The 71,900-nt window shown below is 51.0% G+C and overlaps 1 protein-coding gene across 1 annotated transcript; it reads left to right on the top strand.

The window, feature by feature from the left end:
• The first annotated feature begins 28,103 nt into the window (after positions 1-28,103).
• LOC140453723 (NF-kappa-B inhibitor epsilon-like) lies at positions 28,104-57,978 on the top strand. The gene is made up of 7 exons (XM_072548687.1): positions 28,104-28,387; positions 28,754-29,049; positions 30,181-30,283; positions 39,021-39,225; positions 50,099-50,187; positions 50,416-50,664; positions 55,416-57,978. The coding sequence occupies exons 1-7, from the start codon at positions 28,199-28,201 to the stop codon at positions 55,482-55,484; spliced, it is 1,200 nt and encodes a 399-aa protein (XP_072404788.1). The 5' UTR covers positions 28,104-28,198; the 3' UTR covers positions 55,485-57,978.
• The last annotated feature ends 13,922 nt before the right edge of the window (positions 57,979-71,900 follow it).

Genomic DNA, 71,900 nt, shown 5'->3' with positions numbered 1-71,900 from the left:
TGGAACTCTCCTGTCTGTTCATTGTACAATACTGACACAGTCACATTGTGGAACTCTCCTGTCTGTTCTTTGTACAATACTGGCACAGTCACATTGTGGAACTCTCCTGTCTGTTCATTGTACAATACTGACACAGTCACAGTGTGGAACTCTCCTGTCTGTACATTGTACAATACTGACACAGTCACATTGTGGAACTCTCCTGTATGTTAATTGCACAATACTGACACAGTCACATTGTGGAACTCTCCTGTCTGTTCATTGTACAATACTGGCAAAGTCACATTGTGGAACTATCCTGTCTGTTCATTGTACAATACTGACACAGTCACATTGTGGAACTCTCCTGTCTGTTCATTGTACAATACTGACACTGTCACATTGTGGAACTCTCCTCTCTGTTCATTGTACAATACTGACACAGCCACATTGTGGAACTCTCCTCCCTGTTCATTGTACAATACTGGCACAGTCACATTGTGGAACTCTCCTGTCTGTTCATTGTACAGTACTGGCACAGTCACATTGTGGAACTCTCCTGTATGTTCATTGTACAATACTGGCACAGTCACATTGTGGAACTCTCCTGTCTGTTTATTGTACAATACTGACACAGTCACAGTGTGGAACTCTCCTGTCTGTACATTGTACAATACTGACACAGTCACATTGTGGAACTCTCCTGTATGTTAATTGCACAATACTGACACAGTCACATTGTGGAACTCTCCTGTCTGTTCATTGTACAATACTGGCACAGTCACATTGTGGAACTATCCTGTCTGTTCATTGTACAATACTGACACAGTCACATTGTGGAACTCTCCTGTCTGTTCATTGTACAATACTCACACTGTCACATTGTGGAACTCTCCTCTCTGTTCATTGTACAATACTGACACAGCCACATTGTGGAACTCTCCTCCCTGTTCATTGTACAATACTGGCACAGTCACATTGTGGAACTCTCCTCCCTGTTCATTGTACAAGACTGACACAGCCACACTGTGGAACTCTCCTGTCTGTTCATTGTACAATACTGACACAGTCACATTGTGGAACTCTCCTGTCAGTTCATTGTACAATACTGGCACAGTCACAGTGTGGAACTCTCCTGTCTGTTCATTGTACAATACTGGCACTGTCACAGTGTGGAACTCTCCTGTATGTTCATTGTACAATACTGACACAGTCGCAGTATGGAACTCTCCTGTCTGTACATTGTACAATCCTGACACGGTCACATTGTGGAACTCTCCTGTCTGTTCATTGTACAATACTGGCACAGTCACATTGTGGAACTCTCCTCCCTGTTCATTGTACAGTACTGGCACAGTCACATTGTGGAACTCTCCTGTATGTTAATTGTACAATACTGGCACAGTCACATTGTGGAACTCTCCTGTATGTTAATTGTACAATACTGGCACAGTCACATTGTGGAACTCTCCTGTATGTTAATTGTACAATACTGGCACAGTCACATTGTGGAACTCTCCTGTCTGTTCATTGTACAATACTGACACTGTCACATTGTGGAACTCTCCTCTCTGTTCATTGTACAATACTGACACAGCCACATTGTGGAACTCTCCTGTCTGTTCATTGTACAATACTGACACAGTCACATTGTGGAACTCTCCTGTCTGTTCATTGTACAATACTGACACAGTCACATTGTGGAACTCTCCTGTCTGTTCATTGTACAATACTGGCACAGTCACAATGTGGAACTCTCCTCGCTGTAAATTGTACAATACTGACACAGTCACATTGTGGAACTCTCCTGTCTGTTCTTTGTACAATACTGACACAGTCACATTGTGGAACTCTCCTGTCTGTTCATTGTACAGTACTTGATCAGTCACATTATGGAACTCTCCTGCCTGTTCATTGTACAATACTGGCACAGTCACATTGTGGAACTCTCCTGTCTGTTCTTTGTACAGTACTTGATCAGTCACATTATGGAACTCTCCTGCCTGTTCATTGTACAATACTGACACAGTCACATTGTGGAACTCCACTGTCTGTTCATTGTACAATACTGACACAGTCACATTGTGGAACTCTTCTCCCTGTTCATTGTACAATACTGGCACAGTCACATTGTGGAACTCTCCTCCCTGTTCATTGTACAATACTGACACAGTCACATAGTGGAACTCTCGTTTCTGTACATTGTACAATACTGGCACAGTCACATTGTGGAACTCTCCTCCCTGTTCATTGTACAATACTGGCACAGTCACATTGTGGAACTCTCCTCCCTGTTCATTGTACAATACTGGCACAGTCACAGTGTGGAACTCTCCTGTCTGTTCATTGTACAATACTGACACAGTCGCAGTGTGGAACTCTCCTGTCTGTTCATTGTACAATACTGACACAGTCACATTGTGGAACTCTCCTGTCTGTACATTGTACAATACTGGCACAGTCACATTGTGGAACTCTCCTCCCTGTTCATTGTACAATACTGGCACAGTCACATTGTGGAACTCTCCTCCCTGTTCATTGTACAATACTGGCACAGTCACAGTGTGGAACTCTCCTGTCTGTTCATTGTACAATACTGACACAGTCGCAGTGTGGAACTCTCCTGTCTGTTCATTGTACACTACTGGCACAGCCACATTGTGGAACTCTCCTCCCTGTTCATTGTACAATACTGACACAGTCACATTGTGGAACTCTCCTGTCTGTTCATTGTACAATACTGGCACAGTCACAGTGTGGAACTCTGCTGCCTGTTCATTGGACAATACTGGCACAGTCACAGTGTGGAACTCTCCTGCCTGTTCATTGTACAATACTGACACAGTCACAGTGTGGAACTCTCCTGTCTGTTCATTGTACAATACTGACACAGTCACATTGTGGAACTCTCCTGTCTGTTCATTGTACAGTACTGGCACAGTCACATTTTGGAACTCTCCTCTCTGTTCATTGTACAATACTGACACAGTCGCAGTATGGAACTCTCCTGTCTGTACATTGTACAATCCTGACACGGTCACATTGTGGAACTCTCCTGTCTGTTCATTGTACAGTACTGGCACAGTCACATTATGGAACTCTCCTGTCTGTTCATTGTACAATACTGGCACAGTCACATTGTGGAACTCTCCTGTCTGTTCATTGTACAGTACTGGCACAGTCACATTATGGAACTCTCCTGTCTGTTCATTGTACAATACTGGCACAGTCACATTATGGAACTCTCCTGTCTGTTCATTGTACAATACTGACACAGACACATTGTGGAATTCTCCTGTCTGTTCATTGTACAATACTGGCACAGTCACAGTGTGGAACTCTCCTGTCTGTTCATTGTACAGTCCTGGCACAGTCACATTGTGGAACTCTCCTGTATGTTAATTGTACAATACTGACACAGTCACAGTGTGGAACTCTCCTGTCTGTACATTGTACAATACTGACACAGTCACAGTGTGGAACTCTCCTGTCTGTACATTGTACAATACTGACACAGTCACATTGTGGAACTCTCCTCTCTGTTCATTGTACAATACTGACACAGCCACATTGTGGAACTCTCCTCTCTGTTCATTGTACAATACTGACACAGTCACAGTGTGGAACTCTCCTGTCTGTACATTGTACAATACTGACACAGTCACATTGTGGAACTCTCCTCTCTGTTCATTGTACAATACTGACACAGTCACAGTGTGGAACTCTCCTGTCTGTACATTGTACAATACTGACACAGTCACAGTGTGGAACTCTCCTGTCTGTACATTGTACAATACTGACACAGTCACATTGTGGAACTCTCCTCTCTGTTCATTGTACAATACTGACACAGCCACATTGTGGAACTCTCCTGTCTGTTCATTGTACAATACTGACACAGCCACATTGTGGAACTCTCCTGTCTGTTCATTGTACAATACTGACACAGTCACATTGTGGAACTCTCCTGTCTGTTCTTTGTACAATACTGACACAGTCACATTGTGGAACTCTCCTGTATGTTCATTGTACAATACTGGCACAGTCACAGTGTGGAACTCTCCTGTCTGTTCATTGTACAATACTGACACAGCCACATTGTGGAACTCTCCTGTCTGTTCATTGTACAATACTGACACATTCACATTGTGGAACTCTCCTGTCTGTTCTTTGTACAATACTGACACAGTCACATTGTGGAACTCTCCTGTATGTTCATTGTACAATACTGGCACAGTCACAGTGTGGAACTCTCCTGTCTGTTCATTGTACAATACTGACACAGCCACATTGTGGAACTCTCCTGTCTGTTCATTGTACAATACTGACACAGTCACATTGTGGAACTCTCCTGTCTGTTCTTTGTACAATACTGACACAGTCACATTGTGGAACTCTCCTGTATGTTCATTGTACAATACTGGCACAGTCACAGTGTGGAACTCTCCTGTCTGTTCATTGTACAATACTGACACAGTCACATTGTGGAACTCTCCTGTCTGTTCATTGTACTATACTGGCACAGTCACAATGTGGAACTCTTCTCGCTGTAAATTGTACAATACTGACACAGTCACATTGTGGAACTCTCCTGTCTGTTGTTTGTACAATACTGGCACAGTCACATTGTTGAACTCTCCTGTCTGTTCATTCTACAATACTGACACAGTCAGATTGTGGAACTCTCCTGTCTGTTCATTGTACTATACTGGCACAGTCACAATGTGGAACTCTCCTCGCTGTAAATTGTACAATACTGACACAGTCACATTGTGGAACTGTCCTGCCTGTTCTTTGTACAATACTGACACAGTCACATTGTTGAACTCTCCTGTCTGTTCATTGTACAATACTGACACAGTCACAGTGTGGAACTCTCCTGTCTGTTCATTGTACAATACTGACACAGTCACAGTGTGGAACTCTCCTGTCTGTTCATTGTACAATACTGACACAGTCACATTGTGGAACTCTCCTGTCTGTTCATTGTACAATACTGGCACAGTCACATTGTTGAACTCTCCTGTCTGTTCTTTGTACAGTACTTGATCAGTCACATTATGGAACTCTCCTGTCTGTTCATTGTACAATACTGGCACAGTCACATTGTGGAACACTTCTGTCTGTTCATTGTACAATACTGACACAGACACATTGTGGAACTCTCCTGTCTGTTCATTGTACAATACTGACACAGTCACATTGTGGAACTCTCCTGTCTGTTCATTGTACAATACTGGCACAGTCACATTGTGGAACACTTCTGTCTGTTCATTGTACAATACTGACACAGACAAATTGTGGAACTCTCCTGCCTGTTCATTGTACAATACTGACACAGTGACATTGTGGAACTCCCCTGTCTGTTCATTGTACAATACTGACACAGTCACATTGTGGAACTCCCCTGTCTGTTCATTGTACAATACTGACACAGTCACATTGTGGAACTCTCCTCCCTGTTCATTGTACAATACTGGCACAGTCACATTGTGGAACTCTCCTGTCTGTTCATTGTACAATACTGACACAGTCACATTGTGGAACTCTCCTGTCTGTACATTGTACAATACTGACACAGTCACATTGTGGAACTCTCCTCCCTGTTCATTGTACAATACTGGCACAGTCACATTGTGGAACTCTCCTGTCTGTTCATTGTACAATACTGGCACAGTCACATTGTGGAACACTTCTGTCTGTTCATTGTACAATACTGACACAGACACATTGTGGAACTCTCCTGCCTGTTCATTGTACAATACTGACACAGTCACATTGTGGAACTCTCCTGTATGTTCATTGTACAATACTGACACAGTCACATTGTGGAACTCCCCTGTCTGTTCATTGTACAATACTGACACAGTCACATTGTGGAACTCCCCTGTCTGTTCATTGTACAATACTGACACAGTCACATTGTGGAACTCTCCTCCCTGTTCATTGTACAATACTGACACAGTCACATTGTGGAACTCTCCTCCCTGTTCATTGTACAATACTGGCACAGTCACATTGTGGAACTCTCCTGTCTGTTCATTGTACAATACTGACACAGTCACATTGTGGAACTCTCCTGTCTGTACATTGTACAATACTGGCACAGTCACATTGTGGAACTCTCCTGTCTGTTCATTGTACAATACTGACACAGTCACATTGTGGAACTCTCCTGTCTGTTCATTGTACAATACTGACACAGTCACATTGTGGAACTCTCCTGTCTGTACATTGTACAATACTGGCACAGTCACATTATGGAACTCTCCTGTCTGTTCTTTGTACAATACTGGCACAGTCACATTGTGGAACTCTCCTCCCTGTTCATTGTACAATACTGGCACAGACACATTGTGGAACTCTCCTCCCTGTTCATTGTACAATACTGGCACAGCCACATTGTGGAACTCTCCTGTCTGTTCATTGTACAATACTGACACAGTCACATTGTGGAACTCTCCTGTCTGTTCATTGTACAATACTGACACAGTCACATTGTGGAACTCTCCTGACTGTTCATTGTACAATACTGGCACAGTCACATTGTGGAACTCTCCTGTCTGTTCTTTGTACAATACTGGCACAGTCACATTGTGGAACTCTCCTCCCTGTTCATTGTACAATACTGGCACAGACACATTGTGGAACTCTCCTCCCTGTTCATTGTACAATACTGGCACAGCCACATTGTGGAACTCTCCTGTCTGTTCATTGTACAATACTGACACAGTCACATTGTGGAACTCTCCTGTCTGTTCATTGTACAATACTGGCACCGCCACATTGTGGAACTCTCCTCCCTGTTCATTGTACAATACTGGCATAGCCACATTGTGGAACTCTCCTCCCTGTTCATTGTACAATACTGACACAGTCACATTGTGGAACTGTCCTGTCTGTTCATTGTACAATACTGGCACAGTCACAGTGTGGAACTCTCCTGTCTGTTCATTGCACAATACTGGCACAGTCACAGTGTGGAACTCTCCTGTCTGTTCATTGTACAATACTGGCACAGCCACATTGTGGAACTCTCCTCCCTGTTCATTGTACAATACTGACACAGTCACATTGTGGAACTCTCCTGTCTGTTCATTGTACAATACTGGCACAGTCACAGTGTGGAACTCTCCTGCCTGTTCATTGGACAATACTGGCACAGTCACAGTGTGGAACTCTCCTGCCTGTTCATTGTACAATACTGACACAGTCACATTGTGGAACTCTCCTGTCTGTTCATTGTACAATACTAACACAGTCACATTGTGGAACTCTCCTGTCTGTTCATTGTTCAATACTGGCACAGTCACATTGTGGAACTCTACTGTCTGTTCATTGTACAGTACTGGGACAGCCACATTGTGGAACTCTCCTGTCTGTTCTTTGTACAATACTGACACAGTTACATTGTGGAACACTCCTGCCTGTTCATTGTACAATACTGGCACAGTCACATTGTGGAACTCTCCTGTCTGTTCATTGTACAATACTGGCACAGTCACATTGTGGAACTCTCCTGTCTGTTCATTGTACAATACTGACACAGTCACATTGTGGAACTCTACTGTCTGTTCATTGTACAGTACTGGGACAGTCACATTGTGGAACTCTCCTGTCTGTTCTTTGTACAATACTGACACAGTTACATTGTGGAACACTCCTGCCTGTTCATTGTACAATACTGGCACAGTCACATTGTGGAACTCTCCTGTCTGTTCATTGTACAATACTGGCACAGTCACATTGTGGAACTCTCCTGTCTGTTCATTGTACAATACTGGCACAGTCACATTGTGGAACTCTCCTGTCTGTTCATTGTACAATACTGGCACAGTCACATTGTGGAACTCTCCTCTCTGTTCATTGTACAATACTGACACAGTCACAGTGTGGAACTCTCCTGTCTGTACATTGTACAATACTGGCACAGTCACATTGTGGAACTCTCCTGTCTGTTCATTGTACAGTACTGGCACAGTCACATTGTGGAACTCTCCTCCCTGTTCATTGTACAATACTGACACAGTCACATTGTGGAACTCTCCTGTCTGTTCATTGTACAATACTGACACAGTCACAGTGTGGAACTCTCCTGTCTGTACATTGTACAATACTGGCACAGTCACATTGTGGAACTCTCCTGTCTGTTCATTGCACAATACTGACACAGTCACATTGTGGAACTCTCCTGTCTGTTCATTGTACAATACTGACACAGTCACAGTGTGGAACTCTCCTGTCTGTACATTGTACAATACTGGCACAGTCACATTGTGGAACTCTCCTGTCTGTTCATTGCACAATACTGACACAGTCACATTGTGGAACTCTCCTGTCTGTTCATTGTACAATACTGGCACAGTCACATTGTGGAACTCTCCTGTCTGTTCATTGCACAATACTGACACAGTCACATTGTGGAACTCTCCTCCCTGTTCATTGCACAATACTGACACAGTCACATTGTGGAACTCTCCTGTCTGTTCATTGTACAGTACTGGCACAGTCACATTGTGGAACTCTCCTGTATGTTCATTGCACAATACTGACACAGTCACATTGTGGAACTCTCCTGTCTGTTCATTGTACAGTACTGGCACAGTCACATTGTGGAACTCTCCTGTATGTTCATTGTACAATACTGGCACAGTCACATTGTGGAACTCTCCTGTCTGTTCATTGTACAGTACTGACACAGTCACATTGTGGAACTCTCCTGTATGTTCATTGTACAATACTGACACAGTCACAGTGTGGAACTCTCCTGTCTGTTCATTGTACAATACTGACACAGTCACATTGTGGAACTCTCCTGTCTGTTCATTGTACAATACTGACACAGTCACATTGTGGAACTCTCCTGTCTGTTCATTGTACAATACTGGCACGGTCACATTGTGGAACTCTCCTGTCTGTTCATTGTACAATACTGACACAGTCACAGTGTGGAACTCTCCTGTCTGTTCATTGTACAATACTGGCACGGTCACATTGTGGAACTCTCCTGTCTGTTCATTGTACAATACTGACACAGTGACATTGTGGAACTCTCCTGTATGTTCATTGTACAATACTGACACAGTCACAGTGTGGAACTCTCCTGTCTGTTCATTGTACAATACTGACACAGTCACATTGTGGATCTCTCCTCCCTGTTCATTGTACAATACTGACACAGTCACATTGTGGAACTCTCCTGTCTGTACATTGTACAATACTGACACAGTCACATTGTGGAACTCTCCTGTCTGTTCATTGTACAATACTGACACAGTCACATTGTGGAACTCTCCTGTCTGTTCATTGTACAATACTGGCACAGTCACATTGTGGAACTCTCCTGTCTGTTCATTGTACAATACTGACACAGTCACATTGTGGAACTCTCCTGTCTGTTCATTGTACAATACTGACACAGTCACATTGTGGAACTCTCCTGTCTGTTCTTTGTACAATACTGGCACAGTCACATTGTGGAACTCTCCTGTCTGTTCATTGTACAATACTGGCACAGTCACATTGTGGAACTCTCCTGTCTGTACATTGTACAATACTGGCACAGTCACATTGTGGAACTCTCCTGTATGTTCATTGTACAATACTGACACAGTCACAGTGTGGAACTCTCCTGTCTGTACATTGTACAATACTGACACGGTCACATTGTGGAACTCTCCTGCCTGTTCATTGTACAATACTGACACAGTCACATTGTGGAACTCTCCTGTCTGTTCATTGTACAGTACTGGCACAGTCACATTGTGGAACTCTCCTGTATGTTAATTGTACAATACTGGCACAGTCACATTGTGGAACTCTCCTGTCTGTTCATTGTACAATACTGACACAGTCACATTGTGGAACTCTGCTGTCTGTTCATTGTACAATACTGGCACGGTCACATTGTGGAACTCTCCTGTCTGTTTATTGTACAATACTGACACAGTCACAGTGTGGAACTCTCCTGTCTGTACATTGTACAATACTGACACAGTCACATTGTGGAACTCTCCTCTCTGTTCATTGTACAATACTGACACAGCCACATTGTGGAACTCTCCTCCCTGTTCATTGTACAATACTGGCACAGTCACATTGTGGAACTCTCCTCCCTGTTCACTGTACAATACTGACACAGCCACACTGTGGAACTCTCCTGTCTGTTCATTGTACAATACTGACACAGTCACATTGTGGAACTCTCCTGTCTGTTCATTGTACAATACTGGCACAGTCACAGTGTGGAACTCTCCTGTATGTTCATTGTACAATACTGACACAGTCACATTGTGGAACTCTCCTGTCTGTTCATTGTACAATACTGACACAGTCACATTGGGGAACTCTCCTGTATGTTCATTGTACAATACTGGCACAGTCACAGTGTGGAACTCTCCTGTATGTTCATTGTACAATACTGACACAGTCACAGTGTGGAACTCTCCTGCCTGTTCATTGTATAATACTGACACAGTCACATTGTGGAACTCTCCTGTCTGTTCATTGTACAATACTGGCACAGTCACAGTGTGGAACTCTCCTGTATGTTCATTGTACAATACTGACACAGTCGCAGTATGGAACTCTCCTGTCTGTACATTGTACAATCCTGACACGGTCACATTGTGGAACTCTCCTGTCTGTTCATTGTACAGTACTGGCACAGTCACATTGTGGAACTCTCCTGTATGTTAATTGTACAATACTGGCACAGTCACATTGTGGAACTCTCCTGTCTGTTCATTGTACAATACTGGCACAGTCACAGTGTGGAACTCTCCTGTCTGTTCATTGTACAGTACTGGCACAGTCACATTGTGGAACTCTCCTGTCTGTTCATTGTACAATACTGGCACAGTCACATTGTGGAACTCTCCTGTCTGTTCATTGTACAATACTGACACAGTCACAGTGTGGAACTCTCCTGTCTGTTCATTGTACAATACTGACACAGTCACAGTGTGGAACTCTCCTGTCTGTTCATTGTACAATACTGGCACAGTCACAATGTGGAACTCTCCTCGCTGTAAATTGTACAATACTGTCACAGTCACATTGTGGAACTCTCCTCCCTGTTCATTGTACAATACTGACACAGTCACATTGTGGAACTCTCCTCTCTGTTCATTGTACAATACTGACACAGCCACATTGTGGAACTCTCCTGTCTGTTCATTGTACAATACTGGCACAGTCACATTGTGGAACTCTCCTGTCTGTTCATTGTACAATACTGACACAGTCACATTGCGGAACTCTCCTGTCTGTTCATTGTACAATACTGACACAGTCACATTGCGGAACTCTCCTGTCTGTACATTGTACAATACTGACACAGTCACATTGTGGAACTCTCCTCCCTGTTCATTGTACAATACTGACACAGCCACACTGTGGAACTCTCCTGTCTGTTCATTGTACAATACTGGCACAGTCACAATGTGGAACTCTCCTCGCTGTAAATTGTACAATACTGACACAGTCACATTGTGGAACTCTCCTGTCTGTTCTTTGTACAGTACTTGATCAGTCACATTATGGAACTCTCCTGCCTGTTCATTGTACAATACTGACACAGTCACATTGTGGAACTCTCCTGTCTGTTCTTTGTACAGTACTTGATCAGTCACATTATGGAACTCTCCTGCCTGTTCATTGTACAATACTGACACAGTCACATTGTGGAACTCTCCTGTCTGTTCTTTGTACAGTACTTGATCAGTCACATTATGGAACTCTCCTGCCTGTTCATTGTACAATACTGACACAGTCACATTGTGGAACTCTCCTGTCTGTTCTTTGTACAGTACTTGATCAGTCACATTATGGAACTCTCCTGCCTGTTCATTGTACAATACTGACACAGCCACATTGTGGAACTCTCCTGTCTGTTCATTGTACAATAGGGACACAGTCACATTGTGGAACTCTCCTGTCTGTTCATTGTACAATACTGACACAGTCACATTGTGGAACTCTCCTGCCTGTTCATTGTACAATACTGGCACAGTCACATTGTGGAACTCTCCTCCCTGTTCATTGTACAATACTGGCACAGTCACACTGTGGAACTCTCCTCCCTGTTCATTGTACAATACTGGCACAGCCACACTGTGGAACTCTCCTGTCTGTTCATTGTACAATACTGACACAGTCACATTGTGGAACTCTCCTGTCTGTTCATTGTACAATACTGACACAGACACAGTGTGGAACTCTCCTGTCTGTTCATTGTACAATACTGACACAGTCACATTGTGGAACTATCCTGTCTGTTCATTGTACAATACTGACACAGTCACATTGTGGAACTCTCCTGTCTGTTCATTGTACAATACTGACACAGACACATTGTGGAACTCTCCTGTCTGTTCATTGTACAATACTGACACAGTCACATTGTGGAACTCTCCTGTCTGTTCATTGTACAATACTGACACAGACACAGTGTGGAACTCTCCTGTCTGTTCATTGTACAGTACTGGCACAGTCACATTGTGGAACTCTCCTGTATGTTCATTGTACAATACTGACACAGTCACAGTGTGGAACTCTCCTGTCTGTTCATTGTACAATACTGACACAGTCACATTGTGGATCTCTCCTCCCTGTTCATTGTACAATACTGACACAGTCACATTGTGGAACTCTCCTGTCTGTACATTGTACAATACTGACACAGTCACATTGTGGAACTCTCCTGTCTGTTCATTGTACAATACTGACACAGTCACATTGTGGAACTCTCCTGTCTGTTCATTGTACAATACTGGCACAGTCACATTGTGGAACTCTCCTGTCTGTTCATTGTACAATACTGACACAGTCACATTGTGGAACTCTCCTGTCTGTTCATTGTACAATACTGACACAGTCACATTGTGGAACTCTCCTGTCTGTTCTTTGTACAATACTGGCACAGTCACATTGTGGAACTCTCCTGTCTGTTCATTGTACAATACTGGCACAGTCACATTGTGGAACTCTCCTGTCTGTACATTGTACAATACTGGCACAGTCACATTGTGGAACTCTCCTGTATGTTCATTGTACAATACTGACACAGTCACAGTGTGGAACTCTCCTGTCTGTACATTGTACAATACTGACACGGTCACATTGTGGAACTCTCCTGCCTGTTCATTGTACAATACTGACACAGTCACATTGTGGAACTCTCCTGTCTGTTCATTGTACAGTACTGGCACAGTCACATTGTGGAACTCTCCTGTATGTTAATTGTACAATACTGGCACAGTCACATTGTGGAACTCTCCTGTCTGTTCATTGTACAATACTGACACAGTCACATTGTGGAACTCTGCTGTCTGTTCATTGTACAATACTGGCACGGTCACATTGTGGAACTCTCCTGTCTGTTTATTGTACAATACTGACACAGTCACAGTGTGGAACTCTCCTGTCTGTACATTGTACAATACTGACACAGTCACATTGTGGAACTCTCCTCTCTGTTCATTGTACAATACTGACACAGCCACATTGTGGAACTCTCCTCCCTGTTCATTGTACAATACTGGCACAGTCACATTGTGGAACTCTCCTCCCTGTTCACTGTACAATACTGACACAGCCACACTGTGGAACTCTCCTGTCTGTTCATTGTACAATACTGACACAGTCACATTGTGGAACTCTCCTGTCTGTTCATTGTACAATACTGGCACAGTCACAGTGTGGAACTCTCCTGTATGTTCATTGTACAATACTGACACAGTCACATTGTGGAACTCTCCTGTCTGTTCATTGTACAATACTGACACAGTCACATTGTGGAACTCTCCTGTATGTTCATTGTACAATACTGGCACAGTCACAGTGTGGAACTCTCCTGTATGTTCATTGTACAATACTGACACAGTCACAGTGTGGAACTCTCCTGCCTGTTCATTGTATAATACTGACACAGTCACATTGTGGAACTCTCCTGTCTGTTCATTGTACAATACTGGCACAGTCACAGTGTGGAACTCTCCTGTATGTTCATTGTACAATACTGACACAGTCGCAGTATGGAACTCTCCTGTCTGTACATTGTACAATCCTGACACGGTCACATTGTGGAACTCTCCTGTCTGTTCATTGTACAGTACTGGCACAGTCACATTGTGGAACTCTCCTGTATGTTAATTGTACAATACTGGCACAGTCACATTGTGGAACTCTCCTGTCTGTTCATTGTACAATACTGGCACAGTCACAGTGTGGAACTCTCCTGTCTGTTCATTGTACAGTACTGGCACAGTCACATTGTGGAACTCTCCTGTCTGTTCATTGTACAATACTGGCACAGTCACATTGTGGAACTCTCCTGTCTGTTCATTGTACAATACTGACACAGTCACAGTGTGGAACTCTCCTGTCTGTTCATTGTACAATACTGACACAGTCACAGTGTGGAACTCTCCTGTCTGTTCATTGTACAATACTGGCACAGTCACAATGTGGAACTCTCCTCGCTGTAAATTGTACAATACTGTCACAGTCACATTGTGGAACTCTCCTCCCTGTTCATTGTACAATACTGACACAGTCACATTGTGGAACTCTCCTCTCTGTTCATTGTACAATACTGACACAGTCACATTGTGGAACTCTCCTGTCTGTTCATTGTACAATACTGGCACAGTCACATTGTGGAACTCTCCTGTCTGTTCATTGTACAATACTGACACAGTCACATTGCGGAACTCTCCTGTCTGTTCATTGTACAATACTGACACAGTCACATTGCGGAACTCTCCTGTCTGTACATTGTACAATACTGACACAGTCACATTGTGGAACTCTCCTCCCTGTTCATTGTACAATACTGACACAGCCACACTGTGGAACTCTCCTGTCTGTTCATTGTACAATACTGGCACAGTCACAATGTGGAACTCTCCTCGCTGTAAATTGTACAATACTGACACAGTCACATTGTGGAACTCTCCTGTCTGTTCTTTGTACAGTACTTGATCAGTCACATTATGGAACTCTCCTGCCTGTTCATTGTACAATACTGACACAGTCACATTGTGGAACTCTCCTGTCTGTTCTTTGTACAGTACTTGATCAGTCACATTATGGAACTCTCCTGCCTGTTCATTGTACAATACTGACACAGTCACATTGTGGAACTCTCCTGTCTGTTCTTTGTACAGTACTTGATCAGTCACATTATGGAACTCTCCTGCCTGTTCATTGTACAATACTGACACAGTCACATTGTGGAACTCTCCTGTCTGTTCTTTGTACAGTACTTGATCAGTCACATTATGGAACTCTCCTGCCTGTTCATTGTACAATACTGACACAGCCACATTGTGGAACTCTCCTGTCTGTTCATTGTACAATAGGGACACAGTCACATTGTGGAACTCTCCTGTCTGTTCATTGTACAATACTGACACAGTCACATTGTGGAACTCTCCTGCCTGTTCATTGTACAATACTGGCACAGTCACATTGTGGAACTCTCCTGTCTGTTCATTGTACAATACTGGCACAGTCACACTGTGGAACTCTCCTCCCTGTTCATTGTACAATACTGGCACAGCCACACTGTGGAACTCTCCTGTCTGTTCATTGTACAATACTGACACAGTCACATTGTGGAACTCTCCTGTCTGTTCATTGTACAATACTGACACAGACACAGTGTGGAACTCTCCTGTCTGTTCATTGTACAATACTGACACAGTCACATTGTGGAACTATCCTGTCTGTTCATTGTACAATACTGACACAGTCACATTGTGGAACTCTCCTGTCTGTTCATTGTACAATACTGACACAGACACATTGTGGAACTCTCCTGTCTGTTCATTGTACAATACTGACACAGTCACATTGTGGAACTCTCCTGTCTGTTCATTGTACAATACTGACACAGACACAGTGTGGAACTCTCCTGTCTGTTCATTGTACAATACTGACACAGTCACATTGTGGAACTCTCCTGTCTGTTCATTGTACAATACTGACACAGTCACAGTGTGCAACTCCCCTGTCTGTTCATTGTACAATACTGACACAGACACAGTGTGGAACTCTCCTGTCTGTTCATTGTACAATACTGACACAGTCACATTGTGGAACTCTCCTGTCTGTTCATTGTACAATACTGGCACAGTCACAGTGTGGAACTCTCCTGTATGTTCATTGTACAATACTGACACAGTCACATTGTGGAACTCTCCTGTCTGTTCATTGTACAATACTGACACAGACACATTGTGGAACTCTCCTGTCTGTACATTGTACAATACTGACACAGTCACATTGTGGAACTCTCCTGTCTGTTCATTGTACAATACTGACACAGTCACATTGTGGAACTCTCCTGTCTGTTCATTGTACAATACTGGCACAGTCACCGTGTGGAACTCTCCTGCCTGTTCATTGTACAATACTGGCACAGTCACATTGTGGAACTCTCCTGTATGTTCATTGTACAATACTGACACAGTCGCAGTATGGAACTATCCTGTCTGTACATTGTACAATCCTGACACGGTCACATTGTGGAACTCTCCTGTCTGTTCATTTTACAGTACTGGCACAGTCACATTGTGGAACTCTCCTGTCTGTTCATTGTACAGTACTGGCACAGTCACATTGTGGAACTCTCCTGTATGTTCATTGTACAATACTGGCACAGTCACATTGTGGAACTCTCCTGTCTGTTCATTGTACAATACTGACACAGTCACAGTGTGGAATTCTCCTGTCTGTTCATTGTACAATACTGGCACAGTCACAATGTGGAACTCTCCTCGCTGTAAATTGTACAATACTGTCACAGTCACATTGTGGAACTCTCCTGTCTGTTCATTGTACAATACTGGCACAGTCACATTGTGGAACTCTCCTGCCTGTTCATTGTACAATACTGACACAGTCACATTGTGGAACTATCCTGTCTGTACATTGTACAATACTGACACAGTCACATTGTGGAACTCTCCTGTCTGTTCATTGTACAATACTGGCACAGTCACATTGTGGAACTCTCCTCCCTGTTCATTGTACAATACTGACACAGTCACATTGTGGAACTATCCTGTCTGTACATTGTACAATACTGACACAGTCACATTGTGGAACTCTCCTGTCTGTACATTGTACAATACTGACACAGTCACATTGTGGAACTCTCCTGTCTGTTCATTGTACAATACTGGCACAGTCACATTGTGGAACTCTCCTCCCTGTTCATTGTACAATACTGACACAGTCACATTGTGGAACTCTCCTCCCTGTTCATTGTACAATACTGACACAGTCACATTGTGGAACTATCCTGTCTGTACTTTGTACAATACTGACACAGTCACATTGTGGAACTCTCCTGCCTGTTCATTGTACAATACTGACACAGTCACATTGTGGAACTCTCCTGTCTGTTCATTGTACAATACTGGCACAGTCACATTGTGGAACTCTCCTGTCTGTTCATTGTACAATACTGACACAGTCACATTGTGGAACTCTCCTCCCTGTTCATTGTACAATACTGGCACAGTCACATTGTGGAACTCTCCTCCCTGTTCATTGTACAATACTGGCACAGTCACATTGTGGGACTCTCCTGCCTGTTCATTGTACAATACTGACACAGTCACATTGTGGAACTATCCTGTCTGTACATTGTACAATACTGACACAGTCACATTGTGGAACTCTCCTGTCTGTACATTGTACAATACTGACACAGTCACATTGTGAAACTCTCCTGTCTGTTCATTTTACAATACTGACACAGTCACATTGTGGAACTCTCCTCCCTGTTCATTGTACAAGACTGACACAGTCACATTGTGGAACTCTCCTCCCTGTTCATTGTACAATACTGACACAGTCACATTGTGGAACTCTCCTCCCTGTTCATTGTACAATACTGACACAGTCACATTGTGGAACTATCCTGTCTGTTCATTGTACAATACTGACACAGTCACATTGTGGAACTCTCCTGTCTGTTCATTGTACAATACTGGCACAGTCACATTGTGGAACTCTCCTGTCTGTTCATTGTACAATACTGACACAGTCACATTGTGGAACTCTCCTCCCTGTTCATTGTACAATACTGACACAGTCACATTGTGGAACTCTCCTCCCTGTTCATTGTACAATACTGACACAGTCACATTGTGGAACTCTCCTCCCTGTTCATTGTACAATACTGACACCGTCACATTGTGGAACTCTCCTGTCTGTTCATTGTACAATACTGACACAGTCACAGTGTGGAACTCTCCTGTCTGTACTTTGTACAATACTGACACAGTCACATTGTGGAACTCTCCTGCCTGTTCATTGTACAATACTGGCACAGTCACAGTGTGGAACTCTCCTGTCTGTACATTGTACAATACTGACACAGTCACATTGTGGAACTCTCCTGCCTGTTCATTGTACAATACTGGCACAGTCACAGTGTGGAACTCTCCTGTCTGTACATTGTACAATACTGACACAGTCACATTGTGGAACTCTCCTGCCTGTTCATTGTACAATACTGACACAGTCACATTGTGGAACTCTCCTGTATGTTCATTGTACAATACTGGCACAGTCACAATGTGGAACTCTCCTCCCTGTTCATTGTACAATACTGACACAGTCACATTGTGGAACTCTCCTGTCTGTTCATTGTACAATACTGACACAGTCACATTGTGGAACTCTCCTGTCTGTACATTGTACAATACTGACACAGTCACATTGTGGAACTCTCCTGTCTGTTCATTGTACAATACTGACACAGTCACATTGTGGAACTCTCCTGTCTGTTCATTCTACAATACTGGCACAGTCACATTGTGGAACTCTCCTCCCTGTTCATTGTACAATACTGACACAGTCACATTGTGGAACTATCCTGTCTGTACATTGTACAATACTGACACAGTCACATTGTGGAACTCTCCTGTCTGTTCATTGTACAATACTGACACAGTCACATTGTGGAACTCTCCTGTCTGTTCATTGTACAATACTGGCACAGTCACATTGTGGAACTCTCCTGTCTGTTATTGTACAATACTGGCACAGTCACATTGTGGAACTCTCCTGTCTGTTCATTGTACAATACTGACACAGTCACATTGTGGAACTCTCCTGTCTGTTCATTGTACAATACTGGCACAGTCACATTGTGGAACTCTCCTGTCTGTTCATTGTACAATACTGACACAGTCACATTGTGGAACTATCCTGTCTGTACATTGTACAATACTGACACAGTCACATTGTGGAACTCTCCTGTCTGTTCATTGTACAATACTGGCACAGTCACATTGTGGAACTCTCCTGCCTGTTCATTGTACAATACTGACACAGTCACATTGTGGAACTATCCTGTCTGTACATTGTACAATACTGACACAGTCACATTGTGGAACTCTCCTGTCTGTTCATTGTACAATACTGGCACAGTCACATTGTGGAACTCTCCTGCCTGTTCATTGTACAATACTGACACAGTCACATTGTGGAACTATCCTGTCTGTACATTGTACAATACTGACACAGTCACATTGTGGAACTCTCCTGTCTGTTCATTGTACAATACTGGCACAGTCACATTGTGGAACTCTCCTCCCTGTTCATTGTACAATACTGACACAGTCACATTGTGGAACTATCCTGTCTGTACATTGTACAATACTGACACAGTCACATTGTGGAACTCTCCTGTCTGTACATTGTACAATACTGACACAGTCACATTGTGGAACTCTCCTGTCTGTTCATTGTACAATACTGACACAGTCACATTGTGGAACTCTCCTCCCTGTTCATTGTACAATACTGACACAGTCACATTGTGGAACTCTCCTCCCTGTTCATTGTACAATACTGACACAGTCACATTGTGGAACTATCCTGTCTGTACTTTGTACAATACTGACACAGTCACATTGTGGAACTCTCCTGCCTGTTCATTGCACAATACTGACACAGTCACATTGTGGAACTCTCCTGTCTGTTCATTGTACAATACTGGCACAGTCACATTGTGGAACTCTCCTGTCTGTTCATTGTACAATACTGACACAGTCACATTGTGGAACTCTCCTCCCTGTTCATTGTACAATACTGGCACAGTCACATTGTGGAACTCTCCTCCCTGTTCATTGTACAATACTGGCACAGTCACATTGTGGAACTCTCCTGCCTGTTCATTGTACAATACTGACACAGTCACATTGTGGAACTATCCTGTCTGTACATTGTACAATACTGACACAGTCACATTGTGGAACTCTCCTGTCTGTACATTGTACAATACTGACACAGTCACATTGTGAAACTCTCCTGTCTGTTCATTGTACAATACTGACACAGTCACATTGTGGAACTCTCCTCCCTGTTCATTGTACAATACTGACACAGTCACATTGTGGAACTCTCCTCCCTGTTCATTGTACAATACTGACACAGTCACATTGTGGAACTCTCCTCCCTGTTCATTGTACAATACTGACACAGTCACATTGTGGAACTATCCTGTCTGTTCATTGTACAATACTGGCACAGTCACATTGTGGAACTCTCCTCCCTGTTCATTGTACAATACTGACACAGTCACATTGTGGAACTATCCTGTCTGTACATTGTACAATACTGACACAGTCACATTGTGGAACTCTCCTGTCTGTACATTGTACAATACTGACACAGTCACATTGTGGAACTCTCCTGTCTGTTCATTGTACAATAATGGCACACTCACATTGTGGAACTCTCCTGTATGTTCATTGTACAATACTGACACAGTCACATTGTGGAACTCTCCTGTATGTTCATTGTACAATACTGGCACAGTCACATTGTGGAACTCTCCTGTCTGTTCATTGTACAATACTGACACAGTCACATTGTGGAACTCTCCTCCCTGTTCATTGTACAATACTGACACAGTCACATTGTGGAACTCTCCTCCCTGTTCATTGTACAATACTGACACCGTCACATTGTGGAACTCTCCTGTCTGTTCATTGTACAATACTGACACAGTCACAGTGTGGAACTCTCCTGTCTGTACTTTGTACAATACTGACACAGTCACATTGTGGAACTCTCCTGCCTGTTCATTGTACAATACTGGCACAGTCACAGTGTGGAACTCTCCTGTCTGTACATTGTACAATACTGACACAGTCACATTGTGGAACTCTCCTGCCTGTTCATTGTACAATACTGACACAGTCACATTGTGGAACTCTCCTGTATGTTCATTGTACAATACTGGCACAGTCACAATGTGGAACTCTCCTGTCTGTTCATTGTACAATACTGACACAGTCACATTGTGGAACTCTCCTGTCTGTTCATTGTACAATACTGGCACAGTCACATTGTGGAACTCTCCTGTCTGTTCATTGTACAATACTGACACAGTCACATTGTGGAACTCTCCTGTATGTTCATTGTACAATACTGACACAGTCACAGTGTGGAACTCTCCTGTCTGTTCATTGTACAATACTGACACAGTCACATTGTGGAACTCTCCTGTCTGTACATTGTACAATACTGACACAGTCACATTGTGGAACTCTCCTGTCTGTACATTGTACAATACTGACACAGTCACATTGTGGAACTCTCCTCCCTGTTCATTGTACAATACTGACACTGTCACATTGTGGAACTCTCCTCCCTGTTCATTGTACAATACTGACACAGTCACATTGTGGAACTCTCCTGTCTGTACATTGTACAATACTGGCACAGTCACATTGTGGAACTCTCCTCCCTGTTCATTGTACAATACTGACACAGTCACATTGTGGAACTCTCCTCCCTGTTCATTGTACAATACTGACACAGTCACATTGTGGAACTCTCCTCCCTGTTCATTGTACAATACTGACACAGTCACATTGTGGAACTATCCTGTCTGTTCATTGTACATTACTGACACCGTCACATTGTGGAACTCTCCTGTCTGTTCATTGTACAATACTGACACAGTCACAGTGTGGAACTCTCCTGTCTGTACTTTGTACAATACTGACACAGTCACATTGTGGAACTCTCCTGCCTGTTCATTGTACAATACTGGCACAGTCACAGTGTGGAACTCTCCTGCCTGTTCATTGTACAATACTGACACAGTCACATTGTGGAACTCTCCTGTATGTTCATTGTACAATACTGGCACAGTCACAATGTGGAACTCTCCTGTCTGTTCATTGTACAATACTGACACAGTCACAGTGTGGAACTCTCCTGTCTGTACATTGTACAATACTGACACAGTCACATTGTGGAACTCTCCTCCCTGTTCATTGTACAATACTGGCACAGTCACATTGTGGAACTCTCCTGTCTGTACATTGTACAATACTGACACAGTCACATTGTGGAACTCTCCTCCCTGTTCATTGTACAATACTGACACTGTCACATTGTGGAACTCTCCTCCCTGTTCATTGTACAATACTGACACAGTCACATTGTGGAACTCTCCTGTCTGTACATTGTACAATACTGACACAGTCACATTGTGGAACTCTCCTGTCTGTTCATTGAACAATACTGGCACAGTCACATTGTGGAACTCTCCTGTCTGTTCATTGTACAATACTGGCACAGTCACAGTGTGGAACTCTCCTGTCTGTACATTGTACAATACTGACACAGTCACATTGTGGAACTCTCCTCCCTGTTCATTGTACAGTACTGGCACAGTCACATTGTGGAACTCTCCTGTCTGTACATTGTACAATACTGACACAGTCACATTGTGGAACTCTCCTCCCTGTTCATTGTACAATACTGACACAGTCACATTGTGGAACTCTCCTCCCTGTTCATTGTACAATACTGACACAGTTACTGTATGGGTCCCCGTGATGGTTCTGTAAATGTTTGGATCAACGTGAGGGGGCGGGGTCAGAAAAAGGGCGAAGACAGTGAGGGCGGGGTCAGATGGAGGGGGTAGAGTCTGAGTGAGGGATCGGGTCAGTGTAAGTGGGTGGAGTCATTGCACGGGGGGCGGGTCAATGTGAGGAGGTGGAGTCATTGCACGGGGGCGGGTCAGTGTAAGTGGGTGGAGTCATTGCACGGGGGGCGGGTCAATGTGAGGAGGTGGAGTCATTGCACGGGGGGGCGGGTCAGTGTAATGGGGTGGAGTCATTGCACGGGGGGCGGGTCAGTGTGAGGGGGTGGAGTCATTGCACGGGGGCGGGTCAGTGTGATGGGGTGGAGTCATTGCACGGGGGGCGGGTCAGTGTGAGGGGGTGGAGTCATTGCACGCGGGGGCGTCTCAGTGTGGAGTCATTGGACGGGGCGGGTCAGTTTGAGGGGGTGGAGTCATTGCACGCGGGGGCGTCTCAGTGTGATGGGGTGGAGTCATTGCACGGGGGCGGGTCAGTTTGAGGGCGGGGTCACATGGAGGGGCGGGTCAGAGTGAGGGGGCAGAGTCTGAGTGAGGTAATGGGTCAGTGTGAGGGGGTGGAGTCAGTGCACAGGGGCGGGTCAGAGTGAAGGAGTGGGTCAGTGTAAGGGGGCGGGTCAGAGTGAGGGGGTGGGTCAGAGAAAGGGGGCGGGGTCAGTGTGAGGATTTGGGTCAGTCTGAGTGGGAGGGGTCAGTGTGAGGGGGCGGGTCAGAGTGAGGGGTTGGTCTGAGAAATTGAGCGGTGTCAGTGTGAGGGGGTGGAGTCAGTGCATGGGTGCGGGTCAGAGTGAGGGGCTGGGGGCAGCGTGGGTGGGCGGGTCAGTGTGGGGGGTGGAGTCAGTGTGTGGGGGCAGGGTCAGTGTGAGGCGGTGGGTCAGAGTGAGGGGTGGGTCTGAGAAAAGGGGCGGGGTCAGTGTGAGAGGGTGGAGCAGAGTGAGGGGCTGGGGTCAGCGTGAGTGGGCGGGTCAGTGTGAGGGGGTGGGTCAGAGTGAGGGGGTGGGTCAGAGAAAGGGGGCGGGGTCAGTGTGAGGGGGTGGGTCAGAGTGAGGGAGTGGACTCATTGCACGAGGGTGGGGTCAGTGTGAGGGGGTGGAGTCAGTGCATGGGGGCGGGTCAGAGTGAGGGGCTGGGGGCAGCGTGGGTGGGCGGGTCAGTGTGAGGGAGTGACTCAGAGAAAGGGGGCGGGGTCAGTGTGAGGGGGCGGTGTCAGTGTGAGGGGGTGGAGTCTGTGTGTGGGGGCGGGGTCAGTGTGAGCAGGTGGAGTCAGTGCACGGGGCGGTGTCAGTGTGAGGGGGCGGGGTCAGTTCGCCGGTAGGGGGTCAGTGTGACGGGTGGAGTCAGTGTGCGGGGGGCGGGGTCAGAGTGAGGGGGTGGAGTCAGTGCATGGTGGCGGGGTCAGTGTGAGGGTGCGGTGTCAGTATGAGGGGGTGGAGTCTGTGCGCGGGGGCGGGGTCAGAGTGAAGGGGTGGAGTCAGTGCGCGGGGGTGGAGTTAGTGTGTGGGGGTGGAGTCAGTGTGAGGGGGCGGTGTCAGTGTGAGGGGGCGGTGACAGTGAGCAGGGCGGTGTCAGTGTGAGGGGGTGGAGTTAGTGTGTGGGGGTGGAGTCAGTGTGAGGGGGCGGTGTCAGTGTGAGGGGGCGGTGACAGTGAGCAGGGCGGTGTCAGTGTGAGGGGGTGGAGTTAGTGTGTGGGGGTGGTGACAGTGTGAGGGGGTGGAGTCAGTGTGTGGGGGTGGTGACAGTGTGAGGGGGTGGAGTCAGTGTGAGGGGGTGGAGTCAGTGTGTGGGGGCGGTGACAGTGTGTGGGGGCGGTGTCAGTGTGTGGGGGCGGTGTCAGTGTGAGGGGGCGGTGTCAGTGTGTGGGGGTAGAGTCAGTGTGAGGGGGTGGAGTCAGTGTGTGGGGGCGGTGACAGTGTGTGGGGGCGGTGTCAGTGTGAGGGGGCGGTGTCAGTGTGAGGGGGCGGTGTCAGTGTGTGGGGGCGGTGTCAGTGTGTGGGGGTGGAGTCAGTGTGAGGGGGTGGAGTCAGTGTGAGGGGGCGGTGTCAGTGTGAGGGGGCGGTGACAGTGAGCAGGGCGGTGTCAGTGTGAGGGGGTGGAGTTAGTGTGTGGGGGTGGAGTCAGTGTGAGGGGGCGGTGTCAGTGTGAGGGGGCGGTGTCAGTGAGCAGGGCGGTGTCAGTGTGAGGGGGTGGAGTTAGTGTGTGGGGGTGGTGACAGTGTGAGGGGGTGGAGTCAGTGTGTGGGGGTGGTGACAGTGTGAGGGGGTGGAGTTAGTGTGTGGGGGGGGAGTCAGTGTGAGGGGGCGGTGTCAGTGTGAGGGGGCGGTGACAGTGAGCAGGGCGGTGTCAGTGTGAGGGGGTGGAGTTAGTGTGTGGGGGTGGTGACAGTGTGAGGGGGTGGAGTCAGTGTGTGGGGGTGGTGACAGTGTGAGGGGGTGGAGTCAGTGTGAGGGGGTGGAGTCAGTGTGTGGGGGCGGTGACAGTGTGAGGGGGCGGTGTCAGTGTGAGGGGGCGGTGACAGAGAGCAGGGCGGTGTCAGTGTGAGGGAGCGGAGTCAGTGTGAGGGGGTGGAGTTAGTGTGTGGGGGTGGAGTTAGTGTGAGGGGGCGGGGTCAGTGTGAGGGGGTGGAGTTAGTGTGTGGGGGTGGAGTTAGTGTGAGGGGGCGGGGTCAGTGTGGGGGGTAGAGTCAGTGTGAGGGAGTGGAGTCAGTGTGAGTGGGTGGGGTCAGTGTGAGGGAGTGGAGTCAGTGTGAGGGAGTGGGGTCAGAGTGAGGGGGTGGGGTCAGTATGTGGGAGTGGAGTCAGTGTGAGGGGGTGGGGTCAGTATGAGGGAGTGGGTCAGTGTGAGGGGGCGGGTCAGTGTGAGGGGGTGGGGTCAGTATGAGGGAGTGGGTCAGTGTGAGGGGGCGGGTCAGTGTGAGGGGGTGGGGTCAGTGTGAGGGGGCGGGGTCAGTGTGAGGGGGCGGGGTCAGTGTGAGGGGGCGGGTCAGTGTGAGGGGGTGGGGTCAGTGTGAGGGGGTGGGGTCAGTGTGAGGGGGTGGGGTCAGTGTGTGGGGTGGGGTCAGTGTGAGGGGGTGGGGTCAGAGTGAGGGGGCGGTGTCAGTGTGAGGGAGTGGGTCAGTGTGAGGGGGTGGGGTCAGTGTGAGAGGGCGGGGTCCGTGTGAGGGGTGGAGTCAGTGTGGGGGGGCGGGGTCAGCGTGAGGGGGTGGAGTCACTATGAGGGGGCAGGGTCAGAGTGAGGGGTGGAGTCAGTGTGGGGGGCGGGGTCAGAGTGAGGGGTGGAGTCACTTTGATAGGGGCGGGGTCAGAGTGATGGGGTGGAGTCACTTTGAGGGGGCAGGGTCAGAGTGATGGGGTGGTGTCAGTGTGAGGGGGCGCGGTCAGTGAAAGGGGCGGGGTCAGTGTGAGGGGGCGGGGTCAGTGTGAGCGGGTGGGGTCAGTGTTAGGGGGTGGGGTCAGTGTGAGGGGGCGGGGTCAGTGTGAGGGGGCGGGGTCAGTGTGAGGGGGCGGGGTCAGTGTGAGGGGGCGGGGTCAGTGTGAGGGGGTGGGGTCAGTGTGACGGGGTGGGGCAAGTGTGAGGGGGTGGAGTCACTTTGATAGGGACGGGGTCAGAGTGATGGGGTGGAGTCAGTGTGAGGGGGCGGGGTCAGTGTGAGGGGGCGGGGTCCGTGTGAGGGGGTAGTGTCACTGTGAGGGGGCGGGGTCAGTGTGAGCGGGTGGAGTCAGTGCGCGGGGGCGGTGTCAGTGTGAGGGGGTGGAGTCAGTGTGAGGTGGTGGGGTCAGAGTGAGGGGGCGGGGTCAGTGTGAGCGGGTGGAATCAGTGTGAGGGGGCGGGTCAGTGTGAGGGGGTGGAGTCAGTGTGAGGGGGTGGGGTCAGAGTGAGGGGGCGGGGTCAGTGTGAGGGCGTGGGGTCAGTGTGAGGGGGTGGAGTCAGTGTGAGTGGGTGGAGTCAGTGTGAGGGGGTGGAGTCAGTGCCCAGGGGCGGTGTCAGTGTGAGGGGGTGGAGTCAGTGTGAGGGGGCGGGGTCAGTGTGAGCAGGTGGAGTCAGTGTGAGGGGGTGGAGTCAGTGTGAGAGGGCGGGGTCCGTGTGAGGGGGTGGAGTCAGTGTGAGGCGGTGGAGTCAGTGTGAGGGGGCGGGGTCAGTGTGCGGGGGCGGGGTCAGTGTGAGGGGGCGGGGTCAGTGTGAGGGGGCGGGGTCAGTGTGAGGGGGCGGGGTCAGTGTGAGGCGGTGGGGTCAGTGTGATGGGGCGGAGTCAGTGTGCGGGGGCGTGGTCACTGTGCGGGGGCGGGGTCAGTGTGAGGGGCCGGGGTCAATGTGAGGGGGCGGGGTCAATGTGAGGGGGCGGGGTCAGTGTGAGGGGGCGGGGTCAGTGTGAGGGGGCGGGGTCAGTGTGAGGGGGCGCGGTCAGTGTGAGGGGGCGGGGTCAGTGTGAGGCGGTGGAGTCAGTGTGAGGGGGCGGGGTCAGTGTGCGGGGGCGGGGGCGGGGGCGGGGTCAGTGTGCGGGGGCGGGGTCAGTGTGAGGGGGCGGGGTCAGTGTGAGCGGGAGGAGTCAGTGTTAGGGGGTGGGGTCAGTCTGAGGGGGTGGGGTCAGTGTGAGGGGGCGGGGTCAGTGTGAGGGGGCGGGGTCAGTGTGAGGGGGCGGGGTCAGTGTGAGGGGGCGAGGTCAGTGTGTGGGGGTGGGGTCAGTGTGAGGGGGTGGGGCCAGTGTGAGGGGGTGGGGCCAGTGTGAGTGGTTAATGTCGGTGTGAGGGGGCGGGGTCAGTGTGAGGGGCGGGGTCAGTGTGAGGGGGCGGGGTCAGTGTGAGGGGGCGGGGTCAGTGTGAGCGGGTGGAGTCAGTGTTAGGGGGTGGGGTCAGTCTGAGGGGGTGGGGTCAGTGTGAGGGGGTGGAGTCAGTGTTAGGGGGTGGGGTCAGTCTGAGGGGGTGGGGTCAGTCTGAGGGGGTGGGGTCAGTGTGAGGGGTAGAGTCAGTTTGAGGGGCGTGGTCAGTGTTGAGGGGGTGGAGTCAGTGCGTGGGAGCGGGGTCAGTGTGAGGGGTAGAGTCAGTGTGAGGGGGCGGGGTCAGTGTGAGGGGGCGGGGTCAGTGCGCGGGGGTGGAGCTAGTGAGGGGGGGCGGGTTCCCTGGTGGAGGGATTTGGATTCAGAGTGGGGCGTAGTCCGTGGGGGCGGGGTCTGTTTGGGAACAGGCGTGACGGGCTGAAGGGGCGTGGCCTGGTCAGGTCCCGTGACTGAGGCCTGGGGCCTAGCCGAGTTGGTGCCTTGGCTGTAGGGCCTGAGGTTCGCTTGGAGCGGCTGTCCGGGTGATGGAGTCGGTGAGCTGGGGCTCTGGCCCAGGATCCTCCCCCTCGGGGGGTGACTGCGGCTCCGAGACTGAGCGGCTCGACTCCTCGTACGGATCAGAGTCCCTGAGCGGGCCCCTGGAGTCCGCCTCATACCGACTGCAGCAGGAGGAGGAGGAGGAGGCTGGGCCTGGGGGACAGGGACAGGGGTCACAGGGGCAGGGGCAGGGGCAGGGACAGGGACAGGGACAGGGACAGGGGTCACAGGGGCAGTGGCAGGGGCAGGGACAGGGACAGGGGTCACAGGGGCAGGGGCAGGGGCAGGGACAGGGACAGGGACAGGGGTCACAGGGGCAGGGGTCACAGGGGCAGTGGAGGGAGGGGCAGGGGTCACAGAGACAGGGGACACAGGGGCAGGGGAGGGAGGGACAGGGGACACAGGGACAGGGGTCACAGGGGCAGGGGTCACAGGGGAGGGAGGGGCAGGGGTCACAGGGACAGGGGTCACAGGGGAGGGAGGGACAGGGGTCACAGGGGCAGGGGACACAGGGGCAGGGGTCACAGGGGCAGGGGTCACAGAGACAGGGGAGGGAGGGGCAGGGACAGGGGTCACAGTGGAGGGAGGGTCAGGGGTCTCGGGGCTCGGGGAGAGAGGGGTTGGGGAAGGGGTCGCTGGGCTCTCAGGGTGAGCCCAAGGCCGACAGTGATCAGGACTGTACTGAACGCCTGGACTCCTCATATGGATCCCAGTCCCTGACTGAGTCACTGAGTGAAGCTCTGGAGCACAGCTGTCGGTTGGATACGGCTGGGGATCTACCTGCACCGACTGAAGATCAACTCAACCCATACACCTTCCTGGGTGAAGACGGAGACTCGTAAGTCCACGATCATCAAAGGTCTTCATCCAATTCAACATAACCATGAGAGGATTAATCTGGTTCAGAACCCTCACTGAGGGGAGGGGTCCGGGCTCGGAGTGCCCCCGAGGGGAGGGGTCCGGGCTCGGAGTGTCCCTGAGGGGAGGGATCCGCACTCGGAGTGTCCCTGAGGGGAGGGATCCGCACTCGGAGTGTCCCTGAGGGGAGGGATCCGCACTCGGAGTGTCCCTGAGGGGAGGGATCCGGGCTCGGAGCGTCCCCGAGGGGAGGGATCCGGGCTCGGAGTGTCCCCGAGGGGAGGGATCCGGGCTCGGAGCGTCCCCGAGGGGAGGGATCCGGGCTCGGAGCGTCCCCGAGGGGAGGGATCCGGGCTCGGAGCGTCCCCGAGGGGAGGGATCCGGGCTCGGAGCGTCCCCGAGGGGAGGGATCCGGGCTCGGAGCGTCCCCGAGGGGAGGGATCCGGGCTCGGAGCGTCCCCGAGGGGAGGGATCCGGGCTCGGAGCGTCCCCGAGGGGAGGGATCCGGGCTCGGAGCGTCCCCGAGGGGAGGGATCCGGGCTCGGAGCGTCCCCGAGGGGAGGGATCCGGGCTCGGAGCGTCCCCGAGGGGAGGGATCCGGGCTCGGAGCGTCCCCGAGGGGAGGGATCCGGGCTCGGAGCGTCCCCGAGGGGAGGGATCCGGGCTCGGAGCGTCCCCGAGGGGAGGGATCCGGGCTCGGAGCGTCCCCGAGGGGAGGGATCCGGGCTCGGAGCGTCCCCGAGGGGAGGGATCCGGGCTCGGAGCGTCCCCGAGGGGAGGGAACCGGGCTCGGAGCCTCACCGAGGGGAGGGATCCGGGCTCGGAGCCTCCCCGAGGGGAGGGATCCGGGCTCGGAGCCTCCCTGAGGGGATGAATCCGCTTGGAACTGTCTCCAGGGTTAATCTGCCTTGGCGCACCCTCCCAGGGTGGGGGCTAATCTGGAGCATTTGAGTGAGAGTCAGTCTGGGTTGGCTGTCAGTACTATATGTTCTGTGTTATGGCTGGTGCTGCCCCAGGGTCTCTTTCGCAATGTGTTCCTTCACACTTTCTATTCTGCATTTACTTATTCTCGCAATCAGTCTCTCATTCTCTCTCTCTCTCTGTCTGTCAGAATTGTACACTTGGCAATAATCCACAAAGCTGAGGAATGTGCTCTCTACTTCATCTCGTACTTCACAGTCGAAGTGTTGGACATCCAGAATGACCTGTTCCAGGTACTGTGCGTTTCAGGGGCTGGCACTCTGAATATTGGCTCCCTGAGTGGAGACCTCAGTGCTGCAACTGGGGCACAATCAAATTTAGGAAGCTGAGCAAAACTGCTAAGTGAAAATGTTTAATCTCGGTGGGGGGCATTAGTTCTAGAGACAGTTAGTTGACGTAGATGTATAGACACATGGGAAAAACAGAGAGGATCAATTTTGAGAGTCCACATGGATTTTTTGAGGGAGAACTGTGACAAACTGACTTGCTGGAGTTGTTTGTAGAAGTAACAGAGAAGGTTGATGAGGGGTATGTAACATTGGCGGAAGCTCGGGAAAGGTGGAGGGGTAGCACTGTTAATCAAGGATGGCATGTGTGCAAGCATTAGAGATGAACTTGGTTCAGCAGATCAGGATGTAGAATTGTTTGATGTGGAAAAGAGGACTATTTACAGCAAAGATGTAATTTAGTGGGAGTGGTCTACAGGCTGCTGAACAGAAACCATTTTGTGGTTATATTAAGTATGCCAAAAGTAGTATTAGTGGTTCTGATTTAAAAAAAACAGCAATGATGATAGGTGACTTTAATCTACATGGGCTAGTAAAATCAGGTCAGAAATTGTTAGTCTGGAGGATCTGATTTGATTTATTGTCACACGTACCGCAATACACTGACAAGTATTGTTTTGCATGCTAACAAGACAAATCATAGCTTACATAAGTACATCAGGGTAATAGAGCAGAATATAGTATTACAGCTACAGAAAAGGTGCAGAGAAAGATCAAATCTAAGATGAGAGATGTGTTCATAAGTCTAACAACAGGGTTGTACATTTATAAAATTTCACTGGATGTTTCAGTACAACGTGTTATGGCCAAGTGTGTTATATCCTAAGCCAGGTTCTGACCAGCGCTACGGGATTCGATATTGATGTCATTGCGAAAGAGACCCTGGGGCAGCACCAGCCATAACACAGTTGAATTTTACACACAGTTTAAGGGGGAGGAGTGAGAGTCCCAAGAGGAGAACATTAAATTTAAACACGAGCTGTTCTGAGGCTGTGAAACCAGTGCTGTTGAAAGTGAACTGGCAGTTGTGGTTAAGGGATCTCCTTCCTATCAGAAAGATGTTGTGAAACTTGAAAGGGTTCAGAAGAGATTCACAAGGATGTTTCCAGGGTTGGAGGTTTGAGCTACAGGGAGAGGCTGAACAGGCTGGGGCTGTTTTCCCTGGAGTGTCGGAGGCTGAGGGGTGACCATATAGAGGTTTATAAAATCATGAGGGGCATGGATAGGGTAAATGGGCAAAGTCTTTTCCCTGGGGTGGGGGAGTCCAGAACTAGAGGGCATAGGTTTAGGGTGAGAGGGGAAAGATATAAAAGAGACCAAAGGGCCAACATTTTCACGCAGAGGGTGGTACGTGTATGGAATGAGCTGCCAGAGGATGTGGTGGAGGCTGGTACAATTACAACATTTAAGAGGCATTTGGATGGGTATATGAACAGGAAGGGTTTGGAGGGATATGGGCCGGGTGCTGGCAGGTGGGACTAGATTGGGTTGGGATATCTGATCGGCATGGACGGGTTGGACCGAAGGGTCTGTTTCTGTGCTGTACATCTCTATGACTCTTTGACAAACACAGAGAGCAGATACATTCCAGCAAATAAGAAAAAGTCAAAGGATAACCATGCTCTCTGTGATTAAATGAAGGAAGTAAACGATAATATCAAACTCAAAGAAATGACTCTGGATTGTGCCAAGATTAGATTTGATTAGATCACTTACAGTGTGGAAACAGGCCCTTCGGCCCAACAAGTCCACACCGACCCTCCGAAGAGCAACCCACCCAGATCCATTCCCCTACATTTACCCCTTCACCTAACTCTAAGGGCAATTTAGCATGGCCAATTCACCTGACCTGCACTGGACTGTGGGAGGAAACCGGAGCACCCGGAGGAAACCCACGCAGACACGGGGAGAATGTGCAAACTCCGCACAGTCAGTCGCCTGAGGTGGGAATTGAACCCGGGTCTCTGGGTGGCAGCTCAGAAGATTGGACAGAAATTAAATAACAGCAAGAAGTGCTCAAAGATGAATAAGGAGGGAAATGTTAGAATAGGAGAGAAAGTTAGCCAAAACAATAAAACCAAAATAAATCCTGCAGAAATGAGTCTGCTTATTAATAATGGAGGATAAAGAGAAGGCACACCGATTGAACAGACATTTTGCATTCATTATAGAGAGAGAATAATAATAGGATTCTGAAAATAGCTGCAAATCAGGAACTGAAAGGAAGGGAGGACTGATTACCATTTTTACAAAAATATTACAACTACCAGGGAAGTGGTCCTGAGTAAATTGTTGGAGCCAAGAATTATAAAGTTCCTGGGTCCAGTTGGATATTATCATTAGATTCAGGAATGGTTATTTTAGATTGGGAACTAGCTAATGTAACTGTTCTTTGAAAAAGGGAGGTAGGCAGAAAGCAGGAAACTACAGGCCAGTTAGCTTCACATTTGTCACAGAGAAAATGTGCCTTAGCCAAGTGCCCTGTTATAATGTCTTTAATAAGTTTAAGGTAATCAGACAGAGCCAATATGGTTTTGTCAAAGGGGAGTCGCGTTTCAATAACTCACTGGAGTTGTTTGAAGAAGTAACTTGTGTTGTAGATAAAGGGGAACCAGTGAGTGGGTTGTATTTAGACTTCGAGAAGAAATTGGATAAACTGCTTCTGCAAAGGTTATTATGGAAAACCGAAGCTCGGGATGTATTGGGTAGTGTATCGCCATGGAGAGATAATTGGCTGGCTAACAGGAAGCAGAGGGGAAGAATGAATGGTTTTTTTCAGGCTGGCAGGATGTCATGAGTGATTTGTCACAGGGATTGGTGAGTTTTGAGAAGATTTGTAGCTCGGGTTGAGGTTCTGGATGTAAGTTTGCTCGCTGAGCTGGAAGGTTCATTTCCTGACATTTCGTTACCCTACTAGATAACATCTTCGATGGGTCTCCCGGCAAAGCAATGCTGAAAATTCCTGCTTTTTATTTATATGTTTGGGTTTCTTTGGGTCGGTGATGTCATTTCCTGTGGTGAGGTCACTTCCGGGTCCTTTTCTCAGGGGGTGGTAGACGGGGTCTAACTCGATGTGTTTGTTGGTAGAGTTCCAGTTGGAATTGGTGCTGGGATCTCAGCTCTTTACCATTCACAGAAATGAAGGGACTGGACGTGTGGAGCTAAATTTACTGATGACACAACGATAAGGAGGGAAGTGAGTTGTGAAGAGGGCATAAGGAGCCTCCAAAGGGATGGAGATAGGCTCTCAGTAAGTGGGTATCGATCTGGCAAATCGAGTATAATGTGGGAAAGTGTCGAATTGTCCATTTTGGCAGAAAGGGTCAAAACGAAGCACCTTCATCCCCTCCCCCACTCACCCATTGTACTCTGTGCTACTCTCTCCCCACCCCCACCCTCCTCTAGCTTATCTCTCCACGCTTCAGGCTCACTGCCTTTATTCCTGATGAAGGGCTTTTGCCCGAAACGTCGATTTCGAAGCTCCTCGGATGCTCCCTGAACTGCTGTGCTCTTCCAGCACCACTAATCCAGAATCTGGTTTCCAGCATCTGCTGTCATTGTTTTTACCTCCACTTACCCGCCCTCTAACCATAACCGTTCATTCCCTTACTGTTCAAAAGTCTCTCTTTGCTTTCAAAATATTCAACAAGGTAGTGTCACTGGGCAGGGAATTCCACGGATTCCAAACTCCTTGGGTGAAAAAGGTTCCTCCTCAGCTCAGTCCTCCACCTGCTTCCCCCTAGTTCTGGTTTCACCCACCAGTGGAAACAATCTCCCGGCTTCAACCTTATCTATTCCCTTCATAATTTCATAGGTTTCTACAAGACCTGTCTCATTCGTGTAAATTCCAATGAATATAATCCCAGTCTCCTCAATCTCTTCTCATAAGCCAAACCCCAACTCCGGAATCAATCCTCCAGTGCCTGTACATCCTTTCTCAAGTGAGGAGGCCAAAGCTGTACACAGTACTCCAGGTAACGCCTCACCAGCACCCTGTACAGCTGCAGCATAACCTCCCTGCTTTTAAACTCCATCCCTTTAGCAATGGAGGCCAACATTCCATTTTTCGTTTTGCTTACCTGCCGCCCAACCTTCTGCGATTCTTCAGATTGTAAAGTATCCTGTGTCCGTACGCAGCAAGACCTGGACAACATTCAGGCCTGGGCTGAATGGTAAATGACATTCTGTGTCACACAAGTGCCATGCAATGACCACCTCCACCAAGAGACAAACTAACCACCTCCGTTGAATAACCCACTAACAAATCCCTGGAGGTTACCCAGGTCCCTCTGCACATTTTCACCATTTAAGTAATAGTCCCTTTTGTCAGCCCTGATGAAGGGTTACGTCCGAAATGTTGACTCTCTTGCTGCTCAGATGCTGCAAGACCTGCTGTGTTTTTTTCCTAATGCCACTCTCCGTCTCCGGCATCTGCAGTTCCTCACTGTCTCCTTTTTGCTGTTATTCCACCGAAATGGGTTGACCAACAGTGTACTCCATCTGCCAGACCCTTGCCCACTCCCTTCACCTCTCGATAGCCCTCTGCAGACTTTCAGTGTTCTCTGCGCACTTTGCTCTCCAACCCATTTTCATCTGACCTGCAAATTCTGACGCCCTGCCCTTGGTCCCCAACTCGCGATCGTTTCTGTAAATTGTAAACAACTGCTCTCCCAACACTGATCCCCGGGGCACACCACTAGCCACTGATCACCAACCAGAAAAGAAACCCCATTAATCTTTGCTTCCTGTTAATTAACCGATCTTGTAACCATGCTAATACATTGCCCGTCACACATGGGCCCCAGAAGGTGAGTCTGCAGGGACAGCAGGTCATCAGGAAAGCTGAGAGAATGTGCTGATTTATAGTGAGGAGGTTATCCCACAGTTCCCCAGGTTATTGGGGAACCTGCACCTGGATTACTGGGTACAGTACTGAGCAGTGTACTTACAGAAGGATGTTAATGTGCGGGAAGCAGTTCAGAGAAGGCCTACTGCACTAAGGACTGGAATGGGGGGGGGGTTGCGCTCTGAGGAAAGGTTAGACAGGCTCAGCCTGCATCCTCGGGAGTTTAAACAGTCAGAGGGGGCTGATTGGGACCGTATAAAATCCTCAGGGGTCTTCACCAGGTGGATGTGGAAAGGAGGGCTCCTCCTCTGGAAGACTCTCCAACTCGGGTCATAGTTTAATAATAAAGGAATCACTCACTTAGAGTCATAGAATCACAGACTCACCGAGATGTACAGCACAGAAACAGACTCTTCAGTCCCCGCTGACAGACTCTCCAACTCGGGTCATAGTTTAATAATAAAGGGGACTCCTGTTTGAGACAGACATGAGAAAACTTATTTTTTTCCCTCCGAAGTTTGAGAATCTTTGGAATTCCCATCATCAAAGGGCAGTGGATGCAGAATTAAATATTGAATTAAATACAGAGGTAGGTTGATTCTTGATGCCGAGGAGGCTGTGAAAGATTACCACGAAAATGCAGGGATACAATGTTGAGGGTGAGAATCAAGAATTCCTGAAGAAGGGCTTTTGCCCGAAACGTCGATTTTCCTGCTCCTCGGATGCTGCCTGACCAGCTGTGCTTTTCCAGCACCACTCTGATCTAGACCCTGGGAATTGAATCAGCCAATCGCTGGAGTGTGCTGGAGGGGCTGAGTGGGCCTACTCCTGTGTGGCTGAGGCCTTTACAGTGTGTTATCAAAACAGCATCTTGAATCAACCAGGAGGCAGATGATTTGATGTATCTTGATTTGCCCTTTTTGAAGATGTTATCACCCACCTTCGGGGCACGTGAAGCTTGGACCCAGAGGCAGGGGGCACTACCACGGCGCCGCAAGGCTGAGTAGGTTATTTTCGAGTTGGTCATGTGGCCTGATCGATGACTAAAGGCACCTCATCGCAGCAGACAGTAGCAGTCTGACTGAATTTCACGGCCTGTTTGAAAGCGAGAAGTTTGGGTCTCGGGCTAGTGCCTTCAATAACGGCAGCATGAAAGCTGAGCTAGCTGAAGTGAACTGGGATACCAGGCTAGGGGATAGATCAGGACAGTGGAGGGGATATTTCACAACTCTCAGCATAAGCATGCTCTTATTGTAAAGAAAGGTCAAGGAAATGATGGTCCTTCCACTAAGTTCCTCCTTCAGCTGTAATTCTGTAATAACTCTGATGTCCCAGTTCCATGTTCCCAGACATGTCCTGAGTTCATCTGCCTGACCTATAAAACACCCTGCTTTGAAATAAAGATAGCTTAATTCTTCAGAGCTACCTCATCATCCAACTTGCTCTTGCCTGCCTTTTCTAATTAATTTTTAATTCAGAACCATCCTCTTTTTTTTTCCCCTTTCGATTCTCGTTACTAGGCCAGCCCACCTCCCCATTGGTTTAAAGGCTCCTGAACAGAACTCGCCGATCCCCCAGCCCAGATATTGGTCCCCTGCTGAACCTGTCCCTCCCTCCCCCAAAGGAGGTCTCAATGATCCAAAAGTCTGAATCCTTGCCCACTGCACCACCTCCTCAGCCATTATCTGCCCTATCTCTGAGTCCTACTCTCCCTGGCACGTAGCGCAGGGAGTAATCCAGAGATTACCACCTTTTGAGATTCAACTCTTTCACCTTTTACCGAAATTCCGATATTCACTCTGCCAAGCCTCAACCCTTTTCCTGATTGTATCATTCTTGCCAATGTTCACATCGACTTCTAGCTTCTCACTCTCTCTCTTTTGACAACGTGGAGAAAGAAATGGAGGCTGGGGAACTCTGGGAAATAAATATGGATTTCTTGCAAACAGATCGCATTACAGAGGAGTTTGTGCTGGAGGTCTTAAAAAACATAAAGGCAGGTAAATCTCTGGGACCTGATCAAGTGTATCCCAGGACGTTGTGGGATGTTAGGGAAGAAATAGTAGAGAGATAGTATCAGACTGCCCATGTGGAGTCTTACTGCGACTGTACAGGGTACTGGGGAGAGCACATCTGGAGCACTGTCAGCAGGTTGGTCCCTTATTTAAGGGGTGGCATGGTGGCTCAGTGGTTAGCACTGCTGCCTCACACCTCCAGGGTCCCAGATTCGAATCCAGCCTCGGGCAACTGACTGTGTGGAGTTTGCACATTTTCCCTGTGTCTGCGTGGGTTTCCTCCCACAGTCCAAAGATGTGCAGGGCAGGTGAATTGGCCATGTTAAATTGCCCGTAGTGTTAGGTGCATCAGTCAGAAGGAAATGGGTCTGGGTGGGTTACTCTTCGGAGGGTCGGTGTGGACTGGTTGGGCCGAAGGGCCTGCTTCCACACTGGAGGGAATCTAATCGAAAGGGAAGGTACCATTTCCTTGGAGGCAGTTCGAGGAGGGTCACTGGGATGGTCGGAGTGTTTTCTGAGCAAAGGTTAAAGAGCCTGGGAGGTCAGGCCTGACCTGGGGCTTTTCCAGCACCACACTCGGACTCTGACTCTCCAGTATCTGCCATCCTCCCTTTCTCCCACACAGGTTGGGAGTCTACTCCCTGGAGTGTCGAGGAACGAGAGGGGACCTCACCGAAACACATTCGATTCTTCAGGGGTCAATGCTGACAGGACGGTCCCCTAATGGGAGGGTCTAGGGCCCGAGGGCACACTCCCAGGATAAAGGGGCATTGATTTAAGATGGAGATAAGGAGGGATTTCTTCCCTCAGAGGGGATGTGGCTCTTTGGAACTTGCCCCAGAGAGCTGTGAGGGCAGAGTCCCTGTGTTTATTTAAGGCTGAGATCGAGAGATTCTCAATCAGTCAGGGATTCGAGGGTTATGGGGAATGGAGAGGAAAGCAGATCTGAGGCATATTGGATCAGCCATGCTTCTATCGAATGATGGATCAGGCTCGAGGGGCCGAATGGCCTACTCCTGTTTCTAATGGTCTTATCTCTATTGCCCCACCTGTCGTCATTGATTACGAATCACTGTCTCGAATATACTTAATGACCCAGCCTCGGCAGCCCTCAGTGATGAAGAATACTCTCCTCCCCCAGAGAGAAGCAGTTCCTCCTTATCTCTGTCTTCAATATGCCAGCCCATATTCTTAGAGGATGCCCTCTGCTCCCAGATTCTCCCACAAGCCCCCTGAGAATCTTGTACGTTTCAATAAGGTCACCTCTCATTCTCCTGAGCCCGCACCGAGTTCAGGCCCAACCTACTCCCCCTCTCCTCCTCAGACAGTCCCTCCATCCCTGGGCTCAGCCGAGTGAACATTCTCTGGACGGTCTCCAATGTCAGTCTATCTTTCCTCAGGTAATGGGCCTGAAGCTGTTCACCGGGTCCAGCCGGGCTCTGACCAGTGCCCTGGATAGTTGCACTTGTAAACACCATTCCTTTTGAAATAAAAGTCACCATTCTATTTGCCTTCCCTATGACCTGTTGAACATGGATGTTAGTTTCTGTGATACATTCAGAGATGCTTAGATTCTGTCATAGTGGAGATAACTATCAGCCTCCATAATATAATACCATTGGGTAATGAGACAGAGGGGAGGAGCAAAAAGTCGAAGGAGATGGATTGGGGCCTCTTGGGACTTGAGGAGATTGGGGCTGGGTGTGTGTGGTGTGGTATTGAAGGGAGGGGCATGGAGTTGGGGTTGTGGGGGATGTTGAGCAGGGAGTTCTGGAACAAAGGACATAACCTGATCTTTAACCGAGTCTCCTTTATGTTTCAGTCAGCCCTGCATTTAGCGGTATACACTGAGCAGCTGAACATTGTGCAAGAGCTGCTGCAGAAAGGGGTAAATCTCAATCAACAGGACTGGGATGGGAACACACCCCTCCACCTAGCCTGTCAGCACCAGCTGATCGACTGTGTCAGGCTATTAACGAGCAACACAACTGGACGGAAGGTCAATATGGAGCTGCAGAACTGGCAAGGTAAACAGAACAGCAGGAGCTCCAAGTGACCGTGCGTGTCCCAGCTGCATTTATACTTATGGCTTAGCGGAGCTGTCCGTCCCTAGGGGCACCGTGTTAGCAGAGCTGTCCATCCCCATGGGCACCGTGTTAGCAGAGCTGTCCATCCCCATGGGCACTGTGTTAGCAGAGCTGTCCGTCCCCATGGGCACTGTGTTAGCAGAGCTGTCCGTCCCCATGGGCACTGTGTTAGCGGAGCTGTCCGTCCCTAGGGTCACCGTGTTAGCAGAGCTGCCCGTCCCTAGGGTCACCGTGTTAGCAGAGCTGTCCGTCCCCAGGGTCACCGTGTTAGCAGAGCTGTCCATCCCCATGGGAACTGTGTTAACAGAGCTGTCCGTCCCTAGGGTCACAGTGTTAGCAGAGCTGTCCGTCCCCATGGGCACTGTGTTAGCAGAGCTGTCCGTCCCCATGGGCACTGTGTTAGCAGAGCTGTCCGTCCCCATGGGCACTGTGTTAGCAGAGCTGTCCGTCCCCATGGGCACTGTGTTAGCAGAGCTGTCCGTCCCTAGGGTCACTGTGTTAGCAGAGCTGTCCATCCCCATGGGCACTGTGTTAGCAGAGCTGTCCGTCCCTACGGTCACCGTGTTAGCAGAGCTGTCCGTCCCCATGGGCACTGTGTTAGCGGAGCTGTCCATCCCCATGGGCACTGTGTTAGCAGAGCTGTCCGTCCCCATGGGCACTGTGTTAGCAGAGCTGTCCGTCCCCATGGGCACTGTGTTAGCAGAGCTGTCCGTCCCTAGGGTCACTGTGTTAGCAGAGCTGTCCATCCCCATGGGCACTGTGTTAGCAGAGCTGTCCGTCCCTACGGTCACCGTGTTAGCAGAGCTGTCCGTCCCCATGGGCACTGTGTTAGCGGAGCTGTCCATCCCCATGGGCACTGTGTTAGCAGAGCTGTCCGTCCCCAGGGTCACTGTGTTAGCAGAGCTGTCCATCCCCAGGGTCACTGTGTTAGCAGAGCTGTCCGTCCTTAGGGGCACCGTGTTAGCAGAGCTGTCCGTCCCCAGGGTCACCGTGTTAGCAGAGCTGTCCGTCCCCAGGGGCACTGTGTTAGCAGAGCTGTCCGTCCCCATGGGCACCGTGTTAGCAGAGCTGTCCGTCCCTAGGGGCACTGTGTTAGCAGAGCTGTCTGTCCCTAGGGGCACTGTGTTAGCAGAGCTGTCCGTCCCTAGGGGCACCGTGTTAGCAGAGCTGTCCGTCCCTAGGGGCACTGTGTTAGCAGAGCTGTCCGTCCCCAGCGGCACTGTGTTAGCAGAGCTGTCCGTCCCCGTGGGCCCTGTGTTAGCAGAGCTGTTTGTCCTTAGGGGCACTGTGTTAGCAGAGCTGTCCGTCCCCATGGGCCCTGTGTTAGCAGAGCTGTCCGTCCCCAGGGTCACCGTGTTAGCAGACCTGTCCGTCCCCATGAGCACCGTGTTCGCACTGCTGTCCGTCCCCAGGGTCACTGTGTTAGCAGAGCTGTCCATTCCTAGGGGCACTCTGTTAGCAGAGCTGTCCGTCCCCAGGGTCACCGTGTTAGCAGAGCTGTCCGTCCCCATGAGTACCGTGTTAGCAGAGCTGTCCGTCCCCATGGTCACTGTGTTAGCAGAGCTGTCCATCCCCATGGTCACTGTGTTAGCAGAGCTGTCCATCCACATGGGCACTGTGTTAGCAGAGCTGTCCATCCCCATGGGCACTGTGTTAGCAGAATTGTCCGTCCCCATGGGCACTGTGTTAGCAGAACTGTCGGTCCCCATGGGCACTGTGTTAGCAGAGCTGTCGGTCCCCATGGGCACTGTGTTAGCAGAGCTGTCGGTCCCCATGGGCACTGTGTTAGCAGAGCTGTCCGTCCCCATGGGCACCGTGTTAGCAGAGCTGTCCGTCCCCATGGGCACCGTGTTAGCAGAGCTGTCCGTCCCCATGGGCACCGTGTTAGAAGAGCTGTCCGTCCCCATGGGCACCGTGTTAGCAGAGCTGTCCGTCCCCATGGGCACCGTGTTAGCAGAGCTGTCCGTCCCCATGTGCACCGTGTTAGCAGAACTGTCCGTCCCCAGGGTCACCGTGTTAGCAGAGCTGTCCGTCCCTAGGGGCACTGTGTTAGCAGAGCTGTCCGTCCCTAGGGGCACTGTGTTAGCAGAGCTGTCCGTCCCCATGGGCACTATGTTAGCAGAGCTGTCCGTCCGCATGGGCACTGTGTTAGCAGAGCTGTCCATCCCCATGGGCACCGTGTTAGCAGAGCTGTCCATCCCCATGGGCATCGTGTTAGCAGAGCTGTCCGTCCCTAGGGGCACTGTGTTAGCAGAGCTGTCCGTCCCTAGGGTCACTGTGTTAGCAGAGCTGTCCGTCCCTAGCGGCACCGTGTTAGCAGAGCTGTCCGTCCCCAGCGGCACTGTGTTAGCAGAGCTATCCGTCCCCATGGGCCCTGTGTTAGCAGAGCTGTCTGTCCCTAGGGGCACTGTGTTAGCAGAGCTGTCCGTCCCCATGGGCCCTGTGTTAGCAGAGCTGTCCGTCCCCATGGGCACCGTGTTAGCAGAGCTGTCCGTCCCCATGGGCACCGTGTTAGCAGAGCTGTCCGTCCCCATGGGCACCGTGTTAGCAGAGCTGTCCGTCCCCATGGGCACTGTGTTAGCAGAGCTGTCCGTCCCCATGGGCACTGTGTTAGCAGAGCTGTCCATCCCCAGGGTCACTGTGTTAACAGAGCTGTCTGTCCCTAGGGTCACTGTGTTCGCAGAGCTGTCCGTCCCCATGAGCACCGTGTTAGCAGAGCTGTCCGTCCCCAGGGTCACTGTGTTAGCAGAGCTGTCCGTCCCCAGGGTCACTGTGTTAGCAGAGCTGTCCATCCCCATGGGCACCGTGTTAGCAGAGCTGTCCGTCCCTAGGGGCACTGTGTTAGCAGAGCTGTCCGTCCCCATGGGCACCGTGTTAGCAGAGCTGTCCGTCCCCATGGGCACCGTGTTAGCAGAGCTGTCCGTCCCCATGGGCACCGTGTTAGCAGAGCTGTCCGTCCCCATGGGCACCGTGTTACCAGAGCTGTCCGTCCCCATGGGCACTGTATTAGCAGAGCTGCCCGTCCCCATGGTCACCGTGTTAGCAGAGCTGTCCGTCCCCATGAGCACCGTGTTAGCAGAGCTGTCCGTCCCCATGAGCACCGTGTTAGCAGAGCTGCCCGTCCCCAGGGGCACTGTGTTAGCAGAGCTGTCCGTCCCCATGGGCACCGTGTTAGCAGAGCTGTCCGTCCCTAGGGGACTTGTGTTAGCAGCGCTGTCCGTCCCTAGGGGCACTGTGTTAGCAGAGCTGTCCGTCCCCAGGGTCACTGTGTTAGCAGAGCTGTCCGTCCCTAGGGGCACTGTGTTAGCAGAGCTGTCTGTCCCTAGGGGCACTGTGTTAGCAGAGCTGTCCGTCCCCATGGGCCCTGTGTTAGCAGAGCTGTCTGTCCCTAGGGGCACTGTGTTACCAGACTTGTCCGTCCCCATGGGCCCTGTGTTAGCAGAGCTGTCCCTCCCCATGGACACTGTGTTAGCAGAGCTGTCCGTCCCCATGGGCCCTGTGTTAGCAGAGCTGTCCGTCCCCATGAGCACCGTGTTAGCAGAGCTGTCCGTCCCCATGGGCCCTGTGTTAGCAGAGCTGTCCGTCCCCATGGGCACTTTGTTAGCAGAGCTGTCCCTCCCCATGGGCACTGTGTTAGCAGAGCTGCCCGTCCCTAGGGGCACTGTGTTAGCAGAGCTGTCCGTCCCCATGGGCACCGTGTTAGCAGAGCTGTCCGTCCCTAGGGGACTTGTGTTAGCAGAGCTGTCCGTCCCTAGGGGCACTGTGTTGGCAGAGCTGTCCGTCCCCAGGGTCACTGTGTTAGCAGAGCTGTCCGTCCCCGGGGCACTGTGTTAGCAGAGCTGTCCGTCCCCGGGGCACTGTGTTAGCAGAGCAGTCCCTCCCCATGGGCACTGTGTTAGCAGAGCTGTCCCTCCCCATGGGCACTGTGTTAGCAGAGCTGTCCATCCCCATGGGCACTGTGTTAGCAGAGCTGTCCGTCCCCGGGGCACTGTGTTAGCAGAGCTGTCCCTCCCCATGGGCACTGTGTTAGCAGAGCTGTCCGTCCCCAGGGTCACTGTGTTAGCAGAGCTGTCCGTCCCCAGGGTCACCGTGTTAGCAGAGCTGTCCGTCCCCATGAGCACCGTGTTAGCAGAGCTGTCCGTCCCCATGGGCCCTGTGTTAGCAGAGCTGTCCGTCCCCAGGGGCCCTGTGTTAGCAGAGCTGTCCCTCCCCATGGGCACTGTGTTAGCAGAGCTGCCCGTCCCTAGGGGCACTGTGTTAGCAGAGCTGTCCGTCCCCAGAGTCACTGTGTTAGCAGAGCTGTCCGTCCCCATGGGCACTTTGTTAGCAGAGCTGTCCCTCCCCATGGGCACTGTGTTAGCAGAGCTGCCCGTCCCTAGGGGCACTGTGTTAGCAGAGCTGTCCGTCCCCAGAGTCACTGTGTTAGCAGAGCTGTCCGTCCCTAGGGTCACTGTGTTAGCAGAGCTGTCCGTCCCTGGGGCACTGTGTTAGCAGAGCTGTCCCTCTCCATGGGCACTGTGTTAGCAGAGCTGTCCCTCCCCATGGGCACTGTCTTAGCAGAGCTGTCCCTCCCCATGGTCCCTGTGTTAGCAGAGCTGTCCATCCCCATGGGCATTGTGTTAGCAGAGCTGTCCGTCCCCGGGGCACTGTGTTAGCAGAGCTGTCCCTCCCCATGGGCACTGTGTTAGCAGAGCTGTCCGTTCCCAGGGTCACTGTGTTAGCAGAGCTGTCCATCCCCATGGTCACTGTGTTAGCAGAGCTGTCCGTCCCCTTGGGCACCATGTTAGCAGAGCTGTCCGTCCCCATGGGCACCGTGTTAGCAGAGCTGTCCCTCCCCATGGGCCTTGTTTTATCAGAGCTGTCCATCCCCATGGGCAATGTGTTAGCAGAGCTGTCCGTCCCCATCGGCACTCTGTTAACAGAGCTGTCCGTCCCCATGGGCACTGTGTTAGCAGAGCTGTCCATCCCCATGTGCACTGTGTTAGCAGAGCTCCCCGTCCCCAGGGTCACCGTGTTAGCAGAGCTGTCCATCCCCAGTGTCACTGTGTTAGCAGAGCTGTCCGTCCCCAGGGGCACTGTGTTAGCAGAGCTGTCCATCCCCAGGGTCACTGTGTTAGCAGAGCTGTCCGTCCCCAGGGTCACCGTGTTAGCAGAGCTGTCCGTCCCCAGGGTCACCGTGTTAGCAGAGCTGTCCATCCCCAGGGTCACTGTGTTCGCAGAGCTGTCCGTCCCCAGGGTCACTGTGTTAGCAGAGCTGTCCGTCCCCATGAGCACCGTGTTAGCAGAGCTGTCCATCCCCATGGGCACTGTGTTAGCAGAGCTGTCCGTCCCTAGGGGCACTGTGTTAGCAGAGCTGTCCGTCCCCAGGGTCACTGTGTTAGCAGAGCTGTCCGTCCCTAGGGTCACTGTGTTAGCAGAGCTGTCCGTCCCTAGGGTCACTGTGTTAGCAGAGCTGTCGGTCCCCATGGGCACTGTGTTAGCAGAGCTGTCCCTCCCCATGGGCCCTGTGTTAGCAGAGCTGTCCATCCCCATGGGCACTGTGTTAGCAGAGCTGTCCGTCCCCGGGGCACTGTGTTAGCAGAGCTGTCCCTCCCCATGGGCACTGTGTTCGCGGAGCTGTCCGTCCCCATGGGCCCTGTGTTAGCAGAGCTGTCCGTCCCCATGGGCACTGTGTTAGCAGAGCTGTCCGTCCCCATGGGCACTGTGTTAGCAGAGCTGTCCGTCCCCATGGGCACTGTGTTAGCAGAGCTGTCCGTCCCCAGGGTCACTGTGTTAGCAGAACTGTCCGTCCCCATGGGCACTGTGTTAGCAGAGCTGTCCGTCCCCATGGGCACTGTGTTAACAGAGCTGTCCGTCCCCATGGGCACTGTGTTAGCAGAGCTGTCCGTCCCCATTGGCACTGTGTTAGCAGAGCTGCCCGTCCCCAGGGTCACTGTGTTAGCAGAGCTGTCCGTCCCTAGGGGCACTGTGTTAGCAGAGCTGTCCATCCCCAGGGTCACCGTGTTAGCAGAGCTGTCCGTCCCCAGGGTCACCGTGTTAGCAGAGCTGTCCGTCCCCAGGGTCACCGTGTTAGCAGAGCTGTCCGTCCCCAGGGTCACCGTGTTAGCAGAGCTGTCCGTCCCCAGGGTCACTGTGTTCGCAGAGCTGTCCGTCCCCAGGGTCACCGTGTTAGCAGAGCTGTCCGTCCCCAGGATCACTGTGTACGCAGAGCTGTCCGTCCCCATGAGCACCGTGTTAGCAGAGCTGTCCGTCCCCAGGGTCACTGTGTTCGCAGAGCTGTCCGTCCCCAGGGTCACTGTGTTAGCAGAGCTGTCCGTCCCCATGAGCACCGTGTTAGCAGAGCTGTCCATCCCCATGGGCACTGTGTTAGCAGAGCTGTCCGTCCCTAGGGGCGCTGTGTTAGCAGAGCTGTCCGTCCCCAGGGTCACTGTGTTAGCAGAGCTGTCCATCCCCATGGGCACCGTGTTAGCAGAGCTGTCCGTCCCCAGGGGCACCGTGTTAGCAGAGCTGTCCGTCCCCATGGGCACAGTGTTAGCAGAGCTGTCCGTCCCCATGGGCACCGTGTTACCAGATCTGTCCGTCCCCATGGTCACTGTATTAGCTGAGCTGTCCGTCCTTAGGGGCACTGTGTTACCAGATCTGTCCGTCCCCAGGGTCACCGTGTTAGCAGAGCTGCCCGTCCCCATGGTCACCGTGTTAGCAGAGCTGTCCGTCCCCATGAGCACCGTGTTAGCAGAGCTGCCCGTCCCCAGGGGCACTGTGTTAGCAGAGCTGTCCATCCCCATGGGCACTCTGTTAGCAGAGCTGCCCGTCCCCAGGGGCACCGTGTTAGCAGAGCTGCCCGTCCCCATGGGCACTGTGTTAGCAGAGCTGTCCATCCCCATGGGCACTGTGTTAGCAGAGCTGTCCCTCCCCAGGGTCACCATGTTAGCAGAGCTGTCCGTCCCCAGGGTCACCGTGTTAGCAGAGCTGTCCCTCCCCAGGGTCACCGTGTTAGCAGAGCTGTCCATACCCAGGGTCACTGTGTTAGCAGAGCTGTCCGTCCCCATGGTCACCGTGTTAGCAGAGCTGTCCGTCCCCAGGGGCACCGTGTTAGCAGAGCTGTCCGTCCCCAGGGTCACCGTGTTAGCAGAGCTGTCCGTCCCTAGGGTCACCGTGTTAGCAGAGCTGTCCATCCCCATGGGCACCGTGTTAGAAGAGCTGTCTGTCCCCATGGGCACTGTGTTAGCAGAGCTGTCCATCCCCATGGGCCCTGTGTTAGCAGAGCTGTCCATCCCCATGGGCCCTGTGTTAGCAGAGCTGTCCGTCCCCATGGGCCCTGTGTTAGCAGAGCTGTCCGTCCCCATGGGCCCTGTGTTAGCAGAGCTGTCCGTCCCCATGGGCCCTGTGTTAGCAGAGCTGTCCCTGCCCATGGGCACTGTGTTAGCAGAGCTGTCCGTCCCCAGGGTCACCGTGTTAGTAGAGCTGTCCGTCCCCATGGGCACTGTGTTAGCAGAGCTGTCCCTCCCCATGGGCCCTGTTTTAGCAGAGCTGTCCGTCCCGATGGGCACCGTGTTAGCAGAGCTGTCCCTGCCCATGGGCCCTGTTTTATCAGAGCTGTCCATCCCCATGGGCAATGTGTTAGCAGAGCTGTCCGTCCCCATGGGCACTGTGTTAACAGAGCTGTCCGTCCCCATGGGCACTGTGTTAGCAGAGCTGTCCGTCCCCATGGGCACTGTGTTAGCAGAGCTGTCCGTCCCTAGGGGCACTGTGTTAGCAGAGCTGTCCATCCCCAGGGTCACTGTGTTAGCAGAGCTGTCCGTCCCCATGGGCACTGTGTTAACAGAGCTGTCCGTCCCCATGAGCACCGTGTTAGCAGAGCTGTCCGTCCCCATGGGCCCTGTGTTAGCAGAGCTGTCCGTCCCCATGGGCCCTGTGTTAGCAGAGCTGTCCGTCCCCATGGGCCCTGTGTTAGCAGAGCTGTCCGTCCCCATGGGCACTCTGTTAGCAGAGCTGTCCGTCCCCAGGGTCACTGTGTTAGCAGAGCTGTCCGTTCCTGGGGTCACTGTGTTAGCAGAGCTGTCCGTCCCCATGAGCACCGTGTTAGCAGAGCTGTCCATCCCCATGGGCACTGTGTTAGCAGAGCTGTCCGTCCCCATGAGCCCTGTGTTAGCAGAGCTGTCCCTCCCCAGGGACACCGTGTTAGCAGAGCTGTCCATCCCCATGGGCACAATGTTAGCAGAGCTGTCCGTCCCCAGGGTCACCGTGTTAGAGAGCTGTCCATCCCCAGGGTCACCGTGTTAGCAGAGCTGTCCGTCCCTAGGGTCACTGTGTTAGCAGAGCTGTCCGTCCCCATGGTCACCGTGTTAGCAGAGCTGTCCGTCCCTAGGGCCACCGTGTTAGCAGAGCTGTCCGTCCCCAGGGTCACCGTGTTAGAGAGCTGTCCATCCCCAGGGTCACCGTGTTAGCAGAGCTGTCCGTCCCCATGGGCACTGTGTTAACAGAGCTGTCCGTCCCCATGAGCACCGTGTTAGCAGAGCTGTCCGTCCCCATGGTCACCGTGTTAGCAGAGCTGTCCGTCCCCATGGGCACTGTGTTAACAGAGCTGTCCGTCCCCATGGGCACTGTGTTAGCAGAGCTGTCCGTCCCCAGGGTCACTGTGTTCGCAGAGCTGTCCGTCCCCAGGATCACTGTGTACGCAGAGCTGTCCGTCCCCATGAGCACCGTGTTAGCAGAGCTGTCCGTCCCCAGGGTCACTGTGTTCGCAGAGCTGTCCGTCCCCAGGGTCACTGTGTTAGCAGAGCTGTCCGTCCCCATGAGCACCGTGTTAGCAGAGCTGCCCGTCCCCAGGGGCACTGTGTTCGCAGAGCTGTCCATCCCCATGGGCACTCTGTTAGCAGAGCTGCCCGTCCCCAGGGGCACCGTGTTAGCAGAGCTGCCCGTCCCCATGGGCACCGTGTTAGCAGAGCTGTCCGTCCCCATGGGCACTGTGTTAGCAGAGCTGTCCCTCCCCAGGGTCACCGTGTTAGTAGAGCTGTCCATCCCCATGGGCACCATGTTAGCAGAGCTGTCCGTCCCCAGGGTCACCGTGTTAGCAGAGCTGTCCGTCCCCAGGGTCACCGTGTTAGCAGAGCTGTCCATACCCAGGGTCACCGTGTTAGCAGAGCTGTCCGTCCCCAGGGTCACCGTGTTAGCAGAGCTGTCCATACCCAGGGTCACCGTGTTAGCAGAGCTGTCCGTCCCTAGGGTCACTGTGTTAGCAGAGCTGTCCGTCCCCATGAGCACCGTGTTAGCAGAGCTGTCCGTCCCCAGGGGCACTGTGTTAGCAGAGCTGTCCGTCCCCAGGGGCACTGTGTTAGCAGAGCTGTCCGTCCCCATGGGCACCGTGTTACCAGATCTGTCCGTCCCCATGGGCACTGTATTAGCTGAGCTGCCCGTCCCCATGGTCACCGTGTTAGCAGAGCTGTCCCTCCCTAGGGTCACTGTGTTAGCAGAGCTGCCCGTCCCCAGGGGCACTGTGTTAGCAGAGCTGCCCGTCCCCAGGGGCACCGTGTTAGCAGAGCTGCCCGTCCCCATGGGCACTGTGTTAGCAGAGCTGTCCGTCCCCATGGGCACTGTGTTAGCAGAGCTGTCCATCCCCATGGGCACCGTGTTAGCAGAGCTGTCCGTCCCCATGGGCACTGTGTTAGCAGAGCTGTCCCTCCCCATGGGCCCTGTTTTAGCAGAGCTGTCCGTCCCGATGGGCACCGTGTTAGCAGAGCTGTCCCTGCCCATGGGCCCTGTTTTATCAGAGCTGTCCATCCCCATGGGCAATGTGTTAGCAGAGCTGTCCGTCCCCATGGGCACTGTGTTAACAGAGCTGTCCGTCCCCATGGGCACTGTGTTAACAGAGCTGTCCGTCCCCATGGGCACTGTGTTAGCAGAGCTGTCCGTCCCCATGGGCACTGTGTTAGCAGAGCTGTCCGTCCCTAGGGGCACTGTGTTAGCAGAGCTGTCCATCCCCAGGGTCACTGTGTTAGCAGAGCTGTCCGTCCCCAGGGTCACTGTGTTCGCAGAGCTGTCTGTCCCCAGGATCACCGTGTTAGCAGAGCTGTCCATCCCCATGGGCACCATGTTAGCAGAGCTGTCCGTCCCCAGGGTCACCGTGTTAGAGAGCTGTCCATCCCCAGGGTCACCGTGTTAGCAGAGCTGTCCGTCCCTAGGGTCACTGTGTTAGCAGAGCTGTCCGTCCCCATGGTCACCGTGTTAGCAGAGCTGTCCGTCCCTAGGGCCACCGTGTTAGCAGAGCTGTCCGTCCCCATGGGCACCGTGTTAGCAGAGCTGTCCGTCCCTCGGGGCACCATGTTAGCGGAGCTGCCCGTCCCCAGGGTCACTGTGTTAGCAGAGCTGTCCATCCCCATGAGCACCGTGTTAGCAGAGCTGTCCATCCCCATGGGCACTGTGTTAACAGAGCTGTCCGTCCCCAGGGGCACTGTGTTAGCAGAGCTGTCCATCCCCATGGGCACTGTGTTAGCAGAGCTGTCCGTCCCCAGGGTCACTGTGTTAGCAGAGCTGCCCGTCCCCATGGGCACCGTGTTAGCAGAGCTGTCCGTCCCCATGGGCACTGTGTTAGCAGACCTGTCCATCCCTATGGGCACCATGTTAGTGGAGCTGCCCGTCCCAGGGTCACCGTGTTAGCAGAACTGTCCATCCCCATGGGCACTGTGTTAGCAGAGCTGTCCGTCCCCAGGGGTACAGTGTTAGTGGACGGGCACGGGTGTTGCTGGCTGTGGTGGTCTGTGACTGTCGTTGGTTGGTTGATGTGCATCATTATCCCACTGTATATTTTCTGCAGGTCGAACATGTCTCCACATAGCGACCCTCACAAGGAACCAGACGATCCTCGCCATGCTGTTGCAAGCAGGGAGCAACGTTAACTCCCAGGTGAGGCTGTACAATGCTTCAATCACCAAGGGCCTTTCTTACTTGGCTGTCCTTCCCTCCCTTTCAGAGGTTGGAGATTGATGGAGCTTCTCTGCGTGCTGCCTGTTTGTTGGCTCCCCGTTTACCCTCCTCCACCTGACCTCATTCCTCGTCCGCTCTCGATTCCCTCATCCCTCTTGAGTGAGCCCCTACTCTCTCTCCTGCATGTCCTCTCTGTTCTGTTGGCAGGATGGTACCAGTGGGAAGACCAGCCTCCACCTGTCTGTGGAGTGTGGCGACCGTGCCCTCGTGCGTTTCCTGCTGAAGATGGGAGCAGCTGTCAATGCCATCATGTACAACGGCTGCAGTGCCCTCCACCTGGCAGTGGGCAGATGGGACACCCAGACTGCAGACATCCTGTGCCAGGCTGGAGCAGATCCCTTACTACCCAATGTGGAGGGGGACACCGCCCGGGACCTGGCCTCTGACAACATTGATGTGAGTGAAGTAAACGGAAAGATGCTTTCAGCAGGCCAGGGTTGGTGGGGGTGGGGGAGGATCCAGGAAGGAGATCCCGGCAGGCTGAAGGAGCAGAGAGAGAGAGAGAGAGGGAGGATCCAGGAAGGAGGTCCTGGGAAGCTGAAGGAGCAGAGAGAGAGAGAGGGAGGATCCAGGAAGGAGATCCTGGGAGGCTGAAGGAGCAGAGAGAGGGAGGATCCAGGAAGGAGATCCCGGGAAGCTGAAGGAGCAGAGAGAGAGAGGGAGGATCCAGGAAGGAGATCCCGGGAAGCTGAAGGAGCAGAGAGAGAGGGAGGGGGAGGATCCAGGAAGGAGATCCCGGGAGGCTGAAGGAGCAGAGAGAGAGAGGGGGAGGATCCAGGAAGGAGATCCCGGGAAGCTGAAGGAGCAGAGAGAGAGAGAGAGGGAGGATCCAGGAAGGAGATCCCGGGAAGCTGAAGGAGCAGAGAGAGGGAGGGAGGATCCAGGAAGGAGATCCCGGGAAGCTGAAGGAGCAGAGAGAGGGAGGGAGGATCCAGGAAGGAGATCCCGGGAAGCTGAAGGAGCAGAGAGAGAGAGAGAGAGGGAGGATCCGGGGAGGAGATCCCGGGAAGCTGAAGGAGCAGAGAGAGAGAGAGAGAGAGGGAGGATCCAGGAAGGAGATCCCAGGAGGCAGAAGGAGCAGAGAGAGAGAGAGAGGGAGGATCCAGGAAGGAGATCCCGGGAAGCTGAAGGAGCAGAGAGAGAGAGAGAGGGAGGATCGAGGAAGGAGATCCCAGGAGGCAGAAGGAGCAGAGAGAGAGAGAGGGAGGATCCAGGAAGGAGATCCCGGGAAGCTGAAGGAGCAGAGAGAGAGAGAGAGAGGGAGGATCCAGGAAGGAGATCCCGGGAAGCTGAAGGAGCAGAGAGAGAGAGAGAGGGAGGATCCAGGAAGGAGATCCCAGGAGGCTGAAGGAGCAGAGAGAGAGAGAGGGAAGGTCCAGGAAGGAGATCCCGGGAAGCTGGAGGAGCAGAGAGAGAGAGAGAGGGAGGATCCAGGAAGGAGATCCCGGGAAGCTGAAGGAGCAGAGAGAGGGAGGATCCAGGAAGGAGATCCCGGGAAGCTGAAGGAGCAGAGAGAGAGAGAGGGAGGATCCAGGAAGGAGATCCCGGGAAGCTGAAGGAGCAGAGAGAGGGAGGATCCAGGAAGGAGATCCCGGGAAGCTGAAGGAGCAGAGAGAGAGAGGGAGGATCCAGGAAGGAGATCCCGGGAAGCTGAAGGAGCAGAGAGAGAGGGAGGGGGAGGATCCAGGAAGGAGATCCCGGGAGGCTGAAGGAGCAGAGAGAGAGAGGGGGAGGATCCAGGAAGGAGATCCCGGGAAGCTGAAGGAGCAGAGAGAGAGAGAGAGGGAGGATCCAGGAAGGAGATCCCGGGAAGCTGAAGGAGCAGAGAGAGGGAGGGAGGATCCAGGAAGGAGATCCCGGGAAGCTGAAGGAGCAGAGAGAGGGAGGGAGGATCCAGGAAGGAGATCCCGGGAAGCTGAAGGAGCAGAGAGAGAGAGAGAGAGGGAGGATCCGGGGAGGAGATCCCGGGAAGCTGAAGGAGCAGAGAGAGGGAGGGAGGATCCAGGAAGGAGATCCCAGGAAGCTGAAGGAGCAGAGAGAGAGAGAGGGAGGATCCAGGAAGGAGATCCCGGGAAGCTGAAGGAGCAGAGAGAGAGAGAGAGAGGGAGGATCCAGGAAGGAGATCCCAGGAGGCTGAAGGAGCAGAGAGAGAGAGAGGGAAGGTCCAGGAAGGAGATCCCGGGAAGCTGAAGGAGCAGAGAGAGAGAGAGGGAGGATCCAGGAAGGAGATCCCGGGAAGCTGAAGGAGCAGAGAGAGAGAGAGAGGGAGGATCCAGGAAGGAGATCCCGGGAAGCTGAAGGAGCAGAGAGAGGGAGGATCCAGGAAGGAGATCCCGGGAAGCTGAAGGAGCAGAGAGAGAGAGAGAGAGAGGGAGGATCCAGGAAGGAGATCCCAGGAGGCAGAAGGAGCAGGGAGAGAGAGAGAGAGAGGGAGGATCCAGGAAGGAGATCCCGGGAAGCTGAAGGAGCAGAGAGAGAGAGAGAGGGAGGATCCAGGAAGGAGATCCCGGGAAGCTGAAGGAGCAGAGAGAGAGAGAGAGAGGGAGGATCCAGGAAGGAGATCCCAGGAGGCAGAAGGAGCAGAGAGAGAGAGAGAGGGAGGATCCAGGAAGGAGTTCCCGGGAAGCTGAAGGAGCAGAGAGAGAGAGAGAGGGAGGATCCAGGAAGGAGATCCCAGGAGGCTGAAGGAGCAGAGAGAGAGAGAGGGAAGGTCCAGGAAGGAGATCCCGGGAAGCTGGAGGAGCAGAGAGAGAGAGAGAGGGAGGATCCAGGAAGGAGATCCCGGGAAGCTGAAGGAGCAGAGAGAGGGAGGATCCAGGAAGGAGATCCCGGGAAGCTGAAGGAGCAGAGAGAGAGAGAGGGAGGATCCAGGAAGGAGATCCCGGGAAGCTGAAGGAGCAGAGAGAGAGAGAGGGAGGATCCAGGAAGGAGATCCCGGGAAGCTGAAGGAGCAGAGAGAGAGAGGGAGGATCCAGGAAGGAGATCCCGGGAAGCTGAAGGAGCAGAGAGAGAGGGAGGATCCAGGAAGGAGATCCCGGGAGGTTGAAGGAGCAGAGAGAGAGAGAGAGGGAGGATCCAGGAAGGAGATCCCGGGAAGCTGAAGGAGCAGAGAGAGAGGGAGGATCCAGGAAGGAGATCCCGGGAGGCTGAAGGAGCAGAGAGAGAGAGGGGGAGGATCCAGGAAGGAGATCCCGGGAGGCTGAAGGAGCAGAGAGAGAGAGGGGGAGGATCCAGGAAGGAGATCCCAGGAGGCTGAAGGAGCAGAGAGAGAGAGAGAGGGAGGATCCAGGAAGGAGATCCCGGGAAGCTGAAGGAGCAGAGAGAGAGGGAGGGGGAGGATCCAGGAAGGAGATCCCGGGAAGCTGAAGGAGCAGAGGGAGAGGGAGGATCCAGGAAGGAGATCCCGGGAAGCTGAAGGAGCAGAGAGAAGGGGAGTGAGGTGAAGAGGTTGCGAGGAGGGATTCTGGAGCTTGGCACCCAGGAAGCTGAGTGTGAAGCCTTTGCTCCTGCAGTGATCACTGGGGGATGTTTAAGAGGCTGAACATTCAGCCAGTGCTGCTGTGTGTGTACAGCGTGGTCTGAATGATGTGGTGAGGGCTGAGAGCACAGAGGCATTTACAGACAGCAGTGAGACTGAATGATGAATTGAAAGATGACATGAGTGGGAAATAGTCAAATCAAATCCAAGATGGACAGGATCTCGTGAAAGGCAGGAGCTGGGAATTGGAAATGGCTCTGGAAATACTCCATGCATCAGCAGTCATCTTGTAATATTCTGTGGCCTCTGCAGTGTTTGCTGCAGATCGGAGGGTGGTCTATATAACCTCAGTACTTCAAAAGGGAGGGAGAAAAAATCCAGAGAAACCCAGTTCATCTCCCTTCACTCAGTGGGCCAGTGCTGGAGTCTGTTCTCAGAGATGTGATAACGGAACATTTCGAAAGCAAAGCTGGTGTTGAACAAAGCTAACGGGGGACTTCTGAAAGGGACATCACACTGACCAAATCTCCTGGAGTTTTTGAAGGGTGTAAGCCGTAGGGGCGAATCCGTGGATGTGGTGTGTTTGATTCGGTCCCATGTAAGAGGTTAGTGGCATTACTGAAATACATGGGCCCAAGGGCAAAGTCCTGACCTGGATTGAAAAGAAACAGACAATGAGAATAAAAAAAAGTCTTTTCCAAGCACTGACTGGGGTAGGGAGGGGCTGTGCTGTGAAATCTCAATGCGCAGGTGCCTGGTATTGATGCTTTCTGTAAATGTCCTGAGGGAGGGAACCTTTCCTGCTCTGCTCCTAATATGAAACTGGGTGGGACTGTGAGGAGAGGTCAAAGCCATTTCAGCGTGATGAGTGAGTGTGCAAACACAGTACAATGTGACTAAATGTGAAAGTTCTCCAGTTTGGTGTGAAGGAACAGAGAGGGAGACTATGATTTAAACGGTGGTGTATTGGGAAGTGTGGATGTATAAAGGGATCTGGGAATCCTAATAGATTAGTCAATGAAAGTAGACAGGCAGGTGCAGCAAGCAATTAGGAAGGGAAATGATCCAATGCCCTCCAGTGCAGGAAGGATTGGAATTGAGAAATAGTGATGTCTTCCTGCAGTTATACAGGGCCTTGGTGAGAGCACACCTGCAGGTTCGGTCTCTCTACCTAAGGAAGGATAGACCTCCCATCGAGGGTCTGCAGTGGGGGGTCCCTGGACTGATACTGGGGATGGTAGGACTCTCCCATAGGAGAGATTGGTTCAACTGGGCCTGTATTCCCTGGGGTTTAGAAGGATGAGTGGGATATGATAGCAACATAGACAGTTCGAACAAGGCTGGGCAGACTAGATACAGGGGGAGGTTTTCCTGACTGGGGCATTGAGATGTTTCAATTCCTGTCATTAATACTGATCATGACAGTCTGGAAGGAGACTGTTCAGTCCCTCGTGGCTCTTTGGAAACTCCCCAGTCTGTCCCATCCTTTGCTAGGTTTTTCCCCATGAAATCCTTCTCCAGATTCTGTGTTGAAAGTTCCCCCTTGCACCTGTTCCCACTGGCGTTTCATTGATGCAGGGTTGCAGATCAGGGGAATGAATGGACCACCTCCTGTATCTGAAGGACTTGCCTAACGGCTGTGTCTTTGCTGATGTTCTCTCTCCTGCAGATCCTTGCGCTGTTTCCATTCGATGATATCAAATTGATGGGGAGGCCAGTCACGTGTTCTGACTTTTGATAACTTATTGGACGTTAAATATACACGGGAGAGAGAGGGAGGTGAAGGAGTAGAGAAACCAGACACAGCTTCATCATTCCCACAAAGACCTGGGTCAAGATTGACAAGCCAGTGGAGTTCAAAGGTCATGACCTTTTCCATCGCGACAGGAACTTTGGGATGTGTGCACTTCAATGACCTGCTGTAGGACAATGACATAACAAGGAAGATTCCTGCACCATCTTCCACAATCTCAGGATATCTCCACCTGCTTTGTTGTCAGTACAATATTTTGGCGGCTATGTACGAGATCAAATTACATACAGCAACACCACCCCTCCCCCCCCCGCCCCGCCCCTTAGAAAGAGAAACTCTGTCATTGATGAGGATTGACTCACAGCTATCGAACTGAATGCTGGCACAATTCCTCGGATCTTCCTTAAAGAATGCCATTAGATCCTTCACAGCACTGTCAGCACAAATTGGGCTTTGTGAACATCTTAGTGAAAGATGTCACCTCCAATAATGCAGCACTCCCTCAGTACTGACCCTCCGACAGTGCGGCACTCCCTCAGGACTGACCCTCTGACAGTGCGTCACTCCCTCAGGACTGACCCTCTGACAGTGCGGCACTCCCTCAGCACTGACCCTCCGACAGTGCAGCACTCCCTCAGGACTGACCCTCTGACAGTGCGGCACTCCCTCAGCACTGACCCTCCGACAGTGCAGCACTCGCACAGTACTGACCCTCTGACAGTGCGGCACTCCCTCAGTACTGACCCTCCGACAGTGCAGTACTTCCTCAGCACTGACCCTCCGACAGTGCAGTACTCCCTCAGCACTGACCCTCCGACAGTGCGGCACTCCCTCAGCACTGACCCTCTGACAGTACGGCACTCCCTCAGTACTGACCCTCTGACAGTGCAGCACTCCCTCAGTACTGACCCCCCGACAGTGCGGCACTCCCTCAGCACTGACCCTCCGACAGTGCAGCACTCGCACAGTACTGACCCTCCGACAGTGCGGCACTCCCTCAGTACTGACCCTCCGACAGTGCAGTACTTCCTCAGCACTGACCCTCCGACAGTGCAGTACTTCCTCAGCACTGACCCTCCGACAGTGCAGTACTCCCTCAGCACTGACCCTCCGACAGTGCGGCACTCCCTCAGCACTGACCCTCTGACAGTACGGCACTCCCTCAGTACTGACCCTCTGACAGTGCAGCACTCCCTCAGTACTGACCCCCCGACAGTGCGGCACTCCCTCAGCACTGACCCCCCGACAGTGCGGCACTCCCTCAGCACTGACCCTCTGACAGTGTGGCACTCCCTCAGTACTGACCCTCTGACAGTGCTGCACTCCCTCAGCACTGACCCTGTGACAGTGCGGCACTCCCTCAGTACTGACCCTCTGACAGTGCTGCACTCCCTCAGCACTGACCCTGTGACAGTGCAGCACTCCCTCAGCACTGACCCTGTGACAGTGCAGCACTCCCTCAGCACTGGCCCTTTGACAGTGCAGCATTCCCTCAGTACTGACCCTCTGACAGTGCAGCACTCCCTCAGTACTGACCCTCCGACAGTGCGGCCCTCCCTCAGTACTGACCCTCCGACAGTGCGGCACTCCCTCAGCACTGGCCCTTTGACAGTTCTGTGCTGATTTTCATGTCTGTCTGGATCTCAGATGGTCAGCGGATTGCGTTGTAATTCTGTTCTGTGGCTTACCTTGTACAATATTTATTAAGATTGGAAGAAGTTTGAAAGCTGTCATTAGCCTTGTGGTGAATCTGCTGTGAATGGGAAGGATCCCACTGGACAAACAGGTCCATCCTGCTCTCTCTTCTAGAGCTGCCTGATATTTTTAGAAAACAGCATTTTCTTTTTTAATGAGTGGGTGAGGGGGGGGGGGGGGGGAAGGAAGTTTGTAAAATCTGTTTCTCATTGTAGACTGCTTACCAGTGTTAAATGTGAACGGAGATCTACCCTGTGAGCTGGTCGAAAGACAGGGAGTTGGGTGAATGGGCAAGGCAGTGCTCCCTTCCATTACAACTTCCACTACTTGGGGGGGGTGGAGAGGAGGAGGACTGGAAAATCACTAATGTAACCTCCCCCCCCCCCCCCATTTAAAAAGGGAGTAGGGTAAAAGACAGGGAAACTATAGGCTGATTTGCCTGAGCTGAGTCATTGGTAAGCTTTTGGAGTCCGTTGTGAAGGATGAGATTTCTGAATACTTGGAAGTAAATGATAAAATACAAGGTAATTCTGGGATGACACACGTTTCAGCAGCACCAATTGGCTATCATGTCACAAGATTTTGGGATGGGTATTTTTGAGAATTATTCCCTCAGTTTGCAATAGTGTGATTCCAGTGGGGATCGGATTGCGCACTTTGTTCTGTGTGTGTGGTGTCAGCTGCTATCAGAGCAGTCTCTGTGTGAGGTACTGCAGAGAGAGAGCAGCTTTCAAATGTACTGTGTTAAATTTACTTTTGTTAATAAATGTGATTTCATCCTTCAGGCTGTGCTGCACTTTGTGTTAGACGTTTGGGTGATTTTATTTTGAGCGATTGTGAGTGAATTTTTTATTTGCCCCAGCCCCACTTTTTCCGTAGGCCCCATTATTTCGATAAAAGTGTTTTTCAGTTTGGTGAGGTTTTCTGGAATGCAGTTACGGTATTATAGAACTATCTGTAGGGCACAGTCAGCATGGTTCACCAAGGAGACGTCATGCCTGACAAATCTACTCGAATTCTTTTTGAGGAAGTAACGAGCAGGTTAGGCCAAGGAGAGCCAATGGATGTTAGTTACCTGGACTTCAAGAAGGTCTTTGACAAGGTGCTACACAGGAGGCTGCTGGGTAAGACAAGGCCCATGGTGTTAGAGACAAGGCACGACCATGGATAGAAGCTTGGCTGTCTGGCAGAAAGCACAGTTTGAGGATAAGAGTCCTTCTCAGGATGGCAGCCAGTGACAAGTGGTATTCCGCAAGGGTCAGTGCTGGGACCACTTTATACATTAACAATCTAGATGAAGGAACTGAGGGCATTCTGGCTACGTTTGCAGACAATACAAAGACAGGCGGAGGGACAGGTAGCATTGAGGAGGTGGGGAGGCTGCTGAAGGATTTGGATAGGTTAGGAGAGTGGACAAAGAAGTGGCAGATGGAGTACGGCGTGGGAAAGTGTGAGGTCATGCAGTTTGGTCGGAAAAATAGAGGCGGGAGATCCAAGATGGCGGCGGTCTGAGTGGTCTACTGTGCTGGGCAGTGTGCCACACTCCATGGGAAGGTGGACCTTTAACCACCCTCACCCCCACCTCATTAACTACCCCTTGGAGGAAAATTGGTGAAGTTACTGAACACCTGGAACTGCTAACATTGTGGGTTGACAGCTCTAAGATCAGGATGGAGGTGAATAAAGGAAGAGGGGTGAAGGAGTACAGCAGGCAGGGCACCCCCCACCCCCCCGCTGTGTCGGGGTTGTCCATAGCCATTACTCAAACTCCCGGGGCGGTTTCTTTGGATTTAGTGGGGCAGCAGCAGTTACTCACGGAGTTTGCAAAACTCTGAGAGAAGATTGAAGCAGCGATGGAGCCAATATCTGCCGTGGTGAAAAGGCAGGAGCCGGAGATTCAAACACTGAACCAAAGAGGAGAAACGGTGGATCAAAGGGCCGCGGCATCAGAAACTGCAGCAGAGCTCTCGGGAGGAAGGATCCGAACGCTGCAACAGCAGGTTCGGGTCCTTCAGGGACAAGTGGACGACCTGGGAACAAAAGTAGAAGAAAAGACTTGGAGCTGATGGTTCTCCTGAAGCATGAGGAAGGCGAGGGCTTGGTTGGATTTCTGGAGAAGTGGCTCCCAAAAGTTCCTGGGGCTGGAGTTGGAGTCGGGCCTGGTGAGTGTGGAGTGGGCCCAGGCCAGATCTGTGCCCCTGCGTGGTCCTAGTGCGACCCCAGCATTACAAAGAAAAACAGTTAATGATTGAAACAGCAACAAGACAGGGGAGAGATCCCCAGGCCTGAACATACAAAGGCTCAAGAGGAATGTTTATTTCAAGACTTCTCAGGGGCCATACTTAAGAAGAGAAAGGTATTTGATGAAGTTAAGAGAAAGGTAAGGGATCTGAACGTTCAATATTCCTTGAGGTACCCAGCGTTGTTGCGTTTGGTTCACGGAGGGACGGTATATAATTTTGATTCCGCAGAAAAGGCAAAGGACTTTGTTAACTCTTTGAGATAAAGGACTCGGGTCGGGAGTGGGGTAGGGGTGAGAGGGGAAGGGACACCGTTACCGACAAGGGTACCGTTTTTCTTACCTTTACCTGCCCCTCTTTTTCTCCCCGCTCCCCCTTTTTGTGGTTATCGGGTTTTATAGCTTTTGTACTGCCTCGGTGTAAAACCAGATTGAGTCCTCATTTCGGTCGGTTGGTTATTATCTGGGGGTTTTTATTACACACACTGCTGTCCTTTTGTTTTTGGATTGGGGGTGGCTCTACCTGGGGTTGAGATGTATGGAGAACAGGTGTGGGGGAGGGGGGGGCGTCCATCGTTAACTCTCAGAATGTAAATAACATGTTCATCTGTGCATTGCCTGGGGCTGGAAGGAGCCAGGATGGTAGCAAGGATTGGGAGGATTGACCCCTATGGGCAAGAGCTCCAGTGAACTGGGTGTTTGTTTTATTTGGGTGTTTGTTTAAGTTAAATGTGGTGGTTAGCTTTTTAGTTATAATAGTTTTTCTAGGGAGTAGTTTTTAGACTTTATAGAGTTAATGTCTTTGTCGCTCGCTGCACCTCAGATAAGCTTCCTCCTCTTGGGAAACCACGGGCTGCCCTGGGTGACCCTGGGTAGTCATTTGTTCAGGTGGTGCACCTGGAATGTAAAAGGGAGCCACTTCCCCCCCCCCCCCCCATTAAAAAGAAAGAGGGTGCTGTCAAGCCTCAGGAAGGGAAGGGTGGACAGCGCCCTACTGCAAGAGACGCGTTTAGAGTCATAGAGATGTACAGCATGGAAACAGACCCTTTGCTCTAACCCGTCCATGCCGACCAGATATCCCAACCCAAGCTAGTCCCTGATAAGGAGCATCTGAAGCTGCGGGGGGGGGGGGGGGGGGTTATGATGGGGTATTCTTCTCCTTCTTTAGCTCCAAGGGTAGAGGAGTGGCGATACTGGTAAGAAGGAACCTCCCTTTCCAGGTCATTGAGCAAATTAAGGACAAATGTGGCCGGTTCATCATTCTTAAAGCTCTAACACACCGAGAAGGATAGGGGGTCCTGAATGTATATTGTCCCCCAGCGTGTCCCCACTTTAACTTAGCGACTGCATCAATTAGGAATCTTGGGGTGTGCTGCGCGATCATAGACAGGGATTTTAATCACCAAATAGATCCCGGGGTAGACAGGGTGCAAACAGGCCCGGGCCAATCTCAGCAGCAGGTGGCCATGTGTGAGGAGTTGGGATTAGCGGGTGTGTGGAGGGCGCATTAGAGGGGGCATCTCCACCCTCACGGAAGAGACTTTGCAACCTACAGAGGTGCCACACGCAAATTGGCATGTTCCTTATCGGTCTGTTTGGACAGAATGTTGGCTTGCAAACTTGGGACTATAGCTGTCTCGGACCACGTGCCAGTTTATTGAGACGTTAAAATCGAGGGTGGTGGAATGGATTCACGGCACTGGGTGCGTGGACCCATTCCTTTTAAGGGCCAGCAAATTCGTTGAGTACATCACAAGAGCGTTCAGGGCCTTCTGGGATATCAGCTCGGGTATGGCCAGTGATCCAGCAACACTTTGGGAGGCCGCTAAGGCATATTTACGAGGCCTGATCATTTTGTATTCAACACCTAGAAAGAGGCAGATCGGGGAGCCACAATGGATGCTGGAGGCCCGGCTGAAGGTAGCTGAAGAAGTTTACTATAACAGGCCTTCGAGTGGTCAAGCTACAGCAGGTCACGGCTCTCTGGGCTGCTCGGGACTCATTGCACACACAGGTGGCAAAAAAAAAGGTTTCCTTCACTAAATAAAGACTTTGAATTTGGAGATAAGTCAGGTGGATATCTGGCATATCTCACTCAAAAGAAAAATGCCACCCAATCCATTATGCCTGGCACAGTTACCTATGAGTTGAAGGAGATCAATGTTAGATTTAGGGAATAGTTAGCAGAATGATACCAGTCAGAGGGCAGTGAAGACAGTGCAGTGAAATGCAGTCCTTTTTTTAAGAATCTGGACCTCCCCAGTATAAACGCAGAGCAGGTTTCCCTGTTGAATGCGCCTATGACGATACAGGAGGTGCAGGAAGCAATGAAGCTTCTCCAGGGCGGCAAAGTACCAGGGCCAGATGGATTCCCAAGTGCGTTTTATAAAGAATTCATACATGTGTTGGTAGAGCCACTTCTGGGCATTTATATACATGGGATTATCTGTCACCTTCTCTAAGGGAGGCTGGTATCTCCCTCATTTCAAAGGAGGGGGAAAGACCCTGCAGAATGTGCTTCACACAGACCAATTTCACGGTTGAGTGTAGAGTTTAAAATCCTATCCAAGATGCTGGCTCTGAGATTGGAGAGGGTCCTGCCCCATATTACGAAAGACGATCAGACGGGTTTTGTTCAAGGGCGCTAGCTCCTCCAACCATATCGGGAGGGTACTGGCCATAGTGCAGGTATACCAGCAAAGATTGAAACAGGGTTCGGTGGTCTCCCTAAACGCAGAAGAGGCATTTTATCAGATAGAAAGGCCGTACCTGATTTGGGGTCCTAGAGCACTTTGGTCTGGGGGTAACCTTTGCCAGATGGGTCGAGATGTTGTATAAATAATCCTAAGGTGGGAGTCATCACAACTGGCACTAAGTCGGATAACTTTAACATTGGGAGAGGTCGTCGACAGGAGCGTCCTCTCTCATCATTCATTCATTTGGCAGTTTTTCGGGATACAGGATCAACTTTACAAAATCGGAGGCCATGCCAGTGGAGGGATTAGTGGAGGATCTGAAGGATGGAATGCAGCTCCTGTTTCGATGGTCATCGAAAGGTTTTTTTTTGTATGAGGGAATTTTAATTACCCCTGCCTTCCACCAGCTGTATCAAGCTAACTATTGGAGAGGGTAAAACCAGATCTGCAGTAATGGGAGGGATTACCGTTATCATGGTTGGGCTGAATAGCCCTGATTAAAATTAACTTTCTTCCTCGCCTGTTGTACCCCATGAGAATGCTCCCGAAGTTGCTGCCCAGACGATTGTTACGGCGGCTCAAGGGTTGGCCTGGGCCCTTCACTTGGTGCCCCAGCCGCCCCCGATTAAATTTACTAAATTGCAGCTCCCGCAGGGTGGAGGCGGAGGTGTGAACCTTCCAGACTTGAAGAGCTATCAAATAAGAGCCCTGTTAGCATGTGTGGGTGACTGGGTACAGGGGGATTTGGGGTTGATTTCGGAGTCACGATGTCCCCCCAGGTAAGCTATTATTTATGGATTTTACACAGGGCTCCTATGGAGCCAGAGAGGCTGGCTAAGCTCAAGAGAGGAGTATCTCCAGGATGCCCCAAATGTAACGTCTGTATAGTCACTCTCACACACTGCTACCGGTCATGTTGTAAGATCCAGGAATACTGGAGTTCCATAGTGAGGGAGCTGAAGGAAATCCTGGGAATTGAAGTCAAGGTGGACCCGGTATTCCTTCTCCTGGAGTTGCCAAATGTGCCCTCCCTGGGGGAACACGGGAAGAGACTGCCGAACATTCTTACCCACTGTGGGAGGAAGAACGTTCTCATGAATTGGATATCGGGAAAACCCCCCAGGTCTTACAGGATAGCGCAGGCTGCTGATGGAGCATCTCCCCCAAAACTACCTCACAAATACGGTGCACCACAAAATGGAGCTGTTTTATAAGACATGGCGGCCCTTTCTAAATTATATAGACACAGATTTATCGGCAGTATTAACCAGGGCCGCGGTATAACCGTGGGAGTCAGATTGGGTGGCTGTGGGCCCTGGGAGGGGGATGCTGGGAAAGTATGGATACAAGGACTGGTGCCCCCAGTGGTGGGAGCTTGAATCGGGGTGCAGTGAGTGAGATAGTATAAAGTAATGTGGTATAATTTAATTTAATTTAACTTGAACTCAACCTAATTTAACCTTGGTTTAATTTGATTGTGGTTTAGTTTAAGTAGATGCATTTGTTCTGGTAGAATAGTGAGTACTTGATCATTAACAATATTGTGATATGACATTGTACTATCTCTACTTTTTTGTATTTTGGTGTTTTTTTTATGTATGGTTGTTTTGGAAAATACTTGAAAAGGTTTTTAATAAAAGTTTTTATTAAAAAGAAGAATAGAGGCATGCAGAGAAAATTCAGAAGGTTGAAGTGCAAAGAGACTTGGGAGTTCTAGTCCAGGATTCTCTCAAGGTAACCTTGCAGATTGAGTCAGTTGTTAGGAAGGTAAATGCAATGTTGGCATTTATTTTGAGAGGACTTGAATATAAAAGCAGGGATGTACTTCTGAGGCTCTATAAGGCTCTGGTCAGACCACATTTGGAGTATTGTGTGCAGTTTTGGGCCCCATATCTCAGGGAGGATGGACTGGCCCTGGAGTGTGTCAGAGAAGGATCACGAGAATGGTCCCAGGAATGGAAAGCTTAACATATGAGGGACGTTTGAGGGCTCTGGGCTTATACGCAATGGACTTTAGAAGGATGAGGGGGAATCTAATTGAAACATACAGAATACTGACTGGCCTGTACAGAGCGGGTGTTGGGATGATGTTTCCGTTGGTGGGAGAGACTAGGACCCAAGGGCACAGCCTTAGAGTAAAGAGAAGACCCTTTTAGAACAGAGATAAGGAGAGACTTCCTCAGCCAGAGAGTGGGGGATCTGTGGGATTCACTGCCACAGAAGGATGTGGGGGCCAGGCCAGTGAGTGTGTTTAAGGCGGAGATAGATGGGTTCTTGAACGCCAAGAGGATCAAGGTTTACAGGGAGAAAGTGACAGAATGGGGTTGAGAAAGCTATCAGCCACGATTGAGTGGCCTAATTTCTACTCCTATGTTTTATGGTCTAAGATGATTTGTGAGAACACAAAGTAATTCTACTTATTCTCATTGTGTATAAAACTTTTTCAAAGTTGTGTTTTGGCAGGTCAGCTTGGCCCGGTAGAAGGTTTATTTGTTGGAAGATCCAACAGTGGCTGTACAAGCCTGGGGGATCTCTCTGAAAGCCACTGTTATGCACTAATGAGACAGAGGACTACCCAGCAGGTTCAGGCACATGGTCAATCTGCAGGTTAGGGATGTCCATGCAGAGGGGAAACTGGGGAGACTGCAGGCAGCACAAGGCTCCCCTGATCCTGTTGTGTTTGCAAATCAATATCCATTTTGATTACTGGTGAGGGTGATGGTTCCTCTGGAATACTGCCAGAACCAAGTCTATAGCACCATAGACCAGGGGAGGGAGAAGAATGGAAGGGCAATAGTGGTGGGAGATTGCATAGTCAGGGAATCAGACAGCTGCTTCAGTGGTTGTAGGTGTGTTTCCAGAATAAGGTGTTGTCTCCCTAGTCAAGGCTGGATCAAGCCTGTCACAGACTGGCTGCAGAACGTCCTCCTGGGAGAGAGGAAATGGTTAAATACCATTGTCCGTATTGGTGCCAACAACACCGTTAAGACAAGAGGTAAGATCCCAAAAGCAGATTTTAGGGTGTTTGGAAGGAAGGAAAACAAACATTAGAACAGTCATCTCAGGATTCTTCCCAGGGTCATCGTGAGCATTAAAGGTTTGTTCGATTGACCATGTGGCTGGAGAATTGGGGTGACACAGTGGTTAACACTGCTGCCTCACAGCGCCAGGTACCCAGTTTCGATTCCAGCCTCAGGCTACTGTCTGTATGGAGTTTGCACATTCTCCCCGTGTCTGCGTGAGTTTCCTCTGGGTGCTCCGGTTTCCTCTCTCAGTCCAAAGATGTGCAGGTGTACCCATAGATTAGGTCCATTAGTCAGGGTAAATGTCGGGGAATGGGTCTGGGTGGGTTACTCTTTGGAGGATCAGTGTGGACTTGCTGGGCCGAAGGGCCTGTTTCCACACTGTAGGGAGTCTAATCTAATAAAATTTGGTTCAGGTGGGATGGTTTCAGATTTCTGAGGTACGTGGGTACACCACAAGGTGGACAGGTTACTCATAACAGGATTGGGACTGTGATGCTGACAGTACGAGGACTGCTTGGGATGGCTCAAACTGGAGAGATGGAAACCTGAAGGATACCTCAAATTTGGTAGGAAGTAAAGCTAGTAACAGGAAGGAGAAAGATGGTAAAGGGAATAAAAATGCTGGAAAAACGAAGCTGAACATCCATGCAGCCGAGAATGCAGAATGACATCACAGACAAAGTCGCGGGCCACTTGACCTGAACGACTGCAGCGTTCACAACAAGATCTGATCATCCGACAGCACAACAAAAGCAAAATAGCATCCAATCTCATTGTGGAGGGTGAGTTTCTGCAGTGTTTCAGGGATGGCTTTCCTGAGCAATATGTTGAGCTGACGAGAGGATACTCTATTTTAGACGTAGTGTTGTGTAATAACAGAAGGCAGGTGAATGTTTATGTTTTAAAAGAACCTTTATAGGTGAGTGACCAGAGCATGATAGAACTCAACACTGCTTGAAAGTGAGATAGTTCAGTCGGAAGGCTGGGTGTTAAATCTCAACATTAACACATTTCAAGGTTACTGATGGCATTAATGGTACATGGGCAATGGGTAATCAAGTGAAAGATTGAGAGTCTTTTAGAATAAGGCAAAGGACAATGAGAGACTAACAAAGGGAGACTAGAATACAAGTATAAGGTTACAACAACATAAAAATGGACTGTAGAAGCTTCTACAGTGTGTAAAAAAAAATGTTCAATCAAACCAAAACGCAGAGTTTCAATGTTATTTTCAGGTGTGCACGAGTATAGGAATACAATGAGAACTATACAAAGTTGCTATTGTCTGGTTCCATCTTTGTGTACAAAAGATAGGGTTGAAACCAGAAGCTGAAATAAAAGAAACAGCCAAAAGAAGAGGAAATGTCCAGATCAGTGCCCACCCCCCCACCATTCTGAGAGAAATACAAAATACTGGCAAACCCCAGCAGGATTGTAACGAGAGGCAGTTTGAGTTTTGAATCTGATGTGAAACTTCTAGAGAATTCTCCACACGTCCTGTCAAACATGCTGAGTTTCTCCCAACGTTCTCTCTGTTTAATGAGGAAATAGTTGGCAAAGACATCTGAGTCAAGTCCAAGAGGAGTCGGGAGAAGCTGTAAATGATTATTGAAGCTCTGTTGTCCTGGAGGATAGGGAATGGCAGGGAATGAAGGAAGCAAGTTTTCCTGGAGAAAGTAAAGGTGGAGTCATTGGTGGTGGGCCCGCTGGTGATGGTTATTAACATAAACTGGGTGGGAATGGACAAGGCATGATTAGCAAGCTTGTGAATGATACAAAATTAGGAGGGATCACTGATAACGCAGGAGGTCATCAAAAATTACAGAGGGATCTTGATCAGATGGGCATGTGGACTGAAGATTGGCAAATGCAATTCAGTACAGATAAGTGTACAATGTTGTACTTTGGAAAGGCAAACCAAGGTAGGAGATATATAGCAAGGTCTTGAAGAGTGTTTTGGAACAGAGGAAGTTAGGAATGCAAGTCTACAGATCATTGAAAGCAGTGTCACAGGGAGACAAGGCGCTGAAGGTGGCATTTCGTATGCTGGTCTTCATCGGTCCAAGCACCGAGTATAGGAATTGGGAATCATTTTATAAGTTGTATAAGTAGCTGGTAAGGCCACATTGGACTATCGCATACAGCTTTGGTCACCCTGTTATAGTCAAGACTGTGGTGCTGGAAAAGCACAGCAGGTCAGGCAGCATCCGAGGAGCAGGAGAATTGACGTTTCGGACATAAGCCCTTCCCAATGAAGGGCATATGCCCAAAATGTCGATTCTCCTGCTCCTCGGATGTTGCCTGGCTTGCTGTGCTTTTCCAGCACCACAGTCTCGACTCTGATCCCCAGCATCTGCAGTCCTCACTTTTCATCCGTTATAGGGAGGATTTCGTGAAACTGGAAAGAGTGCAAAGACGATTTACCAGGGTGTTGCCAGGAGTAGTAGCCCTGAGTTCTAGGGAGAGGTTGGCCAGGATAGGACTTTATTCCCTGCAACTTAGGACAATGAGGGGTGGCCTTAGTGAGGTGTGTAAAACCATAGATAGGATGAATGCATATAGTCTTTTTCCCCAGGGATGGGGAATTGCAAACTAGAGGGCATAGGTTTAAGCCAAGAGGGGAAATATTTAGGAGCAACCTCTTCACTCAGAGAGTGGTGGTCTACACAGAATGGGCTGCCACAGAACGTGGTTGAGGCAGGTACAATAACAACATTTTAACAACATCTGGATAGCTGCATAGACGGGAAGGGTTTAAGAGGGATATGGACTAAATGCGAGCACTGGAACTAGCTGAGTGGGTACCATGGTCAGTGCGGACCAGTTTAGACCAAAGGGCCGATTTTCATGTTGTGTTACGCTGTGACTGAAGGTGGATATATCTCCAGGATCTGATATTAAACATCCCAAAGTCTTGAAAGAAGTAACTATAGACTGCTGATGATGTGGTGATCATCATCCAAAGTTCAATCAACTCTGGAATGATTCCTGCAGGTCAGAAGTTTGGAAACGTCACCAGGAAAAAGCCAGGAGGCCTCAGGACTGTCGGCCTCACATCAGGATTAAGGAACATGCTGGAATCTCTGTGAAGGAAGTGATGGGCAGAGGCAGTGTCAATTCATGAATGTGAAATTGTGTTTGACAGACCTTTTGGAAACTTTTGAAGATGTTACTAACACAATTGATAAAGGAGAACTGGCGAGCGGAGTATATTTGGATTTTTTGGAAGGATTGTAACAAGCATTCCTCCTCCCCTTATAGAAGGGAAGATGTGTGACACTGTGACAGAAAGTGAGACGTGGGAGCAGAAGGTGGTCATTCGGCCCATTGAGTCTGCTCTGTCATTCAATGAGATCATGGTTGATCTGATCATCATTAATTTCACTTTTGTGCCTTTTCTCTGTAACTCTTGTTCTTGACTAAGAATCTGTCTCACTCAGCCTTGAGTAGACTTCATGACCCAGCCTCAAAAGCTTTATGGGAAAGATTTATTACCCTCAGAGAAGAAAGTCCTCCTGATCTCTGCCTTACATGGGTGACCCTTGACTCTGGTCGTACACTCTCCCACAAGGGGAACAATCTTTCTCCCCCTTTCCTCTCCTCCTTTGGAGAGCTAGGAATCCTTGGAGGCTGGAATCTCTCAGGCCGAACACTCATCTGAATTCCTCTTGGCAAACTGGGAACTGGTGTGTTCATCAGGGACTGGTTTAGCACAAGACAAAATGCCAGGTGGAGTGTGAGTCAGGGAGTTTGTGACTTGTTCAACTGGAGTTAACATGAAATCAAGGTACAATGCACCTTGCAGAAAGTAAAACCATAACATTGATGAATAAGAGACACTGATCCAAACCATAAAATGGGGAGTGGTACAACCAGTAAGGAGCACCCAGTAAGGAGCAAGGTTTATGTGCATTTTCATCTTCGCTTCCCCCAGTTGCCCTTCCTTCTGCTCATCCCAATGTCCCATTCCCTCTCTATTCGACTATGGTGGACTGTGGTCCCACTTTGGAACAATATCAAAATGGTGCAGAAGGAGTTTTTGGGAATGGACCTTGGGATTCCAAGAACGTGAAGAAGCTGGGACACTTCTCCTTGGAACAGAGAATGTGAAGAGGAGGGAGGCGTTTCAAGTGAAAGAGTAAATGAAACTGTTTCGCAAAGCAGGACAGTCCTGAGCAACGTGAATAAAATCCTGTTCTTTAACACATCATCTGGAATCCATCGTCTGAAAGGAAGTAGAAATGTTTCCAGGATGATGGGGAAGGAATGAGGGGATAGAAATTGGCATTTGAAAGCGTCAGAGCAGCCTTGGTGGCTGTGTCTATTCACCCAGAGTTTGTGTAAACTCTAACGGTAAGTCTGCTTCCTCATAGCCGACACTTCTTATTTTCATGTGTTTATATTTAACCAGGGGAATTTTCCACTTGGTAAATATAACTGGGGGATTTCTTCAACTGATGGTTAAATGCATCCGTCCAGGGACATCTCTGACAACAAGAGGGCACACACAAGAGGGAGTCTCGGGGTTTCCCCGTCATTTTTGGCAGGCATGGTTTAACCAGAATTAATCTGCACCATCTCGCTTCCCTACGGAAGTTAAGCTGTTTATTCCATCCTTGTGGCCCAGGAGAAGATGCAGTTGATCCTCCCAGCCCCTAGGGGTTTTGTAATCAGTGCTTTTGTCTTCTGAAGATGTTTGTAATGGATCCTCCAGATCACTGAGGGAGCTGCAAATGGGACTTCCAGCTGCTAAGAAGCTGCAGTTGGCCCTGCTAGGCTCTAGGGGAGCTGCAAGTGATGCTCTGTAGTTGGTACCTGTGTCCCCATAGAGGAACTGCAGTTAGCCCTCACACCCACTATGCAGTTGGTCTTCTGAGTTTGTGGTCCCTTTCCCTGAGGGAGCTGCAGTTGGGCCTCCAAATCAATGTGCACTGTGATTGGTCTTCTTTGGACTTGGAGACTACAGTTTGTCCTTCTATCCCTGAGTGATTGTCCTCTAGTTCTCTGGGGAGCGCGAGTTTTTTATTCATTTATGGGACACTGGCATTGCTGGCTGGTCCAGTTTTGATCGCCTGTCCCCAGGTGCCCTTAAGAAGGTGGGGGTGAGCTACCGCCTTGAACCACTGCTGTCCATGTGCTGTGGGTAGGGAGGGAATTCCAGGATTCTCACCCAGGGATACTAAAGAAACTGCAATATATTTCCATGTCAGGATGGTGAGTGGCTTGGAGCAGAACTTCCAAGGGGTGGTGTTCCCATGTATCTTGTCTTGTCCTTCAAGATGGGAGTGGTTGTGGGTTTGAAAGGTGCTGTCTAAGGATCTTGGGTGAGTTCCTGCAGTGTATCTTGTAGATGGTACATACTGCTGTTACTTAGGGTCGGTGGGGGAGGGAGGGGATGGTACACACTGCTGTTACTGAGGGTCGGTGGGGGGAGGGAGGGGATGGTACACACTGCTGTTACTGAGGGTCGGTGGGGGGAGGGAGGGGATGGTACACACTGCTGTTACTTAGGGTCGGTGGGGGAGGGAGGGGATGGTACACACTGCTGTTACTGAGGGTCGGTGGGGGGGAGGGAGGGGATGGTACACACTGCTGTTACTGAGGGTCGGTGGGGAGGGGGAGGGGATGGTACACACTGCTGTTACTGAGGGTCAGTGGGAGGGGAGGGAGGGGATGGTACACACTGCTGTTACTGAGGGTCGGTGGGGGAGGGAGGGGATGGTACACACTGCTGTTACTGAGGGTCGGTGGGGGGGGGAGGGGATGGTACACACTGCTGTTACTGAGGGTCGGTGGGGGGAGGGAGGGGATGGTACACACTGCTCTTACTGAGGGTCGGTGGGGGGGGGAGGGGATGGTACACACTGCTGTTACTGAGCGTCAGTGGGGTGGGGGAGGGAGGGGATGGTACACACTGCTGTTACTGAGGGTCGGTGGGGGGGGAGGGGATGGTACACACTGCTGTTACTGAGGGTCGGTGGGGGGGGAGGGAGGGGATGGTACACACTGCTGTTACTGAGCGTCGGGTGGGGGGAGGGGATGGTACACACTGCTGTTACTGAGCGTCGGTTGGGGGGTGGGGGGAGGGGATGGTACACACTGCTGTTACTGAGCGTCGGTTGGGGGGTGGGGGGAGGGGATGGTACACACTGCTGTTACTGAGGGTCAGTGGGGGGGGAGGGAGGGGATGGTACACACTGCTGTTACTGAGGGTCGGTGGGGGGCGGGAGGGGATGGTACACACTGCTGTTACTGAGGGTCGGTGGGGGGGGGAGGGGATGGTACACACTGCTGTTACTGAGGGTCGGTGGGGGGGGAGGGGATGGTACACACTGCTGTTACTGAGGGTCGGTGGGGGGGGAGGGGATGGTACACACTGCTGTTACTGAGGGTCGGTGGGGGGGGAGGGGATGGTACACACTGCTGTTACTGAGGGTCGGTGGGGGGGAGGGGATGGTACACACTGCTGTTACTGAGGGTCGGTGGGGTGGGGGAGGGAGGGGATGGTACACACTGCTGTTACTGAGGGTCGGTGGGGGGGGAGGGAGGGGATGGTACACACTGCTGTTACTGAGGGTCGGTGGGGGAGGGAGGGGATGGTACACACTGCTGTTACTGAGGGTCGGTGGGGGGAGGGAGGGGATGGTACACACTGCTGTTACTGAGGGTCGGTGGGGGGAGGGAGGGGATGGTACACACTGCTGTTACTGAGGGTCGGTGGGGGAGGGAGGGGATGGTACACACT

This window comes from Chiloscyllium punctatum, chromosome 3, assembly GCF_047496795.1.
Source record: "Chiloscyllium punctatum isolate Juve2018m chromosome 3, sChiPun1.3, whole genome shotgun sequence".
Lineage (NCBI taxonomy): Eukaryota > Metazoa > Chordata > Chondrichthyes > Orectolobiformes > Hemiscylliidae > Chiloscyllium > Chiloscyllium punctatum.
The sequence above is the reverse complement of the archived record's forward strand: the minus strand, read 5'-3'. Positions and strand labels throughout refer to the sequence as shown.

What these genes read in the sequence shown, in the direction of transcription:
- LOC140453723 (XM_072548687.1), top strand. Translation starts at nt 28,199, where the DNA reads ATGGAGTCGGTGAGCTGGGGCTCTGGCCCAGGATCCTCCCCCTCGGGG. An exon ending in GGAGCTGCAGAACTGGCAAG is followed by an intron (nt 39,226 to 50,098) that starts GTAAACAGAACA and finishes TATTTTCTGCAG; the next exon opens with GTCGAACATGTCTCCACATA. An exon ending in TGGCCTCTGACAACATTGAT is followed by an intron (nt 50,665 to 55,415) that starts GTGAGTGAAGTA and finishes TCTCTCCTGCAG; the next exon opens with ATCCTTGCGCTGTTTCCATT.